Source organism: Engystomops pustulosus, chromosome 4, assembly GCF_040894005.1.
Source record: "Engystomops pustulosus chromosome 4, aEngPut4.maternal, whole genome shotgun sequence".
Lineage (NCBI taxonomy): Eukaryota > Metazoa > Chordata > Amphibia > Anura > Leptodactylidae > Engystomops > Engystomops pustulosus.
In genome coordinates, this window is record NC_092414.1 from 31,893,512 (window position 1) to 31,965,600 (window position 72,089).

The window sequence follows — 72,089 nt, forward strand, 5'->3', positions numbered from 1 at the left end:
AGAGAAGAGAAAAAAAAAAAAAAAAAAAAAACACAACAAACAAAGGGGGGTTCCCTTGCTACCTCCAGTGCCCACCCATAGCCCCAGCCCCTCCCCACCCCATCCCCACTGTCCTACCATAGTGGCACTCTTCCTACTCGAGCCACTTCCCCCCCTCCCCCCCTCCCCCCCCCCCCCAACACCGAACCTCTATAGTAGAACAAACATGTATTCTCTTTCAGAGCCCCTTCAAGTCCAACCAATCGGAGGCTTCTTCCGGGGTAGCAAAGAAATAGGAATGATTTTGAAAAATAACCTTAAGTTTAACTGGGAACAGGAGGGAGTACAGAATACCCTTTTCTCTCAATCTTCTTTTAACTTCTATAAAACTTTTCCTTTTCTGTAAAGTCTCTTTAGAGAAGTCAGGATAGATAGCCACCTTAGCTCCTTGAATCGTCAGCTCTTTATGATCCCGAGCAACCCTCAATATCGTGTCCCTATCCCTGGACAGGAGGGTTTTACATATAATAGAACGTGGGGTGTTGCCGGGAGCTTTTAAAACCGTTGGAATCCTATGTGCCCGTTCTATTTCAAAATTAGGAGAAAGCTGCTCTCTGCCTATTTTTTCCAGCAGCCAACTTTTGATGAACTGGACTATATTTTCCCCTTCTTCCTTCTCAGGAACCCCTATTATCCGCAAATTAGCCCTTCTAGACCGATCCTCCATATCTGTCAGTCTGTTTTTAAGAGAGTCATTTTCCCTTTCCAAAACACCTGTTCTTTTCTTAATTGTCACCATCTCCTTTTCCACTATTAGTATCCTCTCATCTGTCCTTTTCTGTTTTTCTCTAACTTTATTAAGATCTTCCCTTAAAAGGGACATATCTCCTCTCAAAGCTCCCACTTGGTCTGTCAGTTCATTAATTGCAGTACTGCATTTTTTTATGGACGCTAAGATTTCTTTGAGCATCTCATTCTCTCCTCCTGATTCACGATCCTCTCCGTCTCCCTCCTGCTCCTCTCCCTCTAGTGCAGCGAATCTTGAGCCCTGCGGTCTCTGTTCCTCACTTCCCTGATTTTTCTGGGTTGTGCGCGTTTTAACCGCCGGGGATTTCCATAGTTTGTCTATTTTCGCTATGTTTTCCCCTTTACCGGGGTTCCCTTTTTCTTTCGGAGACACTGCTCCTGTCGATTTACGTGATATATTCTTTGGGGGCATAGTGGTATTCTTATTTTTCGCGGTTATTTAACCCAAATGCCCGCAAGATACTCCTTAGTACCCCTTAAACGCAGAGATCAAGCATGTAACAACGACCACAGTTCTAAACCACAAGGTATATGCAGGGCAATTTCCAAAATACTTCTAAGGGCCCCGCCTAGACACTTAATTACTGAACTACAAACCATCTAATACAAATAGGATGTTACAGTACCATGCCTCAAAATATACGATCAGTACCTATAGAACGTGATAAAGTGCTTAAGTAAACAGAGAGAGAAAAAAAAAAAAAACAATCCTATACATTAATCATATGTTATACAATAATATTGCACCCAACCCAGCAATATCAACCAAGAAGCGGTATTGCACCTAAGAGCTCTATCTGAAAAAATGTTTAAACAGACCGCATAGAATAGACCCATCAAATACTCATATCATATTCGTCATTATTGCGCACTACCGGCCAGATATAAATAAATAAAAGGGTGGAAACAATCGCAAAGTTTGATCAAGCAACCTGCCCACCGTGCAAGCCGAGTCAAAGTGCCTAAACAAACTTAATGATCTAATACATTAGTTAAACATTGAATATCAATATTGCACACAGCCAAACAATATTAACAGACATTAAATAAATATTAGTAAGCGAGGGATGTTGTTCATGGAACCTATATAGCCATAGTTCTGTGCCGTCGCTCCGGCGGAATTAAGATGGTTAGAAAAGCTAGGAATGTTAGTCGCACATGGAAAGCACAATGTCTTGGCAGAAAAAATAAAAAATAGTTAGTCAAATTAGTCCTCCTTATTATACGTGCATACACTGGAAGCAAAGATGTGGGTAACAAGCCATACACCTCCGCTAACCAAAAAGCAACCAAGGCGAGACAAGGGGGCATAAGCAAGTATTATGGAAAAGAAATTCCTTGCCTCCTTGTCTCCAAATAAGCACTTAAAATGATCCTTAGTGGAGTAAGTTATTCAAGTATGCTTCAGCAGAGCAAGTTAGTTAATCATTAGTCATTATTTATAGATGAAAAACTTTTGCGCACCACCGGGAATTCAGGTCAATATAGACCAGCCATACATAAGAGCCTTCCACAAGAAAAATGGCATAAAGCTTACAAAAAGTATAGGCAGGTAGTGAATACCACCACCACCATGCCTTACAGTGATCTCACCCAACCGGAACGGAAGAGCATCCTTCAGAGCAGACTATTCCCAGGCATGTGGCAGCCAGCTAGTGGAGCAGATAAGCTGAGCATCACAGAAGACGGCCTCTGGTCCGGCTTGCGTCGTCGCTGCTGAGGGCTCCCCAGCCCCGGCACTCCCGCACCGAGCCTCCGGATGTCTCCGCCCGCGACAGCGCTCCACCGAACCCTTGTCTTCGTCGGCAACAGTTGCTGACCGACACGCTCTGCCTCTATTCCTGGCCCCAATCGGGGGCTTGCTCCGACACTCTCGCTCCCTGTTGCAGTTCACCAGCCTGCTCCAGACTGCGCGCCCGACTCGTCGCCTCAGCGATCGTCCGGGTCAGCGCTATCCCTCGGGGCTCCACCGCGCATCATGCCGAGGTCCCGCATCGCGAGGTAAGGGGGAGGGGAGAAGGGAGACGTGCAGCGTGACTACGTCATGCCGTTACGCTCCCACCCGGGAAGATACACCTTGACATATATACAAGTACATCAGTTTACATACATATTGCACAGCCCAGTGTCGCTAAGAACACAATGGGGCAGATTTACTTACCCGGTCCACTCGAGATCCAGCGGCGGGTTCTCCAACGCTGATTCGGATCTTCCGGTGATTCACTAAGGTAGTGCGCCCGATGTCCAGGTGTCGCTGCTGCGCTGAAGTCCGTCGGAGTTCACTGAAGTTTACCAAGCTATCCTGGGTTCAGGTAAGTGCGTGTAGTAAATGACCCCCATTAACAAGAACAAAAATGCAAGTGCTTGTACAAATTTTTATGTGCAAAAAAAGATGATATACATTGCAAGGTGCATCAACAGTCTTTACCTGAGAGAAGATAGCCCTCGTATACCCAGGTGGCTGACACCTCTACGCGCGTTTCGGCATGCTGCCTTCATCAGGGAGTAATGTCATCCAGACATAGAGCAGTATATAAAACCCAAAGCAGCCAATAGGGACTAAGAACCTCACCTGCCGTGCTATTTAATTACCGGGCGCATGTGACACCATTGGTGTTTCTGGCCAATTATATATTATGGAAGGAATTCCTTCCCCTTAGGCCTATGTAGGCCACCTTTTCAGGCTTATACTGTACCGACAAGATGCAATAGCAGCGAAACAGTTGGATGCCTATTTTGGAAGAGATTCACTATTTTGACTATTATCCCATGTCAGGCTTCCTGAAAGTCTGACATTGATGTAGAACGAGCTGCCCTATTTCAGGTACCACTGGAGGCATAGTTTACCTTTCCCACCTTGTTAAACCTATTAACTTTTTACTTCTAAATGAAGTGACCTACACAGAGAATCTCCAATAAAGAAAATGAATACCTTCAGGACCACGGCACATTAAATGTTTTAATCTTAGTAGTATTCAGTAATATTTTACTATTATTATTATCATCAATATACAGCTAAAGAGTAACCACTGGCAGTTCCCGGGTTACGTACAAGATAGGTTCCATAGGTTTGTACTTAAGTTGAATTTGTATGTATGTCAAAACTGTATATTTTATAATTGTAGATCCAGACAAAATTTTTTTTGCCCCAGTGACAATTTCAACATTTTTAGCTGTAATGGGACCAAGGATTATCAATAAATCTTCATTACAGCTGATCATTGCAGTCTTGGACTATAGTGAAGCATTCAGAGAGCTTCACCAGGAGCGTAACTTGAGGGGGTGCAGAGGTTGCGGTCGCACCTGGGCCCAAGAGGTTTAGGGGCCCCTATTGGTGTCACTTTCCCATATGAGAAGACTATTACTATAAACCATACATTACAGTCGGGGCCTGGCACAGACTTTGCAATGGGGCCCATCAGCTTCTAGTTATGCCACTGAGCTTCACCAGAGGTCACAGGGGGCAAAGAGGTCAGTCTGTAAGTCGGATGATCTTAAGTAGGGGACCGGCTGTATATATTATTAATTAGGTAAATAAATGGGTGTATAAGTGATATTTGAGCAAACTCTATCTACGTTATGTCAGAATTTGCTCCCCAAAATTTAAAAAACCTATGTCCCTACTAAAAGCACCAGATGTCAAATGTATATATTCTTATTACTCTTCTTCTGAAAAACTACAGTAAAAAAATTTGATAGACAATATGTATACCAAATAGCGTCATAGGCTTTTTAGAAAATATAAAATAATTCATAGATACTTGGCATCAATGCAAGTAAAATGTTTTCTTTTAAAATAAATGTATATACTATATATAAATTCTATATATAAACATTAATTACAGTAATTTAGTAATATAAAAGAATAATTTTAATCTTAATATACAGAGCATGCTATATCCATTTAAAGGTTCCCTGTTTAATTCCAGCCCCCTTAGGTAGGGTATGGGTTGTCCTTTCTAAAATCCCCTCTTTTATTTGAAATCCCATCCATTTACCTATGAAAATTATATAATTTCCCCCAGACAAATATGACTCCATTTTCACATGAGACGAGTCAGGTTTAGTGGTTGCAGGTGTAGTGTCATTTCAGAAGCTCCTATCTTTTGTTCAATAGAACCTAGAGACATGGTTTTTATGTCATATTAAATATACGGATGCCTTCTTTAGCTGCCTGTATCTCTGACTCTGTAGCTCACAAGCCACAAGTCTGTTGCCACCTTAAAGATAAGACCCTTATTTTTAAAATTTACATATGAAATATGTTTCCAGGTATTATAATACAGAAGATAGGGACTTCTGAAGTGCAACCTTTGCTACCGCTAAACTTGACTCATCTCAAGTGAAAATGAAGTGAGATGAGTCTGACTTTGGGGATGATTTTTTATATGGTGTTTCAACTTATGTATATGTTATATGGAAAATGAGTTTAGGTTCTACTATGCTGATACATTGAATAAGCATCCAACACATAAAAATAAATACTCTTATTTTTGCCCTATAATTTAATATGCATCAATGATGAATTGTCCTGGTGTATCTGTAGATGTCCCTGTATATGTTGACTGGACAATAAGTTTAGGCTCTTGGCTTATTACTTTGAAAAAAAGAACAAAACATGTAAAACCTTTTAAATGGTAATAACTACATTTACTGTAAGTGTAGGGTTGGTCAGACTACAGCCAATCCTATGTGTAGTCAGGTCCTGTATATGTGTATACATGTATATAGCCTGTCTCTCCCTACTCTCCCTACCTTCTTGCTATACTACAAATAGAAGAAGGCGCAAAACATAACTGAAACTACACATGAGATGAAACTACACATAAAGTTTATTTGTAGCTATATACACAAAGGTATAGATTTATTTATGACGAATATTTGTAAGACATTTTATTTTTAATTTTTTTACACAAATTTGCATATTTATTGCTGTACAATATCATATAATCCAAAGAAAAAAAGGAATTTCCAATAAACTTTAAAGCTCCATTAAAAACAGATGACAAATAGGAGATACAAGTAAAAAAAAAAAAGACCAACGCGTTTCGAACTACACAAATATTAAGATCTTAGTCATGACTAACACAATTTAAGATTTTTTACATGCATCCCATGCATTTTAATGGAGCATTAAAGTTCATTGGATTTTATTCATTTTGGAGTTTTGGAGATATTCTTAGTTTTTTTATTTGCCACTCCGGAACCGACCCGTCTTCTTCTCCCTTTCCTGTGCAATTTCAACAAGCAGTCCACTACTTGGAGATCATGGGTTGGTGAGCTGTTATTGCAACTTGCATTTTTGTTTTTTTCTCATATCATATAAAATTATATTTTAAATATAATTGTTAGAGCTAGGTATTTTTTTCTAGCGATTATTTTAGGAAAAGTGGGATTTATATGTTTTTTCCTTGAAATATGACTTGCCATACAAAACATTAGTACATCCATTGTGTGGAAGATCAAGCTTTAAAGTCACCCTACAAGGAAAAGCCATTAAGAAAATAGACTAAACTTGAATCAAGGTTTTTTTGAGCTTTTGTGTTTACATTGAAGGGCAAATAAAACTTTACATAAAAATGTAAAAAAGATACCAGTTCAAGAACAAACTGAATACGGTTTTATTAGTGATCCCATAAATACTTGACTATAAGCCGACATGAGTATAAGTCAAGGTACCTAATTTTAACACAAATAACTGGGAAAACCTATTGACTTGAGTATAAGCTGAGGGTGGGAAATGCATTGGTCACAGCTTCCACCCAGTATACAGCTATTCAACCCCCTGTCCCCCAGTATATAGCCACCCAGCTCATGCCTCCAGTATACAGCCTTCCAGCCCATGCCTCCAGTATACAGCCTGTCTGCCCATGACTCCAGTATATAGCCAGCCAGCAGATGCAACCAATATATAGTCAGCCCTCCTGTATATAGCCTGCTAGTCCATGCCTCCATTATATAGCCAGCTCATGCCCTAAGTATACTGTATATGCAGTCAGCCCTTGCCACATACATATAGCCAATCAGCCCATGACACCAGTATACAGCCAGTCAGCCCATGACCTAAGTATATAGCCAGTTAGCCCATGACACCAGTATCTACTTACCAGCCCATGCCCCAAGAATATAGCCTGCCAGCCCATGCAGTCAGTATATAATTTCCCACTCCATGATAACAGTACATACAGTCCCTGGGTTACATACAAAATAGGGTCTGTAGGTTTGTTCTTAAGTTGAGTTTGTATGTAAGTCGGAACTGTATATTTTATCATTGTAACCCCGGCCAGAACTTTTTTGGTCTCTGTGACAACTGAATTTTAAAAATGTTGGGTTGTCATAAGAATCAAGATTAACACTAAATCTTCGTTACAGACACCAGTGATAACTGTTACAGCTGATTATTGTAGCCTAGGACTAAAGTACAATAAATTACCAATAGCCGGAGGTCCGTTTGTAACTAGGGGTCGTATGTAAGTCGAATGTTCTTAAGTAGGGGACCGCCTGTATATAGCCAGATCATGCCCCCAAGTATATATCGTGCCAGCATATGCCCCCCAATATATAACAGGCCTACTGCTTGAAGTATATAGGTAGGACTTGTCCCCAGTATAACTAGCACAAAAAAAACTCAATGCTCAATATCATTAATACCTTTCCGACACCTCCGCACACACACAATGGCGTCAGCTGCATCCCGAGACCTGTCATTGTGGGCGCACAAACTATGTTGTCAGCCGACAGCAATGAAGAGGAGGACCTGCGGGGGGCATTGGAAAGGTGAGTATTAAGTTAAGTTTTTTGTAATAGACTCGAGTATAGGCTGAGTCTAGATTTTTCAGCATTTGAGTATATACAATATTTACTAATATTGGTTTTCAAAATGAATGCACCACTGAAATCCATGTCTACAATTCTACTTTTACTACGGAGAAGAATAGGAGGGTTAAATTGTAGTTCAATGCGACATGCTTGGTCCTGGTCTATGCTGCAGAAAGGGTCTACAATGGTTAATCAGCAGGATATGACCACTGAGTAATCTAAATACTGAGTCTAATGAAGGATTGAGGAATGTTTTATATTGAATATGATACTCAAAGAAACCAAATTGATTGTATTGAGTAGAGGTTATGGTGGTCGGGCCTCAAACAAATCAAACCATTGGCCTATCCCAAAAATAGGTTTCCGAGATTTAACTCCCCCCCCAAAAAAATGTATACGTAGAATCATTAAAAAAAATGTCTTCTCATTTTTGTTTATATTAGGAAAATTTGGAGTATTTGAGCAGTAAAACAATAGCAAACCCCTGAAAATTAAAGGGTACACAATTCTTTGTGTACTTGTATGAATGTTGACCCAAGCAGCTTTACAAATATATATAGTATAGTAGGGGCCCCAGGCAACAACCAAAACCACCCTAATAGAGATCATCCATTCAGTAGAGGTTCCACAGAATCCACTTTAAATTTATTGATGTCGCTCCCAATGTTTTTTCTAAATTGAGCATTCCTTGGTACCCTGCACTTCTGTGATTGGACAGTTGGCCTGTCATGGGTGGATGTCTCCATTAATTATAAAAGTGGATTTTCAGAATTCCTGGATCTTCAGATCTCTAACACTGATGGCTGGACCATAAGTGCTGAGAATCACAGGAGCCTCTTTGCCAATCATTGGCCACCACCTTCAATGGGATGCCAATTTCTCTTCTATCACAAGTTATTGCTCATGGTCAGAGGAGACCACTGATTGGCCAAAGTGGATCAAAGAACCTTGGCACTTCTGGCTGTGCTGTCAGTGCTGAAGACTGGAAGTACCAGCGCTGGACTCTGGAGCTGGAGCAAATGAGCTTCCCAACAAGGCCAAGCTCTCAATTCATTCACTTGTATAATGTGCAGCTCACACAACAGTTATAGCAAACAGCATGGGATCCTTTATTCTAGATGTCCAAGATAGGAATACCCATTTAAAAGAGTTGTTGGCCCACTATTCACTGTTGATGCTCATGATATTTTTGAAGGTCAAGTAATCAGTATGTGATCTGTGGAATTCCAATAGCCCGACACATGGACCTCTTGTTGAACAGATGTTCCTGTACCTGAACAGGAAAGAATTTTAACTGCAGTGCATTTCACTGGAAAGCTTCAACTACATCCCACCATAGTGAACCTACCTTCCACTCCCAATCTCTAAGACCCCAACCAATCACTTGGGTTGCTTCATGAACTAATACCCCCCCCCCCCCCCCTGTCTCTAACAATGGGACTCCTTTCTGCTCATTACATAAATAGCTCTAATTTTTCCTTCCTTCATTGGCTCCAGGAAAGTCGTTCTAACCTAGGAATTATATATGGATATATATATATAATACACGAGAATTAAGCAGCACTCCAGGGCGTCAATAGTTAGGTGAAGAAAGTGAAAATGCTTTATTCCATGTTCAGAAGTACAACAAGGTACAGCAGCAACGTTTCAGCTTCAAGGAGCCTTTTTCAAGCCCTTTCAAGGCCGAAACGTTGCTGTACCTTGTTGTACTTCTGAACATAGAATAAAGCATTTTCACTTTCTTCACCTAACTATTGACGCCCTGGAGTGCTGCTTAATTCTCGTGTATTACATTTGAAGGACCTGGAGACTGGTCTCAGCAAGCTTGCACCCACCTGCACCTTCGTTTGTGTGCTGCTTGAACTTTCTACAAATATATATATATATATATATATATATATACTGTATATATACCACCTACTAATGAGCCCCTATTGTATAAAGTCTATGAGGCCATATGTTATATAGGGAACTTATCTTACAGATGGTCATGGCAGGATAAACTCATATTAGTAAGTCCATCAGTTCAGAATCACCAGAGCGGCCTGGAGTCTTCAATTCGGATCTAATTGTAATAATATTAGTATTAAAATAAAACTGGGAATTTAAATGTTACTTTCAAATGGTTAATTTTTCCGCTCACCTCTGTTCCCCCTCCCTTAATCCCGGCTTCTTGCCAGCAGACAGACACCATAAGTACAAAAGGGGTAGAAGCAGCATGTTCTGTGTCGCTTCCAATTAGCAGATTCTTTCATCTCTCTGCAGGGTTTTTTTTCCCTTTCCGGCAGAAATCAATGGAGGGTGAGATTTCGTATGCCGCTGATGCGGGCTGTCTCTGAACTGGTTTAGGAAAGATGTGTTTGCTCTGTAAGAGTCAGGTATGTATCAGTCAGTATTGAAGACACCTTCCTAAATCGCAGGTTTGACCTAAAGCTTCTGCGGCGACTATGTATCTCTTCCTTCAAATCCTTAAATAGCTGCAAAATGTGATTACCCAGTGTGTATTGTATAGAAAGTGTCTAGCGGTCCTCACAGACATAGGCTAATTGTTTGAGCCGTTACATTTCAAAGACATTATTAGCTAAAGATAATTAACTTCTATGCTGCAAATTGAGATATTTGGAGCTAATCCTGACGTGTCTGCAGTAATGGATTAAAACTACCCATAGGCCCTGAACAATGTTCAAAGCAAAACCCCCGCTACATGTTTATTTGTGGCTGATCATCTACAAGCGCAGGACACATTAAATACTAAAGAAATTACCAAAATATGAACTGGTGTATTATTTGTTATTTTACTTGCTAAGACTTTAGGGATGCAGATCCTGAAAACATATATATATTTTAATATACACTGCAGATTTTGGCACAAAATTTACGCCCAGAAAATTCACTGACAAAATTCATCAATTTAAATGCTAGGACACCGGTAGGTTCTGTTTTTTCCACGCTGTTTGCCAGAACTAAATTTGGCAAAATATGTGACAATTCCACTAAAAACATAGGAAAAAAATGAACCGATAAGTTGAACATGCAGATGTTCTAATTCTACCATGAAAAGTGGAACCATAATTCTGAGAAACTTTTCTGAATAAGTTTTGATGTGTATTTACATTACTTTTCCTATGCTCTATACAAGCAGTCCCCGGGTTACATACAAGAAAGGGTCTGTAGGTTTGTTCTTAAGTTGAATTTGTATGTAAGTCGGAACTGTACATTTTATCGTTGTAATCCCAGCCGGAACTTTTTTGGTCTCTGTGACAATTGGATTTTAAAAATGTTGGGTTGTCATAAGAATCAAGATTAACACTAAAGCTTCATTACAGACTCCTGTGATAACTGTTATAGCTGTTTATTGTAGCCTAGGACTAAAGTACAATAAATTACCAATATCCAGAGGTCCGTTTGTAACTAGGGGTTATATGTAAGTCGAGTGTTCTTAAGTAGGGGACCGCCTGTACTTACTTACTGTACATTGTGTAAAAAGGGGACATTTAAAGGGGTTGTATGTGCATGGCTACTTTCTTCCAAAACAGCACCACATCTGGCTTGTCCAAGTATTGTTACTAAGCTTGTTACTAAGCTCCATTCATCTCTAAGTAGCTGATACCGGCACAAACCCTGGTCAGGTGTGGTACTGTTTTTGGAAGAAAGCAGTCATTTGGTCAACCCCTTTAAGTCCCAGTCTGGAACACCTATAGAATCTTCCCATGAATGCTTGATTTCACGTCTAAACTGGGTAGAGTCAACCACTTTTACATGCACCACCTCTTTTTAGACCTTGGCATACCCACAGTTTCTGAGAATGTCTTAGGAAATAAGCAGCACCGAAGTCAAGTGTGGAGAATCAAAGTGGATGTAGACTAGGTGCTTAAATGTCTCCCTGGCAAAGCCCCTATAGAAAAGGGGAGTTCCTGGCCTCCTATCTATATCTTAAACACAGAGGCAAAAAAACAGCTGTACTGATCAGTATTGCTTCTAATAGAGAAACAGAGATGAGATAGAAAACTTACCATATGCAGCAGAAATGTGGATGTGTCCTTTTCTTTTTCCCTTTCTCTCTTTCTATGCAGCTCTTACCTCCTCTTCCTTACTATCCCTAACCATGGACATCCTATCCATCTGTAAGAAGCCTACACATTGGGGCACGTCCCGATCCGGACTGTCCGCCGAGGATGAACTCTGCCGCGAATCATGAGGATCATGCGCCCGATATCCTGCATGTGTCGCTTCCCATATCAGGACCGCCGGAGTTCACCTTCTTCTTCCCGGTGCATGTAAGTGTTTGGCTTGCGACACAATTTTGAAGTTAAATCCTGTGGTTTGTCTGAATCCGTCAGATCGTCCGAGGGCCTGCCCCCGCATTTGTGTCGCATGAAAGCTGACAGCGATTGCGCCAAACCCCCCTTTTCAATCCCTATCCCCGCAGCGCAAAAACGAAAACGTCTGGATGTCCAGGGAAAGTGCGGTCCACAGGGCCCTTAGTAAATGAGCCCCATTGTGTTCTCAACCAAATCTTTACTAGTGAACCTGAAGTATGTGATCAATTGCAATCTATTGATGTCAAGACCAACAATGGTGCTATTTATATATATATGTGTGTGTGTGTGTGTGTGATATATATGGGAGCCGTTCCTAGAAAGAGCTCCAGCAATGTCCATTAACTGTAACAGTTATGGAAATTCAGACACCTTCAACACACCATGAAAAAAGGAATTTTGCTCTTGATCTTGAAAATTTCTTTAATTTTTTTAGTGCTCAATATCATTAAAATCAATAAAAATGACATTTTTAAATTAAAATACTTCTCTATATATGTTATGATCTCTTTTATTAGGGTTCTGGCTGAGTGGACATGAACTGCAATGTGCTCACCTGGAAAAGCTGGTGGATTAGCTGATGACCACCTTTTCACCTTAAGGATGAGGGACAGATCTATACGTCACACTGCCGCTCACAAGCTGAGATCGCTTCAGATATACCAGGTGTTTGATGCATTATGCAGAAAAACCCACCAGAGATAATAAATCAGGCTGGCACTGATCAGGGGTGTTAACCATTCAAATGCCGCTGGTAAACCCACATAAGATCACCACTCACCATGACATCATTAAGGAGGGATGACAGCCTAAAGTCTATACGAGACTTCAGGTCTTTCATTCTGTGCGATCAGTAACAGTGTGCTGGTGGCACAATGTTACAGATCAGTAGCCAGTTCACCATATACTGCAGTATTGACGTATATGGTAGGAGCGAACAGACCCCAGGGTCCAGGTTCCTGAACAGAACTTTTAATCAAAGTTCAGCCGAGTTCAGAGAACCCAAACCTGAACGGGTTTGCTCATCACCATTTGGTTAACTTGGTCATAACCAAATGATTTTATTACTTAAAAAAACTCTCTTCCAATGTTGATATATGACATACATTAACCCTTTAATACAGTGAAAGATTGAGTGGCTATCTGGAAGAACCCAACAAGTATATGTAAAGAGCATCCAGACAATCTCCTTTGCAGATTACATTGAATAAAGACTCTTGTTCAATCAGTCATTGAAGGCATAAAAACAACATGAGGCTGAGAGCCTTGGTCAACCATAAGACCAAGACGTTTGTCCAACCAAGGCATATAGACTCTTGTCCAACCATAAGACTGAGATTCTTGTCCAACCAAAGCAAAAAAAACCCCATAAGGCTGAAACTTTTGTCCAACTATTCATTGTACGCTGTTGATCGAGAAGAAATAAAAACCCCATAAGGCTGAAACACTTGTCCAATTCTAGGACTGAGACGCTTGTCCAACCAAGGCATAAAAACCCCATACGGTTGAGAATTTTGCCCAAATATTTATGGCATGCTGTTGATCGAGAAGGCCTAAAAACCCCATAAGGCTGAGACACTTGTCCAATTCTAAGACTGAGAATCGTCTCCCACCAAGACATAAAACCCCATAAGGGTTAGACTCTTGTGCAACTATTCATTGTATGTTGTTGATAAAGGAGACACAAAATCCCCAAAAGGTCATTTCAATGTCAAATTTGGTAGTCAGAAGAAATGTCCTATCCCAATAACCTAGTTCCCATAACATGAGAAGGAGAATCCATGACGGCAATACTAACCATATGTCACCATTCCATCATCCTACAATACGGCAGGTGCAGTGTCTCCTAAGGACACATCTACATGACAAAACACTGGCTGGGCCCACCAGACCTGAAGGCCCTCATTTATCTTAAGACTATAAGGCTGATAAGAATATATTATTCCAAATTGGTAAAATCTTGGAGCTGGTGTAGGCTAATGTTATTGTAGGGCTTCTCCCTATAGAAGGTGATGCAGCCGAGTGATTTCACGGGGTAACTGGCCGCAGCTGCTCTGCCTTTGCTACAGAAGTGACCTATGTCACCCCCACGTCTAGCACAATACCAGCCGAATTCCAGAGGTTGAGAGGCTAAAATAGAATTGACTTGGTCTTTTCAGAAACCACTTTGGAGCTGTACCTAAAGACATAGCAATGTGTTCATGTGTAAATTATCTGCACAAAATACAATTTGCTTTGCTAATGGGTTTCTTTTTTTTTTTGTCTTTTGGACATTTTGTACGAGGAAAGTTTTCAGAAATCATTCCAGCTCGGGCGCTCCTATATTTCTCACTTCAGTAATTTGTCAGGAAAGATTGGCTAGTAACTCCATTGGACCGTATCTAGAAGCACATTAACCCCCGGCTTACCCACTGCTCTTACTTTAATGCACTCCTAGATTTACTTAAGCTCGCTTGTGTTGAGCGAATGTGTAAAAGGAGTGAGATGGGAGAAGGTACAGTACATAGTAATGAGCCTCTATAAGGTTATTAATGCCCCGGGTTGGAGTCTGATGGGAGCCGAAATAATCTCGTGTGAAAGGAGCGCGCTCTGATGTATAATGTGACCAAGCTGTGTAGGGGTTAAATATTCAGCGATGCCTGGAATACATGTAAGAATTAAAAGAGGGGGTTTAAGCACAGACTCAAATGTAAATCAGAAATGGCTTTCTGATGATAACCCGAATTATTTATTTCTTAAAGTGGAGCCTGTAGATTTAACATTGACCGATTGGAGCAGCTGTAGAATATACTAACGCTAGAATCATAGTAGAAAAGGAGAAATAAGAGCATCAAGGCCAACGCATCCACCTACCGCGTAGTGCTCACCAAGAGGAAGGCAAAAACTCAACAGATGTCAATGCCCCAGAGTAGAGAAAAATACCGTCCAGACCCAATAATGTATGGACATCATATTTCAAGAATCTGGTTATCATAAAACATGATATTTTGGCTTCCCCTAAAAGGTATTCAGGCCCTCCAGCAATCACAAATTCCTCTGGCCATGGAGGAATTGGCCAACATACCAGCACCAGTGTGTGCCGACCTCGAGAAAACTTACAGAAAATATTTAATGTACAGAAGTGTTTAACCTCTGCCATTGCCAACAAATGATATATTAAGTATTGATATTAACTTTTTTTATTGACCAAATACTTATTTTTCACCAACATTTGCAAATAAATTCTTTAAAAATTAGACAATGTGATATTCTGGATTTGTTTTCACATTTCGTCTATCATAGTTGAGGTCTACCTGTGATGTCAATTACAGGCCTCTCTTATCTCTTTAAGTTGGCGGACTCAGCCACACAATTGGTGGCTGACTAAATACTTTTTTCCCCACTGTATAATGTTTAGGACGAGAGACAGCAGCAAGGATTTGGGTATATGGGTCCCTCATCCTAAATTTGACCTGGTTCCCTGTTATGCCACTGCTTACCTGTTGTGGAGTCTTCTCAAAGGCAGAGCGTTACCCACAGATCTCTGCTTCCTCTTCCTGTGCAGTCTGAGGCAGGCACACTCTCCTGTTGTGCCCAGACCCCTTCTCTCTTCTCAGTGACCTGACTACTGCAGGAATAAAGAGGAGAAGGAGCATGGACTGTGCAGCACCCCCACCACTCTGGTGCCCGGGCCCTGATATAAAGCAGACAAGTCCAGGTTAATCAACTAAGACTTGATGTGGATGTAATAGAGTTTGTTTGTTCTCTCCATGTTTACAAGGGTTTCCTCTGGGTCCTCCGGTTACCTCCCACACTCCAAACCATACTGGTAGGTTGATTAGATTGTGAGCTCCACCGGGACAGGGGCTGATTTGGCAAGCTCTGTGCAGCACTGCGTAATCTGTAGGTGCTTTAAAAATAAAGAATTGTTATTAATTACTTTTAAGAGTATACAAATATTTTACTACTTGATGACATTTAACAAAATGTGGTATTAAAATAAGTTTGGGTGACAACAAACTCATTAAAATAACCGCTGGCAAAAGGATTGATGGATAAACATAGAGAAAGACTTGCTTGGACTAGCTAGTCTGCTGTTCTTTCCCTTCAAACAGTAATATTCTAATTGTACTCCTTTGAGGAAGGAGGAAGTGAACACAGGAGAATTGGCAAGTAATAAGTTATTTTGTTTCGGTTAAAACACACTCTGAATCGTTAACTTTAATTATTTTAGCGTATCTACTGCAGGCATAAAATATATTACTCTGGAAGTCAAAATTGAGTCTTGGCCTTGGGAGGATTAGGCAACTCGATTAGGCAACTTTCTGATCGGTCAATATTGCATGGCTGCAGAGAAGAAGGTCCTCTTCCAGCAACTTAATGGCTCCATCATGAAACTTGAGATGATATACAATGCTCCCATAAATTGTCACGGGTGCTACTGCGACCCACGTCCCGAGTCGCAGGCGCACCCGTGCCCCTCTCTGTGGCGCCGGAACCCCTGGGTTCACTCATCTCTCCACGCTCCTGCTCCCGTTCCAGCTTCCCAGCGCGGGCAGTCCCATCTCCTAGGGCGCGTGTGCTTGTAGACTTAAAGGGCCAGCGCACCGCTGATTGGCGCTGCCCATTTCTTTGGAATTGAATAAAAGCCGGCCTCTCCCAAAGCATTCCCCACCGGATCTTCGTGCTTTATGCCTAAGAGAAAGCTTGCTCCCTTGCCATACATCTGTGAAATGATCTTCCCTTGTTATCCGGACCTGTTCCCGTTTATGCTCTTCCGCAGCCAGCCCTGACCTTCTGCTCTGCCTCGACCTCTGAGCCTGAACCTTTGCCACCTGTCTTGACCTCCTGCCTGCCCCTAACCATGTACTTGCCTTATGACTTTGTAACTTGCCTTGTCTGCCACCATGGACAAAGTCAACGTGTTGGTACCATGCCGCAGCAAATCCAACCCGCTTTGCAGGGGGCTCTGGTGAAGGCCACTCAGACTCCGGTCCCAGGTGTTGGCTTATGTCATCGTCCACGGTGGTCCAGTGGGTCCACTACCCTTGAAGCCTGACATAAATCTATAAAATTTTCTTAACATTGAGGACAATGTAGTCTTGAAAAGCTGGTGATATGTATATCTGGACTTGTCCAGCCAAGAGTAAAGGCAAGGAAAAAGATGAAAGTTGAAGGGAATCTGTCACAATTAGAGATGAGCGAACATGCTCGTCCGAGCTTGATGCTCGGTCGAGCATTAGCGTACTCGAAACTGCTCGTTGCTCGGACGAATACTTCGCCCGCTCGAGAAAATGGCAGCTCCCGCCGTTTTGCTTTTTGGCGGCCAGAAACAGAGCCAATCACAAGCCAGGAGACTCTGCACTCCACCCAGCATGACGTGGTACCCTTACACGTCGATAGCAGTGGTTGGCTGGCCAGATCAGGTGACCCTGGGATAGACTAGCCGCTGCCCGCGCTGCTCGGATCATTCTGTGTCTGGATGCCGCTGGGGAGAGAGCTGCTGCTGGTCAGGGAAAGCGTTAGGGTGTTCTATTAGCTTACTGTTAGGCAGGAGTGATTCTACAAGAACCCAACAGCCCTTCTTAGGGCTACAATAACGTTCTACTTTTTTTTTTTTATTTGCAGCTAGTACCATATTGTGAGGAATTTGCAGGGGGACTTGCTACCGTTGTGTTTAGCTCTTAGTGACACACATATCCACCTCAAACACCAAAGTGGGAAAATTTATTAGGGGTTTGATTTCAATTAGGCACAGTCTGCCATTTACTTTTTATTTTACGTTTATTTTTTTAATAACTCAGTGTCATCTCATCTGGCATAGTAGTGTGCTTTCATACTTGGCTAGAAAATAGCCATAGGAGAATCTAAACAGCTTACTTACGCCTACAGTAGCGTTATATATATTTGATTTCTGGTTGATCTGCTGGTGGCTGTACTTGCTGCAGTGCATCTACTAGCAAATTGTGAGCAATTTGTAGTGAGACTTGCGACCGCTGTGTTTTGCGCTTAGTGACGCACATATCCATTGCAAAGACCGAAGTGGGAAAATTTAGTAGGGGTTGGATTTCAATTAGGCACAGTCTGCCATTTACTTTTTATTTTACGTTTATTTTTTTAATAACTCAGTGTCATCTCATCTGGCATAGTAGTGTGCTTTCATACTTGGCTAGAAAATAGCCATAGGAGAATCTAAACGGCTTACTTACGCCTACAGTAGCGTTATATATATTTGATTTCTGGTTGATCTGCTGGTGGCTGTACTTGCTGCAGTGCATCTACTAGCAAATTGTGAGCAATTTGTAGTGAGACTTGCGACCGCTGTGTTTTGCGCTTAGTGACGCACATATCCATTGCAAAGACCGAAGTGGGAAAATTTAGTAGGGGTTGGATTTCAATTAGGCACAGTCTGCCATTTTTCCTTTTTTATTTTACGTTTATTTTGTTTCATAACTCTGCGTCATCTCATCTGGCATAGTAGTGTGCTTTCATACTTGGCTAGAAAATAGCCATAGGAGAATCTAAACGGCTTACTTACGCCTACAGTAGCGTTATATATATTTGATTTCTGGTTGATCTGCTGGTGGCTGTACTTGCTGCAGTGCATCTACTAGCAAATTGTGAGCAATTTGTAGTGAGACTTGCGACCGCTGTGTTTTGCGCTTAGTGACGCACATATCCATTGCAAAGACCGAAGTGGGAAAATTTAGTAGGGGTTGGATTTCAATTAGGCACAGTCTGCCATTTTTCCTTTTTTATTTTACGTTTATTTTGTTTCATAACTCTGCGTCATCTCATCTGGCATAGTAGTGTGCTTTCATACTTGGCTAGAAAATAGCCATAGGAGAATCTAAACGGCTTACTTACGCCTACAGTAGCGTTATATATATTTGATTTCTGGTTGATCTGCTGGTGGCTGTACTTGCTGCAGTGCATCTACTAGCAAATTGTGAGCAATTTGTAGTGAGACTTGCGACCGCTGTGTTTTGCGCTTAGTGACGCACATATCCATTGCAAAGACCGAAGTGGGAAAATTTAGTAGGGGTTGGATTTCAATTAGGCACAGTCTGCCATTTTTCCTTTTTTATTTTACGTTTATTTTGTTTCATAACTCTGCGTCATCTCATCTGGCATAGTAGTGTGCTTTCATACTTGGCTAGAAAATAGCCATAGGAGAATCTAAACGGCTTACTTACGCCTACAGTAGCGTTATATATATTTGATTTCTGGTTGATCTGCTGGTGGCTGTACTTGCTGCAGTGCATCTACTAGCAAATTGTGAGCAATTTGTAGTGAGACTTGCGACCGCTGTGTTTTGCGCTTAGTGACGCACATATCCATTGCAAAGACCGAAGTGGGAAAATTTAGTAGGGGTTGGATTTCAATTAGGCACAGTCTGCCATTTTTCCTTTTTTATTTTACGTTTATTTTGTTTCATAACTCTGCGTCATCTCATCTGGCATAGTAGTGTGCTTTCATACTTGGCTAGAAAATAGCCATAGGAGAATCTAAACGGCTTACTTACGCCTACAGTAGCGTTATATATATTTAATTTCTGGTTGATCTGCTGGTGGCTGTACTTGCTGCAGTGCATCTACTAGCAAATTGTGAGCAATTTGTAGTGAGACTTGCGACCGCTGTGTTTTGCGCTTAGTGACGCACATATCCATTGCAAAGACCGAAGTGGGAAAATTTAGTAGGGGTTGGATTTCAATTAGGCACAGTCTGCCATTTTTCCTTTTTTATTTTACGTTTATTTTGTTTCATAACTCTGCGTCATCTCATCTGGCATAGTAGTGTGCTTTCATACTTGGCTAGAAAATAGCCATAGCAATAGGATAGCATCGTTTGGTTTTAAAAACTCAAAAACACAAAAAAAAACAAAAAACACAAAAAAAGTTAAAAAAAAATTAAAGTTATAACTCTCATTTTAAAAATGTTTAACCCGAGGGCTAGGGGTAGAGGACGAGGGCGGGGACGTGGGCGTCCAACTACTGCAGGGGTCAGAGGCCGTGGTCCTGGCCGGGGTGAGACACCACCTGCTTATGAGGGAGCAGGGGAACGCCGCAGAGCTACACTCCCTAGGTTCATGTCTGAAGTTACTGGGACTCGTGGTAGAGCACTGTTGAGGCCAGAACAGTGCGAACAGGTGATGTCGTGGATTGCCGACAATGCTTCGAGCAATTTGTCCACCAGTCAGTCTTCCACGCAGTCCACCCATGTCACCGAAATCGCCACTCCTCCAGCTCCTGCACCTCAGCCTCCTCCCCCCCAGTCTGCCCCCTCCCAGGAAAATTTGGCATTTGAACCGGCATACTCTGAGGAACTGTTTTCTGGACCCTTCCCACAGTCACAAACCACTTGTCCGGTTGCTGCTGAGCAATTTTCCGGTGCCCAGGTTTTCCACCAGTCGCAGTCTGTGGGTGATGATGACCTTCTTGACGTAGTGGAAGTGTGTAAAGAGGTGTCCGACGATGAGGAGACACGGTTGTCAGACAGTGGTGAAGTTGTTGTCAGGGCAGGAAGTCCGAGGGGGGAGCAGACTGAGGGATCGGAGGATGATGAGGTGACAGACCCAAGCTGGGTTGATAGGCCGGTGAACACAGTGCTTCTGAGACGGAGGAGAGTCCTCGACCAGAACAGGTTGGAAGAGGCAGTGGTGGGGCCAGACGGAGAGGCAGGGCCAGAGCTGGTGCATCAGCGCCAAATGTGTCAACTAGTGAAGCTCCCATGGCGAGGGCTCTTGCGGCGAGGGCTAGATTTTCAGAAGTCTGGAGGTTCTTTAAGGAAACACCGGATGACCGACGGACTGTGGTGTGCAACATTTGCCAAACCAGGATCAGCAGGGGTTCCACCACTACTAGCTTAACTACCACCAGTATGCGCAGGCATATGAATGCTAAACACCCCACTCAGTGGCAACAACCCCGTTCACCTCCGGCCGTGCACACCACTGCTCCTTCCCCTGTGTCAGCTGATAGTCAGCCCCCTGCCCAGGACCCTGGCACACAAACCCCATCGTCGCCTCCACGATCCTCCACAGCATCCACCAGCGTTCAGCTCTCCATACCCCAGACGCTGGAGCGGAAACGCAAATATAGTGCAACCCACCCGCACGCCCAAGCCCTTAATGTCCACATCTCCAGATTGCTTAGCCTGGAGATGCTGCCCTATAGGCTAGTAGAGACCGAGGCCTTTCGCAACCTCATGGCGGCGGCCGCCCCTCGGTATTCGGTCCCCAGCCGCCACTACTTTTCCCGGTGTGCCATCCCAGCCCTTCACCAGCACGTGTCAGACAACATCACCCGTGCCCTGACCAACGCCGTTTCTGACAAGTTCCACCTGACCACGGACACGTGGACGAGTGCTGCCGGGCAGGGCCACTATATATCGCTGACGGCACATTGGGTTAACTTGGTGGAGGCTGGGACCGAGTCTGACCCTGGGGCTGGTCATATACTGCCGACGCCGAGGATTGCGGGGCCTACCTCAGTCCAGGTGTTTCAGGCCTACTATGCCTCCTCCTCCTCCCACCCCTCCTCCACCTCCTCCTCCGAACTACCATCCGTGGGCACGGCGCCATCAGTCGGTAGCTCTAGGCACAGCAGCAGTGCCGTCGCTAAGCGACAGCAGGCGGTGCTCAAACTGCTGAGCCTAGGCGATAAAAGGCACACCGCCCAAGAGCTATTACAGGGCATCACGGAGCAGACTGATCTGTGGCTGGCACCGCTGAACCTGAAGCCAGGCATGGTTGTGTGTGACAACGGCCGTAACCTGGTGGCGGCTCTGCAACTCGGCAGACTGACACATGTGCCATGCCTGGCCCATGTGTTAAATCTGATAGTTCAGCGTTTCCTCAAGACATACCCGAATCTGTCAGATTTGCTCACGAAGGTGCGCCGCATCTGTACGCATTTCAGGAAGTCCAGCACAGATGCTGCCACTCTCAGGGCAGCGCAGCGCCGCCTCCAACTGCCCGCTCACCGACTGTTGTGCGACGTGCCCACGAGGTGGAATTCAACACTGACCATGTTATCCAGAGTTTACCAGCAGCGCCGAGCCATTGTAGACTGCCAGATGTCAACTTCCACCAGAACTGGTAGTCAGGTCAGTCAGCTTCCTCAAGTCTACAATGAGGAGTGGACGTGGATGTCTGATATCTGTCAGGTGCTGAGTAACTTTGAGGAGTCAACACAGATGGTCAGTGGCGATGCCGCCATCATCAGCCTCACCATCCCGCTGCTTGGCCTGTTGAAAAACTCTCTGGTCAGCATGAAGTCGGAAGCTTTGCGCTCGTCACAAGAGACGGGGGAAGAAGATTCCCTTGTTGATAGCCAAAGCACCCTTAGGTCTGTTTCTCAGCGCATATCGGAGGAGGTGGAGGTGGAGGAGGATGAGGAGGAAGAGGAGGAGAATGTTGGCGAGACACAAGAGGGGACCATTGTTGAGTCCTTCACTGTTCAGCGTGTATGGGCAGAAGAAGAGGAGTTGGAGGAGTTGGAGGAGGAGGAAATGGACAGTCAGGCCAGTGAGGGGAGTGAATTCTTACGCGTTGGTACTCTGGCGCATATGGCAGATTTCATGCTAGGCTGCCTATCCCGTGACCCTCGCGTTCAAAGAATTTATTCCAGCACCGATTACTGGGTGTTCACTCTCCTGGACCCACGGTACAAGCAAAATCTTTCCACTCTCATCCCTGCAGAGGAAAGGAGTGTGAGAATGCATGAATACCAGCAGGCCCTGGTGCACAAGCTGAAACAGTATTTCCCTTCTGACAGCGCTAGCGGCAGAGTGCGTAGTTCTGCGGGACTAGTAGCGAGGGAGAGTAGGCGAGCAGGCAGCTTGTCCAGCACTGGCAAGGGTACGCTTTACAAGGCTTTTGCCAGCTTTATGTCACCCCAGCAAGACACTGTCACCTGTCCCCAGTCTCGGCAGAGTAGGGCTGATCTTTACAGAAAGATGGTGAGGGAGTACGTAGCTGACCATACCATCGTCCTAAATGATCACACAGCTCCCTACAACTACTGGGTTTCAAAGCTGGACATGTGGCACGAACTGGCGCTGTACGCCTTGGAGGTTCTTGCCTGCCCTGCCGCTAGCGTCTTGTCCGAGCGGGTTTTCAGTGCAGCTGGTGGCATCATCACCGATAAGCGTACACGCTTGTCGACTGACAGCGCTGACAGGCTGACGCTTATTAAGATGAATAAAGCCTGGATTTCTCATAATTTCCAATCTCCACCAGGTGAAGGAAGCTCAAACTGAATAATTGATCCACTCCTCCTCCTCCTCATTTTCCTCCTTCTCCTCCTCTTTGTACAGTAAAGCAGAGGAAACTGGCTATTTTTTGACAGGGCCCACTGGCTCTAGCTATAGTACTTTATGCATTTAATTTTTCTGGAGGGCCACCGACCCGGTCCTCTGTTTTAAACAATTTTTGGGAGTGCCACATACAGGCACTCAATCTATTCAATTTTTCTGGAGGGCCACCGACCCGTTCCTCTGTTTTAAACAATTTTTGGGACTGCCACATACAGGCACTCAATCTATTCAATTTTTCTGGAGGGCCACCTACCTGCTCCTCTGGTTTGAAAACTTTTTGGGACTGCCACATACAGGCACTCAATCTATTCTATTTTTCTGGAGGGCCACCTACCTGCTCCTCTGGTTTGAAAACTTTTTGGGACTGCCACATACAGGCACTCAATCTATTCAATTTTTCTGGAGGGCCACCTACCTGCTCCTCTGGTTTGAAAAATTTTTGGGACTGCCACATACAGGCACTATCCAAATTAAATTGTCTCCATAGCAGCCTCCACACGTTGTCTCCATTGCTACCTCCAAAAGTCGTCCATATAGCTGCCTCCATACATCGTCCCTTTATCAAACGAGGTGTGTCAGGCAGAAATTTGGGTTGTTTTCATGGATTCCACATCAAAGTTGTTAACTTTGTCGCCACCCAGCTGTGTTATCCACAAAATATACTAATAAACTTTTATCATTTACCAATATTATTTCAGCGCTTCTTGCGCATCTGTTTACATTCCCCTCACCCGCCATATCCCAAACTTATAAGAACGCTACTACACTTGATCTTATACAAAAGGTTCTTAGAAGTGCTGTTTGGGGAGTAGCCTAGAGACAGGGGCTTGGATTGGCGAAAGCTCGCCTGGCTGCGGAGCGCCAGCTCCATCCCAAGATCCAACTAACATAGTTTTAACTGCAGCACCTTTAATCTACTACTAGTTCACTGCCTCCATAATAATAATAATAATCTTTATTTATATAGCGCCATCATATTCCGTAGCGCTTTACAAATCATAGGAAACAAATACAAATGTAATGTAACAGAGCACAACATTTGTATGGAACAACAGGAGTGAGGTCCCTGCTCGCCAGAGCTTACGGTTTATGAAGATGATGGGGTAACACGAGGTAAAAGAATATTTAATGGTCAAGCCATTCTTCTTAGGGAATAGAACAAAATATAATAAATGGAATTGCTGTCGCTTGAACCACTCAGCCGTCATCTTATATACCAGGTCCAGGGTGAATGGGACTGTAGAGAAGTCTGGTGCCTGTTGGTTGCTGGATAACAGATGGGAGGACGACACAGGACGGGTTAGTAGAAGAGTTAAAACTTCATGCAGTTAATGAGTGTTATAGGCTTGCCTAAAGAAATGGGTTTTAAGAGCACTTTTGAAACTTTGGAGGTTAGGTATTAGTCTGATGTGGGAGGTCCGCACTAGGGTAGAGGTTAATCTAAGATCACTGGCGGATCTAAGAGCACGGGTTGGGCGATAGACTGAGATAAGAGAGGAGAAATAGGGGGGTGCAGCATTATACAGAGCTTTATGGATGAGGGTTATTATTTTAAACTATTCGAAAGGAGACTGGCAGCCAGTGCAGCGACTGGCATGAACTGTAAGCATACATGGTCCCCTTATCAAACGAGCTGTGTCAGGCAGAATTTTGGGTTGTTTTCATGGCTTCCACAACAAACTTGTTAACTTTGTCGCCACCCTGCTGTGTAATCCACAAAAAATACTGGCAAACTTTTATCATTTACCGATATTATTTCAGCGCTTCTTGCGCATCTGTTTACATTCCCCTCACCCGCCATATCCTAAACTTATAAGAACGCTACTACACTTGATCTTATACAAAAGGTTCTTAGAAGTGCTGTTTGGGGAGTAGCCTAGAGACAGGGGCTTGGATTGGCGAAAGCTCGCCTGGCAGCGGAGCGCCAGCTCCATGCCAAGATCCAACTAACATAGTTTTAACTGCAGCACCTTTAATCTACTACTAGTTCACTGCCTCCATACATGGTCCCCTTATCAAACGAGCTGTGTCAGGCAGAATTTTGGGTTGTTTTCATGGCTTCCATGTTAACTTTGTCGCCACCCTGCTGTGTAATCCACAAAATATACTGGCAAACTTTTATCATGTACCGATATTATTTGAGCGCTTCTTGCTCACCTCCTTTGGTTCCTCTCTGCCACCCATTGGTTTGAAGCGCCTGAGTCCATTTAGGGTATGTCGCCATGACACTCTCTAGCCTGCTGCCGCTGCCTCTGCATGCCGTCCCCTATAGTGTCAGGGTCAATTATTGGATGTTTTAGATGCTATCTAGCTTCATTCTGTCACTCTGTCATGGCCATGCTGTTGCCCATAATTTTGGCATAATGGTGCGATTAAGCAGCCTCAGAGGCATCCATGCATGCTGCCCCTGCTGTTTCCTGTCCATTTCCGTGGTGTTTCCATCCTTTTCTGAGGTTCCCAGGTGTTTGGCCAAGCTTCCCTGTGCAGAGCCTTGGTCCCCTTGAAAAATGCTCGAGTCTCCCAGTGACTTCAATGGGGCTCGTTATTCGAGACGAGCACTCGAGCATCGGGAAAAGTTCGTCTCGAATAACGAGTACCCGAGCATTTTACTGCTCGCTCATCTCTAGTCACAATGATTTAGCTACCTGATGTAACTGATATGTTATGCTGTGAGGAGAGCTCATGTGGTGGCCACACACATAAGTGCACAAAAAAGCAGGCCAGCATTTATGGGCAAGCCTCAACTTACCTAGACTACGATGTTAAATGATGTTACCTCCTTCCTGACTGAAGGCTCTCTATGTCCATAGTCCACCACTAAAACCTTGTATTACTTTTCTGTGTGTTTTTTTTTACCCCAAGAATATGGCAACTGTCAACCAAATCTAAATATTCAAAGCAAATATAATTTTCTGTACTCACTTTATTATTATTCAAAAGAGCTCTGTCCTATGGAACAAATGGATAAAAAAAAAAGAATATGGACTCTTTAAGTGTGTTAGTTCTCTCCCACTACAGGCAGTCCCTGACTTAAAGGAAACCTACCATTTCAAATGGTCGGTGTAAGCTGTAAACACCGAGCACCAGCTCAGGGTGAGCTGGTGCCGGTGCTTAGTGTCGTTAGTGTTATAAACCGCGTATCGCGGTTTTAACACTTTTTAAACTTTATAGCAGAAGCTGCTTTGGCGCTGCGCGCGACGCCTGCAGCATTTTCTATGTACGATCGTGCGCACGCAGCGCCGAAGCAGTTTCTGCTATAAAGTTTAAAAAGTGTTAAAACCGCGATACCGCGGTTTATAACACTAACGAAACTAAGCACCAGCACCATCTCACCCTGAGCTGGTGCTCGGTGTTTACAGCTTACACCGACCATTTGAAATGGTAGGTTTCCTTTAATGCCACCCGTCCAAAGTTATAGATGGATCTCTCTGCCCAGTGTGACCTCTGGTGAAGCTCTGTGGATGCTTTACTTTAGTCCCAGACTGCAATAATCAGCTGTAAGGTATTTGCAATGAAGTTTTATTGACAATCCTTGTTCCCATGACAGAATAAAATGTGGGAAAAATACAATTGTCACTGGGACAAATACATTTTATTTGGAGCTACAATTATAAAATATACCTGTTCTGACTTACATACAAATTGAACTTAAAGGGAGCCTGTCAACAGGTACCCTTTTTGAGCCTCTTCTATGACCCCACAGACAATAAATAGCTTATCCCCCAAACATATAATATTACACTTCTGGCATTATTGGTTAAAACATTAGTTTGTCTGGCTCCCTGCCAGCTTGTTTCCTGTGTCCCTGGGGAGTGTTTAGCACAGAGCAGAACTCCCCTCCCTCTTCAAATGCTTATCTGTGAGTTACTAACAACCCTCCTCCCAGTCACTCCTTGTCCCCACCTCTCTACAGTACAGACCTCCTAGCACAGTGGTGGCGAACCTATGGCACGAGTGCCAGAGGTGGCACTAAGAGCCCTTTCTGTGGGCACCCGATGCATCGACCCATCACACCAGACAGGACTCAAAGAATCTTCCTGCAGTTCCAAGCAACTTAAAAGATGCTGCTTTCAGTCATATTTTGATACTTACTTTGCTACTTGGGACTGCAGGAAGAGGGAGACTGAATAGACAGGGCCAAATTATCTTTGGAGGACCTCCTGCTGGCCCCTACAGGTCTACAGAGGGACACTGGAAAGCTAAAATGATGCAAATTTTCCATCTTTCTACTGTGTTGCTGTCCTCAGGAGGCCAATCTGATTGTTGAAGAACAGGGAGCAGTAAGTTACTGCTTTATTTTTTGTTTGGCACCTCGCGATAAATAATGGGGGTTTTGGTTGTCTTTTTGGGCACTCGGCCACTAAAAGGTTTGCCATTACTGTCCTAGCATTAGGTGAATAGATGAAGTGTTTTTTTTTTTTTCAAACTCACAGATAATCATTTTTCAGAAAAATGAGGGGACTATGCTCTCCCCAGGGACACTGGACACAAGTAGTCAAGCATCCAGATAAACTTTAATAGAAATTATTATTTTAACCACTAATGCCAGAGCTTTTTTTAAAAAAAAAATGGGGATGAGCTATTTATTATCTGTGGCTCAAAAAGGGTGCCTGCTGACAGGATCCCTTTAAGAACAAACATACAGAGCCTATCTCGTACATAACTGCCTCTATATGTATGGACATTGCTATTTGCTGGATCAGGAATGTATATTGCTCCTATAAAAATGAGAAATGAGCGCAATGAATTCAATTTACATGGTGACAGAGTTCTACTTTGAACAATCCATAAGTGTCCTTTATGTAAGACTCTTCAATTTTCCCGATGTTCTTAGACAGACTCCAGCTTTTCATTTACTTAACACGAGTTCATGTGAAAACGCTTAATGCAGCCAGAAGATATGTTCAGTTCTAGAGGCGGATGGGAAAAGTCAGCACTGTGCTAATGGCATGCTGATACCCCACATGGGGCGACGGAGACCCCATGAAATCCATGTGTGCCAGCGCCAAATGTATTTTTAACTGTAAGGAAGTTTAGAAAGTAATCTGTATTTTACTCGGGTAAATAGAGTGATTTCATTAAATAGGTGTAACAAAATTACAGAGAGCCCTGCCAATGGAACCTTAAATCTCACCATAATAGTCTCCAGCACAGATGTAATGTAACCAACTCATTTGCATAACTCCCACCACCGCGGCTGTATTTCTGAATGTCAGGAAATTACGACATTTTTACAACTTGTTAAATTACCGAAAATTACATTGTCATAAATAACGCTGCCATCTTGCTCTTGTGTGCGGATCGGCTGTGGTCAGATTTAATCTTATAAAAACCTTGATTAAATTGTAAGATGACTTACATAGCAATTGAAATGGCGAGGCAACAATTGCCAGTAATATACTAAAGAGAGAAGGCAGCTTCATTTTAATATCATTTTGTGCACTTATATTTTCTTTTCTATGCCGGCTGTACAGAAGCTGGTACAAAAGAATCATTTTCTAAACTATATGTAATGTGTCCACAAAAACAGTTTCCAATTTTTCAAAATCTTCTTTTTTGTCCACAAAGTTCACTCAAAATTAGGTGCATTAAAGGATATCCTACAACTTAAACTTCTGGTGTCGGAGTGTTAAAGGGAACCTGTCAGATGCCCTTATCTTGGGCTTAATTGTAGCTGGAACCATGTTTCTTGTGTCATTTTAAAGATTGGCATTGCATCTTTAGAAACGCATCATGAAACGCATCAAGGATTTAGCTGCTATAGAACCCATCCAAGATAGGGGTGTCTAATTTTGGAGATGTTTTTCTTATAGGCAAACCAGTGAGTTTTAACATAAAAGAAGGTATGTTATGACAAATATTTAATACCCTGCCTGAAAAGACCACTTACAGATATTTCCCTGTATTTTCTGTATGCACTTACAAAAATGAACATTACAACCCCTTTAATTCCCCACTGTATCAGTGACCCAATAATTGTTCCCCGATGAGTCTTGTCATTTTCTGGCCATGGGGTAAGTACTGCACACAGAGACACAATGTCAGAGAAAACTAAAGGTTACCACTCTCTTGCCTAGAATGAACTTATTCATATACAACATAAAGGGGTTGGTCACTTTAATTCATGTTTTCTGTAATGTGTGTGTGTGTTTTTGGCAGCATATTAGGTAATTAAAGGGCATCTACCACCAGGTTGAAGGATTGTATGCAAATGAGCCTTAGGGGCTCTAAGCTCCACAGGTGTTAATGGAGGATCATTTGCATACAGCCCTTCATCCTGGTGGTAGATGCCCTTTACCCAATAAAGATCTATTAAATGTTCTGCTCTGCTTTCTTGATATGTACAATAAAGCCTCCTAGTACCTCATCAGCCAGACATTATTGACCATAAAATGGCCACAGATGGAGAGTCATATGATCTCTAACTGTAAATGACCAATCTAGTGTTAGGGTAGGATTCAAGACATCCTCTTTTAGTGTGCGTTGGCTGCGTGTTTCTAATCAATAAGCATGCGTGCACATTAGAGATGAGCGAGTATACTCGTCCGAGCTTGATGCTCGTTCGAGTATTAAGGTACTCGAGACGGCTCGTTGCTCGGACGAGTATTTCCCCTGCTCGAGATCGAGCATTTAATTAAAAAAACACAGTGAAGAACAATGAAGAATAGAATAAAAACAGTGAACACAGTGAACACAGGATCATTTAAGAGAAAAACACAGTGCAGAACACAGTGAAGAATAGATTACAGATGTTCGGCACATCTGCTTACTTGTCGGGAGATACGCGCGGAACGGTGCGAACAAAATAGTATGTGAAGAACAATATATATGTGTGATGAACACGGTGAGCAGCACAGAGACATCAGGGAGCGGCACGGAGAGACATCGAGGGGCACGGAGAGACATCGAGGGGCACGGAGAGACATCGAGGGGCACGGAGAGACATCGAGGGGCACGGAGAGACATCGAGGGGCACGGAGAGACATCAGGGAGCGGCACGGAGAGACATCAGGGAGCGGCACGGAGAGACATCAGGGAGCGGCACGGAGAGACATCAGGGAGCGGCACGGAGAGACATCAGGGAGCGGCACGGAGAGACATCAGGGAGCGGCACGGAGAGACATCAGGGAGCGGCACGGAGAGACATCGAGGGGCACGGAGAGACATCGAGGGGCACGGAGAGACATCGAGGGGCACGGAGAGACATCGAGGGGCACGGAGAGACATCGAGGGGCACGGAGAGACATCGAGGGGCACGGAGAGACATCGAGGGGCACGGAGAGACATCGAGGGGCACGGAGACATCGAGGGGCACGGAGACATCGAGGGGCACGGAGACATCGAGGGGCACGGAGACATCGAGGGGCACGGGGAGACATCGAGGGGCACGGGGAGACATCGAGGGGCACGGAGACATCGGGGAGACTTCAGTGGAAGAAGAGCAGCGGATCCCGGGACAGCGTATCTCCCGACAAGTAAGCAGATGTGCAGAACATCTGCAATCTATTCTTCACTGTGTTTTTCACTTAAATGATCCTGTGTTCACTGTTTTTATTCTATTCTTCACTGTTCTTCACATCTGTTAACTTGTCGGGAGATAATATACGCGCGGAACAGTGAAGAATAGATTGCAGATGTTTGCATACATCTGCTAACTTATCAGAAGACATTCTTTTTCAATTAATTAACACATTTTATTCCCGAACCATGGTCCCTTTGAAAAATGCTCGAGTCTCCCATTGACTTCAATGGGGCTCGTTATTCGAGACGAGCACTCGAGCATCTGGAAAAGTTCGTCTCGAATAACGAGCACTCGAGCATTTTAGTGCTCGCTCATCTCTAGTGCACATCATAAGAAATTAATTCAGACACATTTGCTGATTTAAATCTCATTCATGCGATCATGGCCATGGGAAATCTGCACTGCTAGAACTTTATTTGGTTTCACATAACTATATAGAAATTATGGAAGAAGCAGAAGGGGCGGAGAATTCCCAGCTCGTGTAGTCTCTTGATTGGAGAACTTCCCTGCTGTTGCTTATTGACGTCAGGATTGAAGTCTTGTTGACATTCTTTAGCTTTAATTGTTTTCATTATGATCACGATGTCGGCGCCATCTTATAATGAAGTCTCTGTTACAATGATTTTAGGAAAATAGAACAAGTAGAAATGACAGGATTTGATCTATCAGCAGGTTTACCTTAACAGTCCCCCCTAAATCCTGGAATTTCTCAGCTACTCTTAGTCTAGAAGGACCTACAGATCTGCCCATATGTGCTTCGCTCTCCTCTTCACCAGTTGGATGACAGCAGACCCCTGTTGGGTGCGCCCCCATTTAGTGGACTTTCACATATGGGAATCAAATCTCTACTCTACCGTTCCCTACTCCAGGGGCTGTTTGATATGTTTCAGGGGTGGTTGATCTTAGAGGGATATCTTCATTATGCAAATTTAGGTAACTTGAGTAAGGGGTCTTTGGCTTGTCTAACTACTGATACCCATGATACTAGGCGGACTTGATGGGGGGACCACATAACACACAATAAGTGACAAGAGCAAAATCACAATCCCCAATATCACCCCCACTTACAGGAAACCCTTCCAATCCCCCAACTACAAAGTGAAGGATATAGCGTCCACTTGGGTTCCCTGGACAGCCCTTCAATCTTTTCAAGAGCATGGGTAATCGATCCATAGGGGGCGATGTCATCCGGGATGTACATGAAACAAGTCACTCCCACCATCTTACAGACTCCTCCCTTCTCAGCAAGGGTCATGTCCAAAGCCATGCGGTTCTGGGAAGCATCTCGGATATAATTCACAAATCTCTGTTGATTACAATAAAAACAGTTAACCCAACCAACATCTTTGCTCATAGCTATCTGGGGAATAATGATCTGGGGAAGACCTGTCCATATCTGATTGTGGGCCTTGTACTCATTTGGGACCCCCCTTGGTGCTCCCACTGTATCTGTATAAACATTGTCATCTAGGTGCTTCTCTCAGACCTCCAGAATCCTTTGGGATTCTCTACCTTTACTTTATGTGTCCGATCAAACTTATCCCTGGGGATCACGAGGAAGGAATACACAAATGTTATCACCGTACACTCACCTTCCCAGCCTCTAGGCCTGACCTGACTCTCCTATCCCCACAAATCCTGTACACATCAGACACTGCTATACAGGGTTACCTGTGCTGTCAGTGTTAAAGAAGGTCATTGTCTTGTTGCACCAACCGTAGGTAAAGTCTCCTACCCTGGGGGCATCCTGGTCAGCCCTATAGATACAGTGATAGTCATGGTTGGGATGTCCCTGAGCATACAGTCAGTCAGAAGAGACCAGCTATCAAGAAGAATAAGTAAGCATGGAATAGAAAGCGTGGCAGCGTGCTGACTTCCCTCTAGCTTCACAGACGTGGCACTGGTCAGCAGGACTTGGAAAGGACCATCATAGCGAGGCTCCAGACTCTCTGTCTGGTCTCTCTTCACCACCCGTAGTCTCCAGGCTTCAGGTTATGCGTTCTGAGGTCTCTGTCTGCATCTGAAAAAGGAATCAGAAACACTTTTGCCGACCTTTTTCAAGGCCTGTCTCAACTGTGTGGCATGTTCCACCTGGTTTCCTGCCATCAGCTATAGGATCTGTGGGAAGTAGGGGCCTTGTCTGGGTGCACGGCCAAAAAGTACTTCAAAGGGGAACAATCCCATCTTTCTGTTGGGGGTGGTCCTAACTGAATGGTGGTCAGCAGGAAAGCACTCGCGCCATGGTTTCCCTATTTCTTCCATGGCCTCCCGGATCTCTAACTTAAGAGTGCTGTTTAGGTTTTCCCACTAACTTGGGAAGGGCAAGGGGTGTGCAGGGCCTGTTCTACACCCAGGAGGGACAAGATTTCAGTCTTTACCTGTCTAGTGAAGTGGGTTCTGCGACCGGACTCTTTGGTCTCTGGAAGTCCAAACCTACAGAAAAATCTCACTCACCAACTTCTTTGCCTCAGCTCTGGCAGTAGCCTTAGTCATGGGAGAAGCTTCTGGCCACCCTGGAAAGAGATCAATGCACACAGGCACGTACTCCTACGTACCACTTTTTGGTAGCTGGATAAAATCCATCTGCAGTCTCTGGAAGGGATACAGCGGCTTGGGTGTCGCCTTCTGTGGGGTCTTTACCACCTTACCCGGGTTGTGGCGGGCACAGACTATACAGGCTTTCACTAGTCTAGTGACAGGGGTAGTAATACCCGGGCAAACCACTGATGGTTTATGAGCACTAGCATGGCCATTTTGGATATGTGTGTGTGTCCGTAGGCTACTTGACTTACTGTCAGGTGCAGGGCTCCTGGCAGGCACACCCTCTCTCCCAGCATCCAGGTCCCATCGGCATCTGGGCTCCAGCTTTCCTCCACTCTTCCTTCACTTCTGATGACTCTCGGGCCACCAGGGACTGGAACACCTGTGGATCAAACTTTTAGCTCAGAACTCAGCGCTGAGACTTCAGGACAGTCTCTGGGTTCCATCTGTGCAGCTGCCCTCGCCATCCCGTCAGCCACATACTTGCCCTTGGCTTGTGGAGTTACCAAATTGTGTGTGCTTTAACTTTTATTATCCCCACCTCTTGTGGAAGTAAGAGAGCATCCATGAGCTCTTTACCCAGCTTGCCATGCTTAAAGGGGGTCGTCCCTGCAGAGGTGAGGAAATCTCTAGCCTTCCATATGGGTTCATAGTCGTGTTTAGACCCCAGAACTATACCTTGAGTATAGATGTTCGCCCTTTTACCTTCCACCAGCTGTAGCACTGCCCTGAGTGCCATCACTTCACCTCCTGCGCTGACCTGTGTGGAGGGAGTGGTTCTGCTTGTGCTACCTCATGTGCGCCACTGACCACTGTATATCCAGTGTAGAACCGTCTGTCTTCTCCTGCAGACCTGGAGCCATCTATGAGAAAAAAACTCAACATCTGGGTTAATCACTCTTCTCTCCCCCCTCTCTGAATCCTGGAAGACTGGCGATAGAATGAAGGATTCAGGGCTGTGCACCTTATCAGTGTGTCCTGGGGCATCAGGAGTGCACACTGGAGTCTGAGCTGTCTGGCCTTTGCTCAGATGCTTGGGCTGTACTTGGGTGAGGACACTGTGCAAGGTATGTGGGGTTTGCACTGCAACCGAGTGATCTAGGATCAACTCACTGGCCTTGGTGAGCAGATTGCTGGCTGCAGCTACTGACACATGAGGGGCTCCCCTCACGACCTAACCGGGCCTAATAATGGGCCACTTGGGAGGCCACCACGTTCCTGGGCTAGGACACCTGTGGATTATATACTCAGTGCAAAATAAAATAAAAGGTCTGGTTCAGTGGCATGTGCCTAGGGCCAGGGCAGACAGGATTTACCAGCTTAAGGCTCTGGAATGCATCAATTGCCTCCTGACTTAGGGCAAATGGGGAAGAGGCAATTCAGTCAGAAAGGGGCAGCATCAGGCCGGGGGCAGCAGACCTTATCCCAGGCTGCAGGAGCTGGCCAGTCCTAGAAACATGTGAAGAGGCTTAGGGCCTCAGGGCAGGGGCATATTCTGGACTGCCAGCTTTCTTTCCTCTGTCAGGTATCTGCCTGTGGCTGAGAAGCAGTGGCCTAGGAAGACCACCTTCTCCTGGCAGTACTGGAGTTTGTCTCTGGGAACTTTGTAACCCTTCTGGAACAGAAAACACATAAGGTCAATAAATCCTGGCAAACAAAAACAGTAGATCCTCCGCATACTGAAAAGGAGAACATCCAGTAAGGGGCTAGTCTGTCAGTCTACTCCCTGTAGGGCCGTGCAGTATGGAGTACTGGCTGGGGGAGTTTTACCCCCCTTGTGGGAATCTGCACCAGGTATACTGGAATACTGAACTGGTAAAGGCAAATAGGTCCTGGCAATCTTCATGTAGGGGCACAGAGAGTAAAACATTTGCCAAATCAATAACAGTGAATAATATGTCACTCTCAGGGACTGCTGCCAGTTTGGGCTAGGGACCACTGGGCTTAAGTACACTCATTGGCAGCTTGGAGGTCATAGACCATCCTACAGGTATCCAGCTGTTCTTTCTGGGTCTTTTCCTTGACCGGGAATGGGCTAAAATCATCATCGGACTAGCAGAGGAGAGTCACACATCAGTTTTACAATGAAAGGCACTAACTCTGTTTGGGGGGGCCGTTCAGAAGGGGGACTGTTCTCGCTGACATCCCTGTCCATTACCACCACCCCTTGTCCTGCCCTGTTGGGGGCGTCTCCGCCACTCACTATAGTAATGTCTCCTCCCCACCATCGAAAACACGCCCACTTGGGTCGGTCGGTTGAGATTATTGGAAATGTTGTCAGTGTCACTTTGCTGTGGTCTGTGAAACTGGTCTCTGTTTCCCTCTGGCTTTCAGTCACAATCTTATCAATCCCTGTATACGCAAATCTGGTAGAGATGTCTCTAGTCCGTTAACACCTTTGGTAACAACCCACTACACTACACTGTCAGGTCATTCCCCATGTGTCCCAAAGCTGCAAACCGTTCCCATGGGACTCTTCCATTACCGTGTGCGTCTCCGCTTTATCTCATCCAGACATTTAGGATTCTCTTAACTATCTATAAACTTTTGGCCAGACTCCAACATTTCAACAAAATCCAGGTACACTTGTGTTGGTTTTTAATCAAAAAGGAACAAAAGTCAGTCATAGGCTCTGTAATACAGTCGGGGGGCTTGTTCTTGCTTAGATTGTTCATGGGGGTACACAGGAGGACATCACATCATACTGTATCCCTGTTCCACAACCAAATACATTCCTTCAAGTCTTTTTTAGATTGTCAGGGAGAAGTCTAAATGCAGCGATCTGCCCCCTTCTGTAATCAACTTCAGCTTACTGTAGCGTCAAGGTCAGAACAGAACACAAAGTGATAACACAGCTCAGACAGAGCCCTAGATTTTTGGAGAACTTCAGCGTCAAGGCCATGTACATGTCTTCACAAAACAAAACGCAGCTCCAACAGCCCCCACCCTTTTGTTAACCCCTTAAATGCCAGAAAGCAGGTACCAGACACATTGCAACATTTTTTATAGTAATTTTTCTCTAATTGTCGGGATCAATAAATTTTAATAATACTCAAATAAACAACATCCCTCACTCCAAGACCCCTAGCAGACGCCCGAAAAGACACCCCCAGACACCCGTTCTTTACCCGTTCTCCTATTCTGGCGGCCTATGTTTGGCGGGCAAACATCCGTCCTTTTTCTCCTTATTCTGGCGGCCTATGTCTCGTGTGCAGACATCCGTCCTTTTTCTCCTAATTCTAACGGCCCATATGTCTGATCTTCACTGCGGCTTCACTACACTCCTCTCTATATGAACTTCGAACGTCCTCCCCCTCCCTTTCTGTTCTGGCTCAGCAAAGCGCATACACACAGCAGCCAAGGCACTTCTCATACAGAGCTATATAACAATTCAGACCCCGATGCAGGACACCAGGTGGCTATACATATTTACCCTCCAATCCCAGCTGTCTACAGCCACAGGTATCACCACTCCCCGAGTCACAGGCAAGTCACAGGTTAACATATGTTATCTGAAACTTACCGTGATCGTGGGCTGATCAGACCCAGTCGGGAAATGGTGACCCCAAGGCTGCAAACGGTGCTGGAACGAGGGGGCGTCCTGGTCATCCTGATCGCGAAATCTCAGCAGTGCCTCCAATGTTAGGGTAGGATTCAAGACATCCTCTTTTAGTGTGCGTTGGCTGCGTGTTTCTTATCAATAAGCATGCGTGCACATCATAAGAAATTAATTCAGACACATTTGCTGATTTAAATCTCATTCATGCGATCATGGCCATGGGAAATCTGCACTGCTAGAACTTTATTTGGTTTCACATAACTATATAGAAATTATGGAAGAAGCAGAAGGGGCGGAGAATTCCCAGCTCGTGTAGTCTCTTGATTGGAGAACTTCCCTGCTGTTGCTTATTGACGTCAGGATTGAAGTCTTGTTGACATTCTTTAGCTTTAATTGTTTTCATTATGATCACGATGTCGGCGCCATCTTATAATGAAGTCTCTGTTACAATGATTTTAGGAAAATAGAACAAGTAGAAATGACAGGATTTGATCTATCAGCAGGTTTACCTTAACACTAGTGTCCAGGACCTCAAAGGACATCTACCACCTTGGTCAATGATTGTAAACCAAGCACACATATGCTGGTGTGTCCCTTCTCGGGCAGGATCTCCTCTTCTATTAGCTTATAATGCTTATAAGCTTTAAACATTAAGCAAATGAGCCCAGGCTTTATCACTCTTAATTGAGCACAGAGACCCTGAGGCTCATTTACATAATGATAACGTGTCTTTTTTGTAAAAACAAGAGCAAAATGAGCTAAAAGAAGAGCAGATCCTAATAGACGGGGCACAAACCAGCATACAAGTTCTCCTGGTGGTATATGTCCTTTAAGTTTGTATTAATGAAGACTATCATAAGGTCCTGGAAGGTCATGGACAGATAGAGATCACATAACCCTTCATCTGTGGCCATTTTATCGACAAGAATGTCTGGCTGATGAGGGAAAAGACAATTCTGAACCAGAAGGCTTTATTTTACATATTAAGAAAGTGCGGCAGAACTTTTAATAGGTCTACAGTATATTGGTAAGGTAGCTATATTCTGTCCACCAAACATTACAGAAAACGATAAGTAAAGTGGCCAACCCCTTTAACGGAGTCATATTTTTTAAATGGGTGATCCGTTCACACAGCAACAAATTGATCCGGGGGCGTAATGGCAATGAATTTAGCAAATCATTCAGAATTCTGGTGAAATGGCTGAAGTAGATATTAAAAAATATAACTTAAAAGCTGCCTGTTATGCCAAGCAACACATTTCAAGAGTGTAGGGTTGCACTCGCTCTCATGAGTGACCATAAATTAGGGTGGACAGGACAAAGAACATGGCTGATGCTTTCCAGATATTGGCTACAGGATATTCACTTGAAAATCACTAGCTGACCATGCGCTGTCCACGCACTAATGTAACCAATGGGGTATAGTATAAAGTTAACCCATCCAATCAGGATGGGATTTGGATTTGTATGTATAGCTCTTTATTATTCATGCATATAAGGTGTGTGAGGCCCTCCCCCCCCCTTGAGCATTCTTTTCAAGGTGTTTTGAATGTGCAAATTAATCTTGCTCTTCCTAAAGACTAGGTTCCTTTGCAAGTAGTATTCTACAGCACAGCCTCTTTAAAGGGGTATTCCCAGCATCTGAACGTCTGATACATAAACCCATGATTCTATAAGTAAATGAATATAACAAAACTCAATTTCATCAGTTACAAAATGGAGCTTAAATAGTTTGATTTTATGATTCACAAAATGTTATGTTCTAAATCATGCAGAGTTAACACCAAGATGGCCGCCACTGGAAACTACAAGTCCCATGAACATTTAGTTCTCACTAACTCCTCCCTCTTATGCGCTCCTCCGATTGATGATATAACAGACTGTCCAGCATGTTAACATAGTAATGATGTGTGTAACTGCCATCAGGGCCGGATTATAGGCGGGGCTCCCGGGGCTCGAGCCCCGGGGCCCCCACCATCTTGCCCCCCCCAGGGGGCCTCCACCAGATCGCGTCCCCCGGTCCGACTCCTCAGCCACCGCCTCCCTTAGTCGTCCGCCCTCAGCACACGTCACCACCTCCACACATATCCCCTTGCATGGCCTGCCCGCCCACCTGTCCGCCCCCCGGCACAAGTTACCGCCTCCCCACCCTTCAGCTGCATGGCCGAGCCATCCGCCCCCTGCCCGCCCATCCCGCAGCCTTACCCTGCATCCCCCGCCGCCACCCCCCCTCCTGCCCGAACAGGCAGCCATCCTCCGCAACCCCCACTCCTCCCCGCCGGAACATTCAGCCGTCCTCCGCTCCCCGCGCCCCCCCCCTGCCGGAACATTCAGCCGTCCTCCGTCCCCCCCCCCCCCCCGGAACATTCAGCCTCCCATCCCCGCGCGCCGCCCCCCGGGACCAAGCAGTCATCCTCCGCATCCCCCACTCCTCCCCGCCGGAACATTCAGCTGTCCTCCGCTCCCCGCGCCCCCCCCCTTCCCCGCCGGAACATTCAGCTGTCCTCCGCTCCCCGCGCCCCCCCCCCCCTGCCGGAACATTCAGCCGTCCTCCGTTCAACGCCCCCCCCCCCCCCCGCCGGAGCATTCAGCCGTCCTCCGTTCAACGCCCCCCCCCCCCGCCGGAGCATTCAGCCGTCCTCCGCCCCCCCCCCTCCGCCGGAACATTCAGCCGTCCTCCGCTCAATACCTCCCATCCCCGCGCGCCGCCCCCCCCCCCCCCCCCGGGACCAAGCAGTCATCCTCCGCATCCCGCCGCCGATACCACCCCCCGTGGAACATGCAGTTGACAACTGTCCGCCCCGGAGCAAGAAGCCGTCCTCCGTTCCCCTCGAACACCCTCCTGACGGGACAGCCGAACACCCTAAAAGGGTAAGTATACATTACATATTTATTTAAATGTGTGTATATATGATGTATATTGTGTGTATATATGTATATACTGTGTATATGTGTATATATGTATATACTGTGTATATGTGTATATATGTATATACTGTGTATCTGTGTATATATGTATATACTGTGTATATATGTATATACTGTGTATATGTGTATATACTGTGTATATGTGTATATATGTATATACTGTGTATATGTGTATATATGTATATACTGTGTATATAACGTGTATATATGTATATACTGTGTATATAACGTGTAAATATGCATCTACTGTGTATATAAAGTGTATATATGTATATACTGTGTATATATGCATCTACTGTCTATATATTTATATACTGTGTATATATGATTCTACTGTGTATATAAAGTGTATATTTGTATATACTGTGTATATATGCATCTACTGTCTATATGTGTAAATACTGTGTATAGATGAATATACTGTATTTATACACGCATATATTTGTATAAGCATATATATGTGCACATTTAAATATATGCTTATATATATATGTATATATGATGTATGTTTATATGCTGTGTATATGGTATGTATGTATATGTTCTATATACTGAATGTGTGTGTGTATTTCCCGTATGTGTGTGAAAATGCTGTATATACTGAATGTGTCTGTATTTGCTGTATGTGTGTGTGTGTGTGTATATATATATATGTGTATGCCGTATGTGTGATGTATATATACCGTATGTGTGTATATACTTTATGAGTTTGTGTATACTCTGTGTATTAGTGTATAAATGTATATGGGTACATAAATGTGTGTGTATACTTGTATATATATGGGTGCAAGCATACGAGTGTAGAACTTTATGTGTGTATATAAAGGTGTGAATATATCAGTGTATAAATGTGTGTAATTGTATAAACTGCGGGACTGCATGTCTGGTGCGGGCTGAGGTGTATGTTACATGGGACTGCATATCTGGTAGGGGTGAAGGTATATATAAAGATGTGTTACTGGGGGTGAGGCGGCTATATGTAGCTGTGTTAGGGGGCGATGCGGCTGTATGTAGCTGTGTTACTGGGGGCGAGGCGGCTGTATGTAGCTGTGTTACTGGGGGCGAGGCGGCTGTATGTAGCTGTGTTACTAGGGATGAGACTCCTGTATGTAGCTGTGTTACTGGGGGCGAGGCGGCTGTATGTAGCTGTGTTACTGGAGGTGAGGCGGCTGTATGTAGCGGTGTTACTGGGGGCGAGGCGGCTGTATGTAGCTGTGTTACTGGGGGCGAGACAGCTGTATGTAGCTGTGTTACTGGGGGCGAGGCGGCTGTATGTAGCTGTGTTACTAGGGATGAGACTGCTGTGTGTAGCTGTGTTACTGGGGGCGAGGCGGCTGTGTGTAGCTGTGTTACTGGGGACGAGGCGGCTGTATGTAGCTGTGTTACTGGGGATGATGCGGCTGTATGTAGCTGTGTTACTGGGGATGATGCGGATGTATGTAGCTGTGTTACTGGGGATGAGGCGGCTGTATGTAGCTGTGTTACTGGGGGCGAGGCGGCTGTATGTAGCTGTGTTACTGGGAGCGAGGCGGCTGTATATAGCTGTGTTACTGGGGATGAGGCGGCTGTATGTAGTTGAGTTACTGGGGATGAGGCGGCTGTATGTAGCTGTGTTACTGGGGGCGAGGCGGCTGTATGTAGTTGTATTACTGGGGGCGAGGCGGCTGTATGTAGCTGTGTTACTGGGAGCGAGGCGGCTGTATGTAGCTGTGTTACTGGGGATGAGGCGGCTGTATGTAGCTGTGTTACTGGGGATGAGGCGGCTGTATGTAGTTGTGTTACTGGGGATGATGCGGCTGTATGTAGCTGTGTTACTGGGGGCGAGGCGGCTGTATGTAGCTGTGTTACTGGGAGCGAGGCGGCTGTATGTAGCTGTGTTACTGGGGATGAGGCGGCTGTATGTAGCTGTGTTACTGGGAGCGAGGCGGCTATATGTAGCTGTGTTACTGGGGGCGAGGCGGCTGTATGTAGCTGTGTTACTGGGGATGAGGTGGCTGTGTGTAGCTGTGTTACTGGGGATGAGGCGGCTGTATGTAGCGGTGTTACTGGGGCGAGGCGGCTGTATGTAGCTGTGTTACGGGGGACAAGGCGGCTGTATGTAGCTGTGTTACTGGGGATGAGGCGGCTGTATGTAGCTGTGTTACTGGGGATGAGGTGGCTGTGTGTAGCTGTGTTACTGGAGGTGAGGCGGCTGTATGTAGCTGTGTAACTGGGGATGAGGCGGCTGTATGTAGCTGTGTTACTGGGGATGAGGCGGCTGTATGTAGCTGTGTTACTGGGAGCAAGGCGGCTGTATGTAGCTGTGTTACTGGGGGCGAGGCGGCTGTATGTAGCTGTGTTACTGGGGATGAGGCGGCTGTATGTAGCGGTGTTACTGGGGCGAGGCGGCTGTATGTAGCGGTGTTACTGGGGATGAGGCGGCTGTATGTAGCTGTGTTACTGGGGATGAGGCGGCTGTATGTAGCTGTGTTACTGGGGATGAGGTGGCTGTGTGTAGCTGTGTTACTGGGGATGAGGCGGCTGTATGTAGCTGTGTTACTGGGAGCGAGGCGGCTGTATGTAGCTGTGTTACTGGGAGCGAGGCGGCTGTATGTAGCTGTGTTACTGGGAGCGAGGCGGCTGTATGTAGCGGAGTTACTGGGGACGAGGCGGCTGTATGTAGCGGAGTTACTAGGGGTGAAGCGGCTGTATGTAGCTGTGTTACTGGGGATGAGGCGGCTGTATGTAGCTGTGTTACTGGGGATGAGGCGGCTGTATGTAGCTGTGTTACTGGGGGTGAGGCGGCTGTATGTAGCGGAGTTACTGGGGACGAGGCGGCTGTATGTAGCTGTGTTACTGGGGGTGAGGCGGCTGTATGTAGCTGTGTTACTTGGGAAGAGGCGGCTGTATGTAGCTGTGTTACTAGGGGTGAGGCGGCTGTATGTAGCTGTGTTACTGGGGAAGAGGCGGCTGTATGTAGCTGTGTTACTAGGGGTGAGGCGGCTGTATGTAGCTGTGTTACTAGGGGTGAGGCGGCTGTATGTAGCTGTGTTACTAGGGGTGAGGCGGCTGTATGTAGCTGTGTTACTAGGGGTGAGGCGGCTGTATGTAGCTGTGTTACTGGGGAAGAGGCGGCTGTATGTAGCGGTGTTACTGCGGGGATAGTGGATAGTGAGCAGGAGGACGTGTATGTACGCTGCACTCAGTGGGGGCCTCCACCAGATTTTGCGCCCAGGGGCCCCCACCAACCTTAATCCGGCCCTGACTGCCATCACCACAAATTGCCTCACTGAGATGACGATACTGGATGCACTGCAACCAACTGACTATAGCCAAACATAGTGATGATCACATGACCTGCCCAGGCAGGTGCAGGACATGTGGTGTGGACATGTGACCATTGGCCTCTTCTGTCCTGTGTCTGCTCCACGCGGAGAAAATCATTGGACTGATTAGTAGCATTTTAATTCTCCATCTTAGTGTACAGCACCAACATTTTTGTTGCTATGGGGAACAACATTTTCAATAATAACTAATTACATATTAGCTTATATTTTAAGGACCCATTTGTATATAAAATATATGCTGATTCCTGGAATACTCCTTTAATGTTCCTGAAGGCTCCTACTCATAAGGTGGTCCATGTCCATAAAGGTGGGTCTATAGTTTACGTTGACCATGAAATTTCCCCCATCCAATAGTAAGCTTGGATAGGCAAACAAGAGATCGGTAATACATTTATGGGTTACACAATACTCATCTTCTATAAGGAACATCAAACTTAGATGGGACTCGGGAAGGGAAACATAATGCACCAATCACATTATTGCCCTGGAGTCCAATTTATACTTTAATTTCCTCACAAAGTTAAATAAAAGTATACAGTTTCGATGAGAGTCGGTTCATTTGCATACTCGAGTGTGGCCTTAATGATAACGGGTCACAATTCTTACAAAGTTTAATTTAACAAAGTAAATAAGAAGAAAATATAATTGAAAGTATTTTCTACCGATAAGGATTCGTGCTGAAAACTGTGTTCAAAGTGTAGTCTTGGCAGCACGACCGCTTTCTCTCCGACACCTGCCTAGAATGTGCTATTGTCTTTCTAGAATGCGCTTGTATTGTTCTATTTATTAAGAAGTGGAGCGGTGATTCTGCACAGTCCTCGGAGCAGTAAAGTATAGTAAGATGTGTTTATCTGTCTACTTAAATAAATGCTTTGAATTTCACAAATAATGACGGGGTTTATCACATTGTTTTATTCTCAACTGAAATATGGCAGGGTATTGTTCATCACGTTACTTTGAAAACTTTCTTTGAATATATGTATTATCCGCGTTGCTTTTTCCATTTGTTTTTATCCTTGTGCAGCACTTAACCCATTGAGGATCCAGCTACTGTAGACCTTGAGGACAAAGCAATTGTTTTAGAATTTTTTTTTTTCATCTATGAGACAAATCATTTTTTTATAGCAGTTAAAGAGGACCTGTCACCCAATTTATCGGCACTAGGAGCTGCTTACTAAAGTAAGCAGCTCCTAGTGCTCGATCAAACGCCCCAGTGTTAGAGTGATAGCGTTACCGGAAACCTCCGCTGTGGCGGGGTACAACGTATTCATGAGGGGGCGGGGTTGGGGCGTGGCTAGGGGCGGTGACTGCCGCCTAGCGCGCGGCAGTCACTGCCGGCCTATGGAGCGAGCGGGGCGGTCCGGGGAAGCGGCAGCGCCTCGGGCCGCCCCCACATGAATACATCGGACAGCTTTGCGAGTTGTCCGATGATTACATTGTACTCCGCCGCAGTGTTAGATAGCGTTACCGGAGGTTTCTGGTAACGCTATCACTGTAACACTGCGGCGTTTGTTCAAGCACTAGGAGCTGCTTACTTTAGTGAGGTGACAGGTCCACTTTAAAGGGGTTTTCCCACAAACTAAAGTTCCACGGGATAGGGCCTAACTTGCTGATCCCGATCACTGCTGAGACCCCCACAGATTGCAAAAATGAGGGGTCCGTCGCTCCGTCAGACTAATGGAGCAGACGGCCGCACATGACCGTTCTGCTCCATTAATCTCTATGGAGCTGACGGTGAATGCCGAGCGCCTCGCTCACCAATCTCCGTCAGCTCCATAGAGATAAAAGGAGCAGAACGGTCATGTGCGGCCGTCTGCTCCATTAGTCTGACGGAGCGGCAAGGGGTCCGACAGAGGTACGTGGGACCCCATCGGACCCCACGTTTTTGTGATCTGTGGGGGTCTCAGCGCTGAGACCCCCACTGATCAGCAAGTTAGGTCCTATTCCGTGGATAGGGCTTAACTTTAGTTCGTGGGAAAACCCCTTTAAGAAAACATATAATATTTTGAGAAATCAATATACTTTTGTTATGCATAGAAGGGCGTGATATACTTATTCGATAAGTCTATTAATACAGTAGTGATAGACAATTTATATGCTGATATATTTTTGAACAAACACCTTAACAAAGTAACTTTTTGGTTACAATTAGTAACGAGGATTCTTTTCATTAATGGCCAGGATTGGTGCTGATACCTAACTCTTTATGTGATATAAAGTCGTCAGCAGAATTTAAATCCATGAAGCCACTAGTATGCCGGCGCATAACATGCCGGGCGTTGCTATTTTGGCGATAGTCATCACTCCCCAATGACATTACCTTGGGTGATGATTCTCCCCAAAATGATGGTGCGCAACACTACCACAGGAATTTAAATGCCCCTGGCGACTTTGCCAATGGGATTTTAATATTTTATACCTGTGATCGGTGCTGGTGACAGTTGTGGGAACCAAACAAATTTTTTAAATGTTTATGGGTCCACTTATCACTTTTTGGTTTAATTGATACTATTTGAGGTACATACAGTATGACCAAGGCCTTTTCGACCATAGGGCAAGTCAGCACCAGGCCATACGATCAGCACAATGACCGGGAAGTGGGTCCACTTTCAAATTTGACAATTTCAACAGTTCAACAGAAGTGCAGGCACCAGAGTGAGCTTCTGTTTCCTATGGTATGCTATAAAGTCCTCCATTCTCCAATGAAGGTCCCTCCAAGGGGCACATGTTATGCTCCACAGAATTTGGGTGGGCTTCCTATCCCTGGTACACACTGTAGCATCCAACCTGGCAGCTTAAAATTACAGGATGGGTAATAAAAGAGTGGTTTGTCTGTTTTTCTCCAAAATAGGACAGTGTCTTATTTTATTCTTCACCCTGGAGTGAGGGCTTATTTTTTAGGGGATCTCCGATTATTTTTCCGTGATTGAAAATCCACAAAAAAAAAATTTGGCTTAGTGGGTTGCATTACAGCCTTGCAGCACTTGGGACCTGGGTTCAAGTCCCAGGGTCAACATCTGCAAAAAGTTTGTATGTTCTCTCCGTGTTTGTGTGGGTTTCCTCCGGGTCCTCCGGTTTCCTCCCACGTTCCAAAAACATACTGGTAGGTTGATTAGCTTGCGAGCCCCATTGGGGACAGGGACCGTGCAGCTTTGGGTAATCTGTATGCTTAATACAAATAAATTATTATTATTTGTAGACATGTAATCATATCTTCTGGACTCTCCGAACCCTGAATTCCATTGTGAATTTATTGATACTCTGCCTTCCTTTTAATTCATTGGACCCAATTTTTCATGTCCAGCAACAGCACTTGCCTTACATGCACCACTATTTCTCATGTGTAGCTGTTTGTAGCCTCCTCCTTCCTTGTGGCTTATTTAAGTACGGTTTGCACGTTCTTTTCAGTACGAAGTCAGACAGAAAACTGGCGCAAGCACTGTAATAAATGTCTCCCATTGTTGTCGTACTTTTTCAGATATTGCACATTCATCTTTGTGAACCAGAATATGTAACATACAGCTATAAACTCAACCTGAACAAAAATACAACTTTTTGAAGATTCTAAATGTTATCTACTCACTCTGCCAATTAGTCACAATCTGTCAAATTTTAGAAGAATTTCAAAAACATTGAATGTGTCATCATGTCAGGTTGGAAGACAGGTCCTACCCTGATACTGATAGGTGACAATCTAGAATTTCGACAATACAGCCAAAAGCATAATAAAAAATTGTTGAGTTTGTAGCGATGAAGAGGAGCAGATATTTGGATAATAAGCTCTAGATATCATCAGTGTACTATGTGTAATAGAAAGTTACAACAGTGTTTGACACATCAGAACATCGAGTAAAAAAGTTGAGTAATAACTTTGTGTCATTTTTGTGAAAAGAAGGGCAATAGAAGCTAAAAGGAGAACTGATTCTTTCAAAGGTGGCACACACCAGTATGTAAGTCTGCTTGGTTTATGATCCTTCATCCTGGTGGTAGATTGCCTATAATGGTCCTGGTTTGTTACATCAACCTATTGAAGATATTTGCCTAATAATACAAATTTGTCCACAGTTCTACTTTAATAAGTGGTACTTGGATTGGTTCATAATTTATTGTTAAACAGAGTTGAATAAAATAATAAGTACAATTAGGTTTCTTGCACTAAACAACAGAAAATGGCTCTTTGATGTCAAAGTAAAACAAATCTCCACTAAGTGATCTGTACAATTAGAATCCACAAAATAATTGAATGCATAAGTGTTTGACCTCATTACCGGTCCACCTAAATCATCACTGGCACCGCCAATGGTTTTAGAAGTCCCATAATGAGTCAGAAAGAGACTCTTTGTCTTTTCATCACTGTCAGAAAGCCTAATTAAATCCATTGTGATGCCACGTAAGACAATGAAATATGAACAAGTTCAAGGGGGCAGTATTTTTAATAGGTGCTGTAGTTATGGGTCAATTGAACAGGGCTTTTTAAAAGAACATATTTTAATTAAACATTCTTCTATTGGTTGTAACTTGTTAGTACCATGACATGTATCTCTTTTTTATTTTTTAATTCATTCTTGATCAATTTTGGAATCATTAAAATTTAAAGTTTTTCGGATGAAGTTGTTTTTTCAGAGACATAAGAAAAGTTAAAGGACATCTACCACCAGGATGAAGGATTGTAAACCAAGCACACTGTCATACTGGTGTGTGCCCCCTTTGGCAGGATCTGCTCTTCTTTTAGCTTCTTAGGACATTGTTTTTACAAGAAAAGGTTTTAAAAAATATGCAAATGAATCTGAGGTGCTCTGAGCTCTATAGCTGTCTATGGAGCCCTGAGCCCCTCTGGCTCATTTACATACATTTTAATACCTTTATTTCTTAAAAACAAGGGCATAAGAAGCTAAAAGCAGAGCGTATTCTGCCAGAGGGGGGCAAGCAACTACATGTAAGGGTGCTTGGTTTACAATCACATCCTGGTGGTAAATACCCTTTAATATTGAGCTACTGTATCTGCAACTACCCCTGAGCCATGTGTATCATTACGCATCGGATACATTTATCAATCCAATATTGATTAGTGGTGGTCAAATATGTCTATACAAACAGACCCTTTGTCAAAGAAGAGGGAGACACAATGTTGGGTGCTAAGCAACTAAAGAAAAAAACTGTGGTCAATTATTAAGACAAACAATTCCCCAAATGACCCCAGTGACTTTGGTTTTTGTTGATATTTCTTTATAGATAGTAACTTTAACATTTCCATTGTCAACTATGGAAGATACTAGTGTATGGGCACTGATGGCCAAGTGTAGGCGAGCTGTCTTGGCGATGGTAGCACTACTGGATCAGAGGGGTTTGATTTTAAATAGGTAGCCCAACTCCAAACAAAGGATGTGCTAAGGGCCGGCGTTAGGGGGCGGCAAACTGGGCATTTACTCAGGGCCTCCTGCATGTGGAAGTTTGTGGGAAGAGGATGTACCCATCTATCTTCTATGTATTGTCTATCCATCTATCAATCGATCTTCTATCTCTCTTCTACTGTATCTATCCATCTCATATCTATCTTCTATCATCTATCTATCTAGTTATCTATATAAAATCTACTTGATATTTCTGCATCTATAAATCTATCATCTATCTAGAAATCTATATCATCTTTCATATTTATTTTCTATCATCCATCTCCCTATCATCTGTCTCCTGTAATATTCTCCCACAGCCCCACATTGCAGATACTTACCTACTACTGGGTGTAACTACAAAGTGTTATTATTGTGCAGGACTATAAGAGCCTCTTACTGACTGTGACTGCTCATAAAATAGTTTTATTTTTAGTTCAAAGAACACCGCAGTAAAGTTACACAACAACGCAGTGGGGGTGCTCTAGACTGGCTAACCTACACTAGATCGCTATATAGAAATGTCTCTTAAAGGGGCTTTTCTATCTTGACTACTCATGACTTGCACACAGGATACGTCATAAATACGTGCAATTAGGTCCTACCTCTGGGACTGCACATCACTGGAACAGGAGATCACTGACCCAAATCCTGCACCCCAAGTTATCGCCTTCAGCTGGGAGACTTATAGCTGCTGAGTGTGCTTTCCATTACTTACACTTACTTGGGCAGATCGGTGTAGCTCAGATTAGCCATAGAGATCAAAAACTGATAGAAGTTATCAGTGAAGACAGGGAAGAAGTATGAGCCCTGAGCTCCCCACAACCTCATTCCCTGTCAATCTGCAGGCATTAAAGGTCATCAACCACCATGATTAAGGCTCCATAGGTATTAATGAAGCATGGAGCCCCTCAGGCTCATCTGCATACAATCTTTCACCCTGGTGGTAGCTGTCCTACAAGACAATTTGGTGGTGGTCTCTCCCCTGTAGAAGTGCACAGCAAAGAAAGACAAAGAGACACAAGACAGACAACAAGGCAAAGCCTAACAAACTCAGTCAATCGGAGAAGTACAAAATCTTGAAGCAGGAGAGTAGTCTGGTTTCAGGCAAAAGGTCAGAATCACAGCAAAATCACAGAAACTCAACTCAACGGGGGACATTTATCATATGCTGGCGCTCGTGCATATTCACAGTGGGATACATAAAGAGGTTTCCGCCTCTTGATTTATCGGGGCCAGAGGGTGTGCAGTGTTTATTCTACACCAGGAAGGGCCTGGCGTAGAAATAAACTGAGCAAGCCCTCCGTTCGGCTGGCCACGCCCCTCACGCCCCTTCATGCCCCACTGGCGTGAAGGTGTCGGAGAGGGCAAAATAGTTGCGATTATTACACGGTCTCTGCACCACTGGTTTTGACACTATCCACTACCACTCGGCTCTGCCTCTCCTACATTGGCATTCTCCAATGCCTGTGGTTGCTATATATGCTGCTTTATTTTTCCTTTTTTTTTCTTTTTCTTTTTCCTATTTATCTCCACAAGCAATTATTTGCTTTCAAAATCGCTGATTCTTATGATACGGCTTTCTTTTTACAATGTATAGAAAATCAGCAAACAACTATAAAAGTTTCCACACAACAATTATTCCATAGGATTTTATTGATTGAAACGAACAGAGAGAGAGAGAGAGAGTCTGTCGCCTCGCTGCTAAAAAGCAACAGAGAAACAGCAACGAGCTGCTTGACAAAGCAATAGACAAACCAAACCTAACGCCGAGACAGGGGATATGATATCCTCGGCTTCCCTTGTAAGCCATTCAGCACAAGTGCCATGAAAACAGAGACGATAATCATGACACTTCAAAAGGCAACAAAAATATATCGATCCATTAAAATAATAACAAAAGAAACGAGAAGAAAACAAATCGTAAGCATTAAGGCTATTCCGAGATAGGGCTGACCACAAAGGAGACCTGATTGATTGTGGCCTGATGGCTCTTTCTGAATAATATTTTACTTCATTTCATTCAGTTCACAAGTTTCTAAAGGAAAGGGCAACAATTCTTATATTAGAAATTGTAAAATCGCTAAAAATTATCTTTGTAACTAAACATCAGAGACACGCTATTAGGAATGTCATTTTACTGAATTAAAAGGGCCCCCTAGAAGGCTTGGGACCCAGGCTACCGCCCAAACTGCCTATACCATAATCCACTACTGATTACACAAACAATATCAATTATTCGCAGAAAGAAGACAATCCCTTTACTTTGTTGTCTAAATCCCACAGATTGTCATAGATAACTGATTGCTGATTGACTTGGATCCACAACTAGAATAATCTTAGGAGTTCACGCACTACCTCTAGTGGCACTCTATGGAGTTGGGCAGATTTATTGGGGCACATTTACTTACCTGTCTGACGAAGTTCCCCGAAAGTGCATTGTCCGTGTATAATGTACTCTACTGCCATTCACCAATAACGTGCATCCGATATCCTGCATGTGTCGCTTCACCGCTAAGATCCGACAGAGTTCACCTTCTTCTTCGTGGTACATGCAAGTGTATTGTCTTGCGACACAATTTAAAAGTTAAATCCCGCAGTGAGTCCGAATCAGGTTGGATCAACCAACGGTACGCCCCCGATTTGTGTGGCATGGAAGACAGCGTGTGACGCAATCCCAGTGCAGACAGCGCAATCCCCCAAAACGTTGTAAATTTTGCCGAAGGACCCTAAGTGGATAAACCCCATTATGTTTAACAAAGGGAGTCTTAAGCTCCCAATTCATGCAAAAAGTAAGAACAGCATTGTGTAGGACACTTTATAACAGTGATGGCGGACCTTTTAGAGCCTGAGTGCCCAAACTTCAACCAAAAGCCACTTATTTATTGTAAAGTGCCACCACAGCAATATAAGCAGTAATGTATTTCTCCTTGTTCTTTGACAACTTTCAATTGTTCAGACTCCTAAAGACACCAATGCAGTTGAATAGAGGAGGGCAAATTCGTCTATCATTGTAGGAAGATTCTGTAGGAAGATTCTTTGAGTGCTGTCTGGTGAACTTCATGCTGGGGTGATGGCCTGGGTGCCCACAGAAAGGGCTCCGAGTGCCGCCTCTGGCACTAGTGCCATAGGTTCGCCACCACTGCTTTATAAGATTGCCAGGCATAACTTTCATATCAACCGGTTATCTGGTTCTTTTTATAGTAAATATATTCCTCGTTGCACCAGGTGCAGGACCACACTAGTGGATTCACCGTATTTTTTTCTTTCTACACTCCCCAGCATTTCCCCTATACACAATCGCTGTCATGTCCTACTATAAGGATGTTGCAACAAGAAGATAGAATCTGAAGGTACTTCTGAAGGAATAGTCACTATTCGGGGGCGTAACTTGAGGGGGTGCAGAGGGTGTGGTCGCAACTGTGCCCAAGAGGCTTAGCGGGCCCGTTAGGGGTCACTTTCCCATATGAGAAGACTAGTTCTAAAATTCATACATTATAGTCGGGGGCCTGGCACAGACTTTGCACTGGGGCCCATCAGCTTCTAGTTACGCCACTGGTCACTATAGAAAACAGTATTGAGACAGACGTCACATACATAAGCAATGTCACACCATCACTTCTGGTCCATTGTGAATAGAAGCATCTGAAAGGCTTAGCAAAACTCTTACTTCTATTTTACAACCTGTGGGAGTTTTCTGCGAAGGTGAAAGGCCCCTTTAGAATTATATCAACTCCTTTTCTAGACTGTTTTTAAGAATCTCTAGTGAAACACCACAATAATTGTCTCAACAACAATCTGTTTTTAAGTTGTATGTAGATGGTGGAGGGCTTCTACTCGTCTCCACCAGTCCCCCACTATTACCTCTCTGATTTTGCCCAGGTACTTGATGCTCTGCACTTTCTGAGACCACCAATGTAGAAGGAAACTGCTTTGAGCGCTGCTCTGCCAATAAATGGCTGTAATGGACAACCACTGGGCACGTTATCCCCGCAACTTCCTGTTCTACGTTGATGTGGGACCTACGCATAACCAGAATGACTGGGGATCATTGGAGGTCAGTATAAACTGTTCTGTCTTTTTTGATAATCTCATCTTACTTTTTCCTAATTTTATATAAGAGCAATGCCCCATGGATATCCATTGGACAGGCAAAAAATTTTGGACTGAAACCCAAGCTGATGATAAAAGATAATGGGGCAGATTTACTTACCCGGTCCATTCGCGATACAGCGGCACGTTCTGTGTGGAGGATTCGGGTCTTACGGCGATTCACTAAGGCAGTTCCTCCTACGTCCACCAGGTGTCGCTGCTGAACTGAAGTTCATTGGAATGCACTGAACTTCACCAAGCCAGGCCGGGTGCAGGTAAGCGCATGTCCAGTAACACTTTTCTTTAAAAAATGCGGCGTTTTTTTCTGAATCCGTCGGGTTTTCGTACGGCCATGCCACCCGATTTCCATCGCGTGCATGCCGGCGCCGAAGCGCCACAATCCAATCACGTGCGCCAAAAACCCGGGGCAATTCAGGGAAAATCGTTGCAAAACGGAAAAATTCGGGTAAATCGCCATAAAAACGCGATTCGGGCCCTTAGTAAATGACCCCACAATGTCAATGGCAGTCCCTGGGTTTTGTACAAGATAGGTTCTTTAGGTTTTTTCTTTAATTGAATTTATATGTAAGTCAGAACTGTAAATTTTATAAATGTAACTCCAGAAAAAATACATTTTGTCCCAGTGACAATTGGGTTTTCAGAATTTTGTGCTGTCACGGGAACAAGGATTATTAAAAAACTTGATACCTTACAGCTGATCATTGCAGCCTGGGGCTAAAGTAAAGCAAGCAGAGATCATCACTAGAGGTCACAGTGCTCTGTAACTAGGGGTCGTTAAGTCGGGTGTCCTTAAGTCGAAGACCACCTATATAATACAAAGTTCTCCAACGTTGTCCATGATTAGAAAAAAGTGGCACATTTTTCTAATCATGGACAACATTGGAGAACTTTGTAACTCCTCCAGTTCCCGTTAGTGGCGCTCTCTGGTTGCTTTACTCTGGTTTGCTTATAGGTCTTTTTCGTGTTATATTACTACTTTAATGTAGCAGAACTGCAATACCAGACATGTCCTGTACACAGGATTGGTGCTGTTTCTGAATGAAAGCCATGTATCGCTACACAAATCCTTGTCGACCAGGGTCCATCTGATATAATCCCTAGACAATCACAGATATAGCTTCGAAACCTCCTCAAGCCTCGGGAAATCTACGTGAGCAACAGACCTCCAACCTCTAATGAAAAATGAAGTAATCCTTTTAAGATGTTTATCTTTAATTCATACATTTGTTAATATTTAACTGTACTAAGAAGCCGTCACTGTAGATTCAAGTTAACAGAATGAATGATGGACTACATTTTGACCAAGATGAGATCTTTCAGTTTTTTTGACGTGACCTTAAATGGCCGTAAGTAGGAGAACCTTCAAGGCAACCAAAAAAACCAAAAGCTCTTCATTCTGAACGATCAGAGTGCCTTTAACCCTTTTTCCACCTTTGACCCATTCCCCCCCTGAAACCACCGGTTGGTAAAGGGCTTAATCAATTCCAATGAGACGATGTGTCCCCTTTAACACAAGAAGAAAGGCCTGAAGGATGTAGGAATGGGTTGAGAATTAGTAGAGCAGAAAACTCCAAATGATGCAGAGATAATTCCTTAAGTGTGAGAATGTTACTCTCTCATCTGAGCTTCACAGGCCAGTGCTCTGCTTAAACTGACAGGATGGAATAATAAAATAATAATATATTTTTATTCAAAGCAAGCATTAAAATGCTAGCAAAGCACACTCATAATTTGCTACTCCGCCGTACGGATTATTCTCTATTATTTTACATGGCCGTTTAGTAAAAGCTTAATAAAAGGGAATCCATATTATTAGAGGGAATAGATTTTACACTGTGATGTCCTATTGCAAACTATAGAAAACAAGATTCAAGGAAAGTTGATATACCGGCCTTTGCAGCCTGTTATACCATGCCAAGCCTCACGGTGTGCTGTTGAGGGAAACGTGTCAAAAACCTGAGGCCAACAACTAATTTATTCCTTATCGGGAATTGCACCTTTCCAAGGCTCAATGGCCGTGCCCTGATGGGGGTTCTGGAAAAGGAATATGCACATACAAGAAAAACTATGCCTCCTGTGCTAACTTAAAGGAAATCTACCATTGAAATCCATTATGATAAACCTGGACACTTACTCATAGATCCAGGCACCGTGACTGTGGTAATCTTCTTATTTTTGTTATCCACGACCTCCTTCATTCTAAAATCAACTTTTACATTATCCTAATGCGCCATAAGTGCTCGTGGGAAGGAGAGGCTTTACCAGAGCTCCACCATGCTGTAGCTTCACAGGCTGTTACAATGTTCAGGAACACGTTTTACCCCTCCCTCAGTACTCCCCCTCCCTCCTCTTGCGGTAATCTCACACAATGGGAGGGGGAAGGGCTCCTGCACAGTGTAAAAGCCTGTGAAGCTACAGAATGGAGGGGCTCTATTAATGCCCCAGAGCCCTTCTGACTGTTCATCAGAATTTGTTGATTTTAGAAGGAAGGAGGCCATACATAACAAATATAAGAAGATTACCACAGTCACCATGCCATTATCTATGATTAAATGTTTATGATGATGGATTTTGAAGGTAAATTTGCTTTTAAAATAAAGCAGAACCCTCTACATCAATGTCCGTCTAGTGAAATTATATGAAATAATATCCAAACTGAGTCATTTCCAAACTGAGAACACACACAACTATAGACAACTCTGTTTCGATGTTGTTACGTCTGTTTTGGCTTGGTAAGAAGCCATGGACATAGGTCAGGATGGAATTCAATAAAAATCTAAGACATAAGTAAAGCTAATGAGATGCATTGCTAAATATGTAACAAGTCACCCAACTACAATGCACTGTTCCCTTTGTCCATAGAGGAGACAGCTTATGGGCTCCCTAATGCTCCTGGGCATGGGTTCAAATGCACTCCCTTATGACTGGACCCGACGTTCAAGTTTGGGTTTGGTGTTCGGGTTTGGCCACCTGACCAGGACATATTGCCGGATTGACGCCCCAAGCAACTAGCCAAGGCTATGATTGGCCTCTTGTCCCTGTCCATAACCACACATGTATTTTCTTCCAGGCACGTTTCATAAAAGACTCTGAAGCACCAGAAGGAGTTAATAATATAAAACTTGGGATGATAGCCGGCACAGTGCTCCATCAACCCCACAGTTGGCAGCAGATGGCAGTGTCATAGTTGTAATTCTCTTTCTATAAGAATTTCTATAGTCACAACATAAAACCTTATTATGTTTCCTTAACCCAAGAACAAAATTGAATTTCTAGGATATTATTCTAGGAAACCAAAGCAGTAACCCAAGGGAAGTTAGCAGCCCTATTGATTTCCATCCGAAGAGGTCAACTCTAATCTATAATTCATAATGTGGATGTTGGTTGACCCAAACCCACCGTATGGAAAGTCAAGTATTGCGTCTACTCCATCTCCAGGATCACCCCCTCTGGTGATTGCCATATTGGATATTTAGTATATCTTTATTAAAGTAAAGTGTCTATGACTGAATAATTCTATCTAAAGGGGCTTGATGGGAACAGTAGGGATTACCTGGAAGCTCCTCGTGTTTGTTAGAGACGAGATAGAATTAATATCGCTCCAGCTTACTTTTTTAATATCTTTTTTATTGGTCTGTAAACTTTTCTTCAGGGCCCTCTAGCTGAAATCAATACCTTGTAACTTTCACCATCCCCTGATTAACAGTTTCACTGCTGCTCCTATATACTGTATAGACCACCGTAATTAAACACAGTGGCTTATGGGTTTGCCATATTGCCAAAGGCTATTATTATATTAGTGGGGCTTTTCTCTTTTTTATTACGCCTTAATTTGAGTCATATTTTTACCAACCTTAGAATGTTTCACAAAGAATACACAAGAGATAAGAAATATCAATGTTTTTTTTTTCCAGATTTTTAAAGATAATTTAAAGATAATTTATATACTAGAGCCATAATCTATTGTAAGATTGAGTCTGTAGTGGATCCATTTCTGCAAAAAGAAGTGGCCTCATCTATCTTGGGCCACAGATGTTCTGTACAAGCCTTCGCAGAGGAAAGAGCCCCTTAAGTTTAACCCAATTTTAACTAATTTGATATGATATAATAATATTGATATGTTCTCCCCATCTAGATGGTAGAGATGTTCTCAGTGTATCCAGAAACCATTGATTGGTCCAACTATATATGTTGTGGGAGATTTGGCCCAGTAGAGACCGTGGTAGCGGGGTTTTGCGATGCAGTTCAAGACAGTGACACCAAGGTACAGTCCAAAACAGGTCTCGCCTGCGTTTATTGCAGCAGCAAAATAAAACAGCCTTTACATTCAGGCATTAAACAAACAAAATCCTACCCGTCAGGGTGCTAACTAAACAGAGTTTCTCTAGCTCACCACTAGTACATAAAATAAGTCGCTGCTCCAGGCACAGAGGTCAGGGCTGTGTGCTCTCCAGCCTCCTTTCAGAGAGACAACACTTTCAGCCCTGCTCAGCGGCTTTATGCAGACTGATTAGGCTGCTCCCATCACCTGTGTCCAAGGTGCTGGACAACACAACCTCAGCACTCAGGCCTCGCATAGTATGAAAACCTAGGGGAAACATACCGCCCATCCACAGTTAACCCCTTCAGTGTCTCACAATGTGTTTTAAACAGTAAATTACTGCCATTAAATGTACTGGTATATTTCCACCACCTTGTCAGGAAGATGGTTGGCTAGCCATCTTTCGTCTACTATGTTCATCCACTCTCAGTCTCCAGCAGTGGTCCCCAACCTCCAGGATGTAGCCTAAGACTGGGCCCAGTTACCTCCGTCAATTCCCCCAGCTTCTCTTTTTCTTGCATCTTGGAAAGATACTCCATCTATGAGAACTTACCCCAGGGCTGTGGATTTCTCCATTATTTTTACCTAAAAACTTTTGAAGACCTTTCAGAATTGAATTACTATGTATTTGATTGAAGTCAATATTCTGTAAGTCCCTTTCTCCTGGGACTAAGGTAAAATATTTGATATTGAGAATTGATTACATTGTGCCTCCTCTGGAAACACCACTAAAGCACCATACATTTGTAATATACTTACCCTTCTCCATTTTCCCTTTCCCTTTCAACTCCTCTAGCTAGTCTTTTGACATACCGTCTGTCATCAGACTAATTGGAAGAGGAACCAGGAAAAAAATGAGCCAGAGCAGGATGAATACCTTGCCCTCGCATTGTCTATTACAGTGTTGGGAGTCCTGTCAGTAATCTGTTGGTTGGAGCGGATGGTAACTTCTCCTTAGCGTGAATAAGAAGAGCTTAAAAGGGTTTTCCTACCAAGCATCCACCCACAGGATAGGGCCTAACTTGCTGATCGGTGGGGGTCTCAGTGATGAGACCCAGACAGATCACTAGAACGAACAGTTCGTGGGGTTCCTCTGTGGATAGGTCCTAACTTGCTTGGTGGGAAAACACCTTTAAGCCTTGAGATTTTGATTTGAGATCATTGAAGTACCAATGGGAATAGCCAAGTCAATAGCCAAGCCAAGTCATTATTCACACAGAGGTTGCAATTGTTGTTTTATAATCAAGGTAAAATATGGTTTTGGGTCATGATTATTCTTTCTTTTACTTAAATGCATATGCTAAACAGCTAAGTCTCCATAAGGAGCTCTTACTTCCTGACCTTAGTCAAAAGCTTCTTTCAGCTAAACCGGTTCCTTATGCTGCACTGAAGAGATGCAACATCCCACATCATGTCATTAAGCTTGCTGAAAGTCATGCTTGGTGTTAAAGGGGGCTTTCTCACAAGGAAGCTAAAGTTTTCCTTATCCCATCCTTGAAAATGTATTTGCATATATCTCACGTGCCCCTAGTAGTGCATCAATGGCTGTAAGCAGGGGCGTTGCTAGGGTGGTAAAAGATCCGGGGCACGGGCCCCAATGCATGTGTATTGCACTTTCAGTAATGTCCCCTCCTGTACATAACCCCCTCACATGTGGCTGTGCCAATAACAAGGTTACTTCTGGTATATACAGCTACAGAGAACAAAGGAGAAATCCCCATCACCACATCTTATGTTCCTCATTGTCCCTACATCTTTGTTCCCTGGCAGTGTTATCCTGCTGCCGCCCCTAACAATCTCCCCAAATACTGTAAGGCTGCGCTCACACCTTTGTCTTGCATTTAATCAAAACCAGGTGCGAGTTACCCATCACATGTGTATTACTAGAAAATATATGTGATCAAACCAAGGCCTGTCCTAGTGACATGTGTGAACACGCTCCAAGAAATGTCCCCCACATAGCCCCACCATAAGTAATGTCCTCACACAGTCCCCCCAGTAAGTAATGTCCTCACACAGTCCCCCCAGTAAGTAATGTCCTCACACAGCCCCCCATAAGTAATGTCCTCACACACAGCCCCCCAGTAAGTAATGTGCCTCACACACAGCCCCCCAGTAAGTAATGTGCCCACACAGCCCCCCAGTAAGTAATGTGCCCACAGCCCCCCAGTAAGTAATGTGCCTCACACACAGTCCCCCCAGTAAGTAATGTGCCTCACACAGCCCCCCAGTAAGTAATGTGCCTCACACACAGCCCCCCCAGTAAGTAATGTGCCTCACACAGCCCCCCAGTAAGTAATGTGCCTCACACAGCCCCCCAGTAAGTAATGTGCCCACACAGCCCCCCAGTAAGTAATGTGCCCACAGCCCCCCAGTAAGTAATGTGCCTCACACACAGTCCCCCCAGTAAGTAATGTGCCTCACACAGCCCCCCAGTAAGTAATGTGCCTCACACACAGCCCCCCCAGTAAGTAATGTGCCTCACACAGCCCCCCAGTAATTAATGTGCCTCACACAGCCCCCCAGTAATTAATGTGCCTCACACAGCCCCCCAGTAATTAATGTGCCTCACACAGCCCCCCAGTAATTAATGTGCCTCACACACAGCCCCCCCAGTAAGTAATGTGCCTCACACACAGCCCCGCAGTAATTAATGTGCCTCACACACAGCCCCCCAGTAAGTAATGTGCCTCACACACAGCCCCCCAGTAAGTAATGTGCCTCACACACAGCCCCCCAGTAAGTAATGTGCCTCACACACAGTCCCCCCAGTAAGTAATGTGCCTCACACAGCCCCCCAGTAAGTAATGTGCCTCACACAGACCCCCAGTAAGTAATGTGCCTCACACAGCCCCCCAGTAAGTAATGTGCCCACAGCCCCCCAGTAATTAATGTGCCTCACACAGCCCCCCAGTAATTAATGTGCCTCACACAGCCCCCCAGTAATTAATGTGCCTCACACACAGCCCCCCCAGTAAGTAATGTGCCTCACACACAGCCCCCCCCCCCAGTAAGTAATGTGCCTCACACACAGCCCCCCAGTAAGTAATGTGCCTCACACACAGCCCCCCAGTAAGTAATGTGCCTCACACACAGTCCCCCCAGTAAGTAATGTGCCTCACACAGCCCCCCAGTAAGTAATGTGCCTCACACAGACCCCCAGTAAGTAATGTGCCTCACACACAGTCCCCCCAGTAAGTAATGTGCCTCACACAGCCCCCCAGTAAGTAATGTGCCTCACACACAGCCCCCCAGTAAGTAATGTGCCTCACACAGCCCCCCAGTAAGTAATGTGCCTCACACACAGCCCCCCAGTAAGTAATGTGCCTCACACACAGTCCCCCCAGTAAGTAATGTGCCTCACACAGCCCCCCAGTAAGTAATGTGCCTCACACAGACCCCCAGTAAGTAATGTGCCCCACACAGCCCCCCAGTAAGTAATGTGCCTCACACAGCCCCCCAGTAAATAATGTGCCTCACACAGCCCCCCAGGAAATAATGTGACTCACACAGCCCCCCAGGAAATAATGTGCCTCACACAGCCCCCCACTAAGTAATGTGCCTCACACACAGCCCCCCACTAAGTAATGTGCCTCACACACAGCCCCCCAGTAAGTAATGTGCCTCACACACAGCCCCCCCAGTAAGTAATGTGCCTCACACAGCCCCCCAGGAAATAATGTGCCTCACACAGCCCCCCAGGAAATAATGTGCCTCACACAGCCCCCCAGGAAATAATGTGCCTCACACAGCCCCCCAGGAAATAATGTGCCTCACACAGCCCCCCAGTAAATAATGTGCCTCACACAGTCCCCCAGTAAGTAATGTGCCTCACACAGCCCCCCAGGAAATAATGTGCCTCACACAGCCCCCCAGTAAATAATGTGCCTCACACAGCCCCACAGGTAATAATGTGCCTCACACACAGCCCCCCAGGAAATAATGTGCCTCACACAGCCCCCCAGTAAATAATGTGCCTCACACAGTCCCCCAGTAAGTAATGTGCCTCACACACAGCCCCCCCAGGAAATAATGTGCCTCACACAGCCCCCCAGGAAATAATGTGCCTCACACAGCCCCTCAGGAAATAATGTGCCTCACACAGCTCCCCAGTAAGTAATGTGCCTCACACACAGCCCCCCCAGGAAATAATGTGCCTCACACAGCCCCCCAGGAAATAATGTGCCTCACACAGCCCCCCAGGAAATAATGTGCCTCACACAGCCCCCAGGAAATAATGTGCCTCACACAGCCCCCCAGGAAATAATGTGCCTCACACAGCCCCCCAGGAAATAATGTGCCTCACACAGTCCCCCCAGGAAATAATGTGCCTCACACAGTCCCCCCCAGTAAATAATGTGCCTCACACAGACCCCCAGGAACTAATGTGCCTCACACACAGCCCCCCAGGAAATAATGTGCCTCACACACAGCCCCCCAGGAACTAATGTGCCTCACACAGCCCCCCAGGAAATAATGTGCCCCACAATGTTCTCCCCCTTCCCTAGTCCCTATCATGTTTCTCACCTCACAGATGCAGTTCTCTCTCTCTTTCTGTGCCCTGCTTTCCCCTGCAGGTCATGTGATCATGACATCATCACAGGTCCTTGAGCCTCTGGAACTCCCGGAGGCTAGGTCCTTGCAGGGGAAAGCAGCGCCTGCACTCGTTCTCATCACGATCTGAGGACACAGATCGTGATGAGAACGAGAGGGAAGGAATCTCCCGGGCAGCGGGGCAGATGATCTGCTGACCCGAGGAGATTCGGGGCACTGGCCAAAAGATCCGGGGCACGAGCCTCGGATCTTTTGACCTAGCGACGCCCCTGGCTGTAAGACTCCTCACATCTGCAATGCAGCCTTAATTGCCAAAGTCTCCAGTTCTCCAAACTCTTACTTAAACAAATACATCAAAAGTTTTTATTTAACACAATTAAAGGTTGGCTGGTAGAAAGTATGGAAGGAAAAGTTCATGTACTGTATGGAGCTTTGTGAAACCATTCAAAGTTGTGACATCCACATACTCAATCATAAATCTAATAGCTACACATTTTTGTGCCCGATAGCTATCTTCTCTGAACAACAAATTTCTATAGTCATAAGGAAACATTAGATTGTCATATACCACATGGAGAAGAATGGATTAAATCAAAGATCCATTTATGGTCTCCAGTACATGGACATGGGACTAATTCCTGTTCTGAGATGTCTATGACTAGCTTAAGCAAAGACCACGTAAGGAGAGCTTTTACTTACTGAACCTAGCAAAAATCCTCTCTCTCAACTAAATCAGTTCCCAACACTATACTGACAAGATGCAAACAAATTGAAACAGGACCATCTAGAGTTGGGAATCTTTTCCTACTGGTTTGGCTTTAATCATGTCATTAGGCTTCCTGAAAGTCATACTTGATGCTTCCACACTAGGTAACAAAAAGAGGCAATGTTTTCCTTTTCCATCATGGACAACTTATTTGCATATTTCCTAGCTTTAGAGTAGTAACATAGGTTAATACCTTTCTAAATTCCCATTAGATATTCATACAGAGAATACAGGTATTTTCCATTACTAGAGTGATATTTACTGCACTATCATCCCAAGGCACATCACAGTAGGGTGTCCTATTGGTTTTTAGCATCCCCACAGGTACTTTACGCATTCAAGGAAATAAGCAATTTGCAATGATTATACTCCAAGACTTACTAAAGGAAATATTGCAGTATTCTGAAGTATTATTATATTCTTGTTTAAAACAAGACATATATGGAACATATATGGAACATCAACCTGAATAGGCAGTACAAGGATCTCTCCAACAATCTTTTTATACCTAAACCTGTGACAACAACTAGGGGCAACCTCTTTGCCAAGAGGAGAGGCAGTTCTACCTTTGGCATAGACAGGGGGCATCTTCTACACCTAGAGGAGAGGCAGTTTTACTATCATCACAGACAGTGGGCATCCTCTACACCTAGAGGAGAGGCGGTTCCACCATCGTCATAGACAGGGAGCATCCTCTACATCTAGAGGAGAGGCGGCTCTACCATCACCATAGACAGGTTGTATCCTCTACACCTAGAGGAGAGGCGGCTCTACCATCACAACAGACAGAGGGAATACTCTACACCTAGAGGAGAGGAGGTTCTACCATCACCATAGTCAGAGGCATCCTCTGCATCTAGAGGAGAGGCAGCTCTGCCATCACCATAGACAGGAGACATCCTCTACACCTAAAGGAGAGGCAGCTCTACCATCACAACAGACAGAGGGCATCCTCTACACCTAGAGGAGAGGCGGTTCTACCATCACCATAAAGAGGGGGCATCCTCTACACCCAGAGAAGAGGAGGTTCTACCATCATCACAGACAGAGGGCATCTTCTGCAACTAGAGGAGAGGCAGTTCTACTATCACCATAGACAGTGGGCATCCTCTACACCTAAAGGAGAAGTGGTTCAACCATCATCATAGACAGAGGGCATCTTCTACAGCTAGAGAAGAGGTGGTTCTGCAATTGCCATAGACAGAAGAAAACATCTATGTCTAAAGGAGAAGTGGTTCTACCATCGCTATAGACAGGGATTCTTTACTGTAAGAGCAGTGAGACTATAGAAATCTCTGCCACAGGGAGTTGTTATTGCAAATACTTTGTACATCCCCAAAAAAGGCCTGGATGATTTTCTTCAGAACAAAAAAATCATGGGTTATGGAGAAAAAAATGAGTTTAATCTTCTAGGTTGGACTTGATGGAACAGTGTCTTTTTCCAACCTTATAAACTGTGATACTTTGACTTTAACTAGAGATGAGCGAGCACTAAAATGCTCGGGTGCTCATCATTCGAGATGAACTTTTCCCGATGCTCGAGTGCTCGTCTCGAATAACGAGCCCCATTGAAGTCAATGGGAGACTCGAGCATTTTTCAAGGGGACCAAGGCTCTGCACAGGGAAGCTTGGCCAAACACCTGGGAACCTCAGAAAAGGATGGAAACACCACGGAAATGGACAGGAAACAGCAGGGGCAGCATGCATGGATGCCTCTGAGGCTGCTTAATCGCACCATTATGCCAAAATTATGGGCAACAGCATGGCCATGACAGAGTGAACGAATGAGGCTAGATAGCATCTAAAACATGCAATAATTGACCCTGACACTATAGGGGACGACATGCAGAGGCAGCGGCAGCAGTGGCAGGCTAGAGAATGTCATGGCGACATACCCTAAATGGATTCAGGCTTCACCAAAGGAAGTGAGCAATAAGCGCTGAAATGATTTCCTATGTGAACAAAAGGTTGACGGTATATTTAGTCGATAACACAGCATGGTGTCGACATAGTGACCAAGTTCCATAACGTATCTGGTGAAACACCCGAAAAATGAGCCTGACACAGCTCTTTTGATAAGTGGACGACATGTGGAGGCAGCCATAGAGACGACTTCCATGAATAAGAGCGACAGTATGGGGCATCCATATTGCGCTGCTATGATTGCAACTTCAGGTCTCCAGCATGGCGGCGACAGATGGACCGAGTTCCACTATGTATCTGGTGAAACACCTGAAAATTCTGCCGGACACAGCTCATTTGATAAGGGGACGATGTATGGAGGCAGTGAACTAGTAGTAGATTAAAGGTGCTGCAGTTAAAACTATGTTAGTTGGATCTTGGGATGGAGCTGGCGCTCCGCTGCCAGGCGAGCTTTCGCCTATCCAAGGCCCTGTCTCTCGGCTACTCCCCAAACAGCACTTCTAAGAACCTTTTGTGTAAGATCAAGTGTAGTAGTTTGATGTGGAAGCCATGAAAACAACCCAAAATTCTGCCTGACACAGCTCGTTTGCTAAGGGGACGATGTATGGAGGCAGCTATATGGACGACATTTGGAGGCAGCTATGGCGATGACGTGTGGAGGTAGCAATGGAGACAACGTGTGGAGGCAGCTAAAAAGACGACGTGTGGAGGCTGCTATGGAGAAAATTTTATTTGGATAGTGCCTGTATGTGGCAGTCCAAAAAAGTTTTCAAACCAGAGGAGCAGGTAGGTGGTCCTCCAGAAAAATTAAATAGATTGAGTGCCTGTATGTGGCAGTCCAAAAAAGTTTTCAAACCAGAGGAGCAGGTAGGTGGTCCTCCAGAAAAATTAAATAGATTGAGTGCCTGTATGTGGCACTCCCAAAAATTGTTTAAACAGAGGACCGGGTAGGTGGTCCTCCAGAAAAATTAAATACATAGAGTACTGTAGCTAGAGCCAGCCCTGGAAAAAGATAGCCAGTTTTGTTCCAGAGCCAGCCCTGGAAAGAAATAGCCAGTTTCCTCTGCTTTAGTGTACAAAGAGGAGGAGAAGGAGGAAAATGAGGAGGAGGAGTGCATAAATTATTCAGGTTGAGCTTCCTTCACCTGGTGGAGAATGGAAATCCTGAGAAATCCAGGCTTTATTCATCTTGATAAGCGTCAGCCTGTCAGTCGACAGGCGTGTACGCTTATGGGTAATGATGCCACCAGCTGCACTGAAAACCTGCTCCAACAACACACTAGCGGAAGGGCAGGCAAGAACCTCCAAGGCGTACAGCGCCAGTTCGTGCCACATGTCCAGCTTTGAAACCCAGTAGTTGTAGGGAGCTGTGTGATCATTTAGGACGATGGTATGGTCAGCTACGTACTCCCTCACCATCTTTCTGTAAAGATCAGCACTACTCTGCCGATACTGGGGACAGGTGACAGTGTCTTGCTTGTCCCGCACAAGTACGCCCTCTGCCGCTAGCGCTGTCAGAAGGGAAATACAGTTTCAGCTTGTGCATCAGGGCCTGCTGGTATTCATGCATTCTCACACTCCTTTCCTCTCCAGGGATGAGAGTGGAAAGATTTTGCTTGTACCGTGGGTCCAGGAGAGTGAATACCCAGTAATCGGTGCTGGAATAAATTCTTTGAACGCGAGGGTCAAGGGATAGGCAGCCTAGCATGAAATCTGCCATATGCGCCAGAGTACCAACGCGCAAGTATTCACTCCCCTCACTGGCCTGACTCTCCATTTCCTCCTCCTCCAACTCCTCCAACTCCTCTTCTTCTGCCCATACACGCTGAACAGTGAAGGACTGAACAATGGTCCCCTCTTCTGTCTCGCCAACATTCTCCTCCTCTTCCTCCTCATCCTCCTCCACCTCCTCCGATATGCGCTGAGAAACAGACCTGAGGGTGCTTTGGCTATCAACAAGGGAATCTTCTTCACCCATCTCTTGTGACGAGCGCAAAGCTTCCGACTTCATGCTGACCAGAGAGTTTTTCAACAGGCCAAGCAGCAGGATGATGAGGCTGATGATGGCGGCATCGCCACTGACCATCTGTGTTGACTCCTCAAAGTTACTCAGCACCTGACAGATATCAGACATCCACGTCCACTCCTCATTGTAGACTTGAGGAAGCTGACTGACCTGACTACCAGTTCTGGTGGAAGTTGACATCTGGCAGACTACACTCGCTCTGCGCTGCTGGTAAACTCTGGATAACATGGTTAATGTTGAATTCCACCTCGTGGGCACGTCGCACAACAGTCGGTGAGCGGGCAGTTGGAGGCGGCACTGCGCTGCCCTGAGAGTGGCAGCATCTGTGCTGGACTTCCTGAAATGCGCACAGATGTGGCGCACCTTCATGAGCAAATCAGACAGATTGGGGTATGTCTTGAGGGACCGCTGAACTATGAGATTTAACACATGGGCCAGGCATGGCACATGTGTCAGTCTGCCGAGTTGCAGAGCCACCACCAGGTTACGGCCGTTGTCACACGCAACCATGCCTGGCTTCAGGTTCTGCGGTGCCAGCCACAGATCAGTCTGCGCCGTGATACCCTGTAATAGCTCTTGGGCGGTGTGCCTTTTATCGCCTAGGCTTAGCAGTTTGAGCACCGCCTGCTGTCGCTTAGCGATGGCACTGCTGCTGTGTCTAGAGCTACCGACTGATGGCGCCATGCCCACGGATGGTAATTCGGAGGAGGAGGTGGAGGAGGGGTGGGAGGAGGAGGAGGCCTTTGAGACCTGGACCGAGGTAGGCTCCGCAATTCTCGGCGTCGGCAGTATATGACCAGCCCCAGGGTCAGACTCGGTCCCAGCCAGGGGACCAGGCTGGGGACCGAATACCGAGGGGCGGCCGCCGCCATGAGGTTTCGAAAGGCCTCGGTCTCTACCAGCCTATAGGGCAGCATCTCCAGGCTAAGCAGTTTGGAGATGTGGACGTTGAGGGCTTGGGCGTGTGGGTGGGTTGCACTATACTTCCTGGGGTATGGAGAGCTGAACGCTGGTGGATGCTGTGGAGGATCGTGGAGGCAAAGATGGGGTTTTCGCACAGGAGGTGTTTGGGCCGGGGTCCTGGGCAGGGGGCTGACTAGTAGATGACACAGGGGAAGGAGCAATGGTGTGCCCGGCCAGAGGTGAACGGGCTTGCTGCCATTGAGTGGGGTGTTTAGCATTCATATGCCTGCGCATACTGGTGGTAGTTAAGCTAGTAGTGGTGGAACCCCTGCTGATCCTGGTTTGGCACAGGTTGCACCCCACAGTCCGTCGGTCATCCGGTGTTTCTTTAAAGAACCTCCAGACTTCTGAAAATCTAGCCCTCGCCACGGGAGCTTGACTACGTGAAACATTTGGCACTGTTGCACCAGCTTTCGCCCTGCCTCTCCATCTGGCCCCACCACTGCCTCTTCCAACCTGTTCTGGTATAGGACTCGCCTCCGTCTCAGAAGCACTGTGTTCACCCGGCCTATAAACCCAGCTTGGGTCTGTCACCTCATAATCCTCCGATCCCTCAGTCTGCTCCCCCTTTGGACTTCCTGCCCTGACAACAACTTCACCACTGTCTGACAACCGTGTCTCCTCATCATCCGACACCTCTTTACACACTTCTTCCACTACGTCAATAATGTCATCATCACCCACAGACTGCGACCGGTGGAAAACCTGGGCATCGGAAAATAGCTCAGCAGCAACCGGTTTGTGACTCTGGGAAGGGTCCAGAAAACAGTTCCTCAGAGTATGCCGGTTCAAATGCCAAATTTTCCTGGGAGGGGGCAGACTGGGGGGAAGGAGGCTGAGGTGGAGGAGTGCTGATTTCGGTGACATGGGTGGACTGTGTGGAAGACTGACTCTTGGACAAATGGCTAGAAGCATTCTCCGCAATCCACGACATCACCTCTTTGCACTGTTCTGGCCTCAACAGTGCTCTACCACGAGTCCCAGTAACTTGAGACATGATGAACCTAGGGAGAGTAGCTCGGCGGCGTTCCCCTGCTCCATCATCAGCAGGTGGTGTCTCACCCTGCCCAGGACCACGGCCTCTGACCCCTGCAGTAGTTGGACGCCCACGTCCACGCCCTCGTCCTCTACCCCTAGCCCTCGGGTTAAACTGTAAATTTTTATTGTTTTTTGTTTTTTTGTGTTTTTTTCTTTTTTTTTAAACAAAACAATGCTATCCTATTGCTATGGCTAGTTTCTAACCTACACTGACAGCACACAACTGGATTTTGTGCTGTGCTTGATAACTTTGAGTTATAAAAAGAAATAAACCTAAAAAAAATAAATCAGCAGACTATGCCTAATTCAAATCAAACCCCTAATAAATTGTCCCACTTAGGTGTTTGAGATGGTTATGTGTGTCACTAAGAGCTAAACACAACGGTCGCAAGTCTCCCTGCAAATTCCTTACAACATGGTACTAGCTGCACTACTAGTGCAAGCAAGCCCAGCCACAAGCAAATTAAAAAAAAAATATATATAACGTTATTGTAGCCCTAAGAAGGGCTGTTGGGTTCTTGTAGACTCACTCCTGCCTAACACTATTCTAATAGAACACCCTAACGCTTTCCCTGACCAGCAGCAGCTCTCTCCCTAACGGCATCCAGACAGAGAATGATCCGAGCAGCGCGGGCAGGGGCTAGTCTATTCCAGGGTCACCTGATCAGGCCAGCCAACCACTGCTATCGACGTGTAAGGGTACCACGTCATGCTGGGTGGAGTGCAGAGTCTCCTGGCTTGTGACTGGCTGTTTCTGGCCGCCAAAAATCACAACGGCGGGAGATGCCATATCTCGAGCTGGCGAAATACTCGTCCGAGCAACGAGCAGTTTCGAGTACGCTAATGCTCGAACGAGCATCAAACTCGGACGAGTATGTTCGCTCATCTCTTACTTTAACCATTGTCAGGGGTGCTAGACCCCCTTCCAATTCAATATTGACCTATCCTAAGTACTTGAATGCTGGCTCTGGTCTTTTAGAAAAGACGGGCGCAAACTTGAACTTTTAGACCAGATCTGACCTAGTGGAGTTTTCTAGCAGACCAGTCCTTCATTCTCTGTTTATCAGACGCTGAGAACTACTGTCCCTCACTAATCAGATATTTAGGACCTATTCCTTACATATGTTGTCATTGTATTACCTGACCCTTTCAATTAGGATTTTGGATACATGTCACAGGGGTTAACTGGGTAGAAGGGAGCTAGTAGTGTGGGTTTTCAGGTCAGGATTTTGGTCTTACAGATAAAGGTTAGGGTCAGAGATGATGAACAGCATGGGCCACTAGACCAGTATCGGAATCTGTATCCTTAGTTTCTTTGTGAAGCTCAAGAACACGTTCAATCCATATAGAGTTTGGAGCCAAGCATTTCCTGGCTACCTTTAAATACTTTTGAAAGATTAAAAAGCGAGCTAACAGAAAGCTGCATAATGGAAGTACCGATATTCTTCAAACATCTAGTTTTCCTGATTGAGAAGAGGAGAATAAAAGGTAGAAGGGCCATCTCCCTTACCCCCAGTGCTAATAAAGAAATAACAAGTTCTCTGCTCAGAACAACCCTTCCCCCTCCCTATTTTTCCCAGTAAAACTCTCATAATTAAGCAAAGCAGCTTTTAACCAAATTGTTTCAGCCTCAACAAGCAATTAGGACAGACACTGCTGATAATATGCAGTACAATGCGTTCTCCTCAGCCCAGACCCCTCCTTTCACCATCCCTGAATCCCTTTTGTCCATTTTTCTGTGTGTAAGGAAACGGTTTGAGTACAGGTGATGTTAAATGTCTAAGATATACATAGAATATCACGTATCTGTAACATAGAAGAAGTGCATTAGTTTGATTAATGTATAATCCTGGAGATATTGTGACCTGCCATAACATAAATGGGACCTGTTCATAGGAGAGGACTCAAACCACAAATTGATGATAGATTAGGTTCCTCTGACCTTATTAAGGCCCGCGATCAGTCCTGGCACCGATAGTAGGCGCTGACCCTTTAAATGCCACTGACAAGTCGATGCCCGTCTTTGGAGGAAATCTACCATCAGGATGAAGGATTGTAAACCAAGCACACTGACATACTGGTGTGTGCCCCCTCTGGCAGGATCTTCTCTTCATTTAGCTACTTATGCCCTGGTTTTAAGAAAAAAAAAAAAGTTTTTAAAATTATCAAAATGAGCTCAGGTGTAACGGAGCATTGAGCACCTCAGACTCATTTGCATAATGTTGAGGTCTTTAAAAAAAAAAAACACAGGGAATAGGAATCTAAAAGAAGAGCATAACCTGCCAGAGGGGGGCACACCAGTATCTCAGTGTGCTTGGTGTACAATCTTTCACACTGGTGTCAGATGCCGCTGCAGGGCGTGGCCATTTTGAGGCATGATCGTTGCTCCCTGATGACATCAGTTCACACTCATGATCGGTGCCAGCATCAATCATGGGTGTTACTGATGGTGGGGGTTACATACAGAATTCTGTCTTTTAACTCAGTTCTTTCAGTTCTGCAGTTTAAGGACCTTTGTTGGATTGCAGGGATGGAGGTCCCTCTATTTATTGTTGCTGCAGGTATCAAAGTTGGTAGGCGGTTTGGGTGGCTCACCAAAGATGAGGCATGCAATTCATGACAGATCCTCTTCATCCTCCAACAATGATTAGGTTGTGACAATGGCCCTTGTCAAGGGTTGGGATTAAATAAGGTCATAGGTAACATGTGAAGTTTATTTTTGTGAAGCAGAAAAGTGGGCAAGCATGTCAAGGGGTCATGGATCATCAAGGATCACTGATCTAAGTCCATTCGAATTCTACAGAATAAGTTAGTGCTGGTTACATCAGAATCAAGTCTAAACACTATAAAATATAATGTGAGGCAGTGTAACTAGTGTCTAAGGTCAAACTTCTCTGCAATGTCTACCTACAGTAAAAGTGGTTTTCTGAGGAAAGGGGGGGTCTTCTTAAAGAAAAGAAGAAGGGGGTTATTATATAGGCAGTTTTGGAAGAAGCCCGGGGCCAAAGCCTTCTAGGGGGCCCATGGCCTTCAAATCCACCCACTACATTTTATACTGAGAAGGACCTTCACCCATGAAATGATCATAATCTGTTCCAGCTTTCAATACACATAAACACAAGAGCCATTTCTGGACCTTTGAAGGTCCTCTAAAGGTTCTAAAACTGCTGATAGAAAGAAAGTAGGGGCACATCCTTGATTCCCCAAGAAGCTTGATTCCAGTACCATATGTATGTAGGAAGTGATTTCCAGACTTTGAGGGACTATAATATTCATACAGCCCAGGACACATGGCAATCTTAATTCACCATTGATGTATTGTGGTCTGGATATAGAGGTGGTCTTCTCAAATTTGTTTTACTAGACTGCAGGGGGCAAGAAACCATCAATGATACCCTCAAGTCATTTAGCTCAAAGCAGACTGACACATAATACAAGTGACAACATTTGAGGATTTTTGTACATTGGGGATGTAGAGATCTTTCATTTTGGATTAATTCGAGATTTCTCGGGTACCAGGGCCACTGCTCACTACTTTGTCTATGATCACCTATGGTTGCCACATGTGAGACTCAAAATAACGGGTCAGAAAAAGGAGTGGGACTTAAAATTTGGTAGCCTTAATCCATTAGCTGTGCACACTTAAAAAGACCTCCTAGGGCAGTGGTGGCTAACCTATGGCACTGGTGCCAGAGGTGGCACTCGGAGCCCTTTCTGAGGGCACTCGGCCACCACCAGAGAGGACTCCAGGTATCTTCCTACAGTCCCAGACAGCCCAGGACTTGCTGCGCTCAGTGCTATTTTAAAGTGACAGTGCTATCTGGGACTACTGGAGGAGTGGGAAGGTGTGGCAGATCTGGATTATCATTGTAGCTCCTGCTCCGGCCTGACAATTCT